This window comes from Canis lupus, chromosome 25 (assembly GCF_011100685.1).
Source record: "Canis lupus familiaris isolate Mischka breed German Shepherd chromosome 25, alternate assembly UU_Cfam_GSD_1.0, whole genome shotgun sequence".
NCBI classification, from domain to species: Eukaryota; Metazoa; Chordata; class Mammalia; order Carnivora; family Canidae; genus Canis; species Canis lupus.
Genome location: NC_049246.1, coordinates 43706672 through 43765208, shown reverse-complemented (window position 1 = coordinate 43765208; position 58537 = coordinate 43706672). Strand labels below are relative to the sequence as shown.

The following is a 58537-nucleotide window of genomic DNA, read 5'->3' as shown; positions in this document are numbered from 1 at the left end:
CCACAATTCCAGCAGGGAAGGCTCTCCAGGAACTGGACACCTCCCAACGGAGAAAGGCTGCCCCCAGCGCAGCCTTTCCACCGGCTTAGTGCCTCCTTTGCTGCCCTCCCCCACTCACTCACCCAACTACAACTGTCAGGGACACACTTCTTTGCCAGCTGGTCTGAGAAAAAAAAAATTATAGCCCAGTCATTCTTAGACACTTACCATCTCTTCAGGCAACAATGCATCTGCTCAGGCAGTGTTGATCATTTGGCTAAAGCTATGGTGGGAGGAGGAGGAGGGGAGAGGTACCAACTGGGGTGAACACAGCAAAAGGAGAGGACACAAGAACTGTGAGGACGAAGGCCCTTGTAGGGCAGCATCCTCTCTGGTAGAGTGGGTGCAGGTCTAAATGCCTGAAGAGCTGGGGGATTTGTAGCTACATCAAAGGCCACAGAATGTTCCAAAAGATAGGCAGACAGCCCAGGCCTGCCACGGTGTACAGCCACTGGTTCACAAACATTTACAGGTACCTGCCCCACCCCCAGAGATTCGGATTCAGTAGGTGGGGGGCCCAGAACTCTAGCAGGTGATCCTGACACAGGCATTCTGTGGACCATACTTTGAGAAATACTGATAGAGGCTGTAAGTAAATGTTAGAGACGTATACATGTACACAGGTGGCTGTGTGATAAACTGAAGTCGTCATGTACCAGTATTTTGGACTTTTTGATGGGTATGTGTTGAGCATTGAATCTGACCCTAGTTAGGCAGGAGGAGGTTGGGGGAAGACACGTCTGCCAAAGGGGATCAATCTATCTAGCCACATTCAGGCCACACTTAAACATTCTTCCTAGGGGACACCTGGGTGGCTCAGTGTTTGAACGTCTGCCTTTGGCTCAGGTCATGATCCCGGAGTCCTGGCATCGAGTCCCACATTGAGCTCCCCCCCGGGGAACCTGCTTCTCCCTCTGCCTATGTCCCTGCCTCTCTCTCTCTCTGTGTCTCTCATGAATAGATAAATGAAATCTTTAAAAAAAAAAATTCTTCTTATATGCATACGTGTGAAGAAACCGCCTGCCTGAGATTTGTCTCTAATAGAGGGAATTATAAATGCCCTGGCATAAGGGAAGCACACAGTGAATTTACAAGAAGGAAGAAATAAATGAAAATGGAAAAAAAAATTACACTTCAGAAAAACCAGGAAAGCCCTCTCTTCTCTGAATCCTTTGACTTTTAGCCTGCAAAACATGTTCAAGTTACTCTAAGAAATATATATATATTTTTAAGATTTTATTCATGAGAGACAGGCAGAGGGAGAAGCAGTCTCCATGCAGGGAGCCCAACACGGTACTCAATCCCGGGTCTCCAGGATCAGACCCTGGACCAAAGGCGGCGCTAAACTGGTGAGCCACCAGGGCTGCCCAAGAAATAAATTTTTAAATATAAGGTTTGTGGGGCACTTGGGTGACTCAGTTGGTTAAACATTGGACTTCAGCTCAGGTCATGATCTCAGGGCTGTCGAACTCCACACACAGGGAGTCTGCTGCTCTCCGTCCCTCTCCCTCCACCCCTTCCCTGGCTCACACTCTCAAATAAATAAATCTCTTAAGAAGTAAAAAAGAAAAAGGCTTTCCCTCAATCCTGCAGCATCTATGGCTCCTGTTCCATCCTCCTCTGCAGAACCAAACTCCTTAGGGGACACCTGGGTAGCTCAGTGTTTGATATCTGCCTTTGGCTCAGGTCCTGATTCCGGGATCGAGTCCCACATCGGGCTCCCTGAGGGGAGCCTGCTTCTCCCTCTGCCTGTGTCTCTCTGCCTCTCTCTTCTGTGTCTCTCATGAATAAGTAAAATGTTTGTTTTTTTTTAAATAACCAAACTAAAAAAAAATAAATAAATAAATAAATAAATAAATAAATAACCAAACTCCTGGGGATTTTCTCCACTCACTCTTTCCACTCCCTGCCTCTCATTTACTCCTCAACCACTGATGTCTGTCTGGCTCTGGCCAGTGGCCTTTTTTCCTCCAAAGCATCCATGAACACTGATCCACCGCCCCCTTCCTGGTCCTTTCTGCTTTGTTAGCTGCATTTGATCCTTCTGACTTCTGGAAATTCTGCACTTAGGGAGCCCCTTTCCTGATCCTGGGAGTTCTGCTCCTTGTAGGCTCTTCATTCGCTTCTAACCACCTTGTCCCTAAGTGTTTGTTAGCGGATTTTCTTTTTTTCTTTTCTTTTCTTTTCTTTTCTTTTTTTCTTTTCTTTCTTTTCTTTTTTTTTTTTTTTTTTTTAGCTATTGTATATTGAGAACATTCTATGTGCAAAATTTTTTTAAGATTTTATTTCTTTATTTTTTTTTAATTTTTATTTATTTATGATAGTCACATAGAGAGAGAGAGGCAGAGGGAGAAGCAGGCTCCATGCACCGGGAGCCCGACGTGGGACTCGATCCCGGGTCTCCAGGATCGTGCCCCGGGCCAAAGGCAGGCGCTAAACCTCTGCGCCACCCAGGGATCCCTTTTATTTCTTTATTCATGAGAGACACACACAGAGAGGCAGAGACACAGGCAGAGAGGAAAGCAGGCTCCTCCCAGGGAGCCCTGATGCAGGACTCAATCCCAGGACTCCGGGATCATGCCCTGAGCAGAAGGCAAACTCCCAACCACTGAGCCACCCCAGTGCCCCACAAACCTTATATTTAAAAATTTATTTCTTGGGTAACTTGTCCCTATGTGCAAATTCTTTAAGCTTTATGCACATCATGCATTCACTCCACGCATATTTATTGAGCAGTTTTTATGTACCAGACACTGTTTTAAATGCATTACTTGCTGGACAAGACCAAGGAAGTCCCTATCGTTATATTCTAATGAGAAGAGACAGGAAGCAAATAATTTCAGATGGCAATCAATGCTCTGAAGAAACAGGATTGTGCAATGGCAGCATCCGCCCAGTGCGAGAAGGAATGGAAGGAAGTCAGCATCCAGCTTTTGACCACCAAAACAGGATGGACGAGCCCCCAGCAAGCCAACACCCATGGAAAGCCAGGCTTGAAAAAAGTCCTCTGACCTATCAACAAACCAAGAACCAGGTGTGGCACACACGATGGTCTACTCACAACAAAGAACTCCTTGTGCCAGCAGTCAACCTGCCTTTTCAGCCTGGCGTAGGATGGAAGAGAAGAAATAAGAAGGAAGTAGACCACAGAGGTCAGATGCAGACGTCCCCACTTGCCTTCACCACACTTCCTCCCTGGGCCAGGGTGAGACGGGCAGGTACAGACACCAGGTTCAGGGGCAGGAAGAGAATGTCAAGGCTGACAACCACTTCCTGGAGGTTAGCGGGGAGAGTGGGCTGCCCTGCAATCCAGACCATGGCCCAGTGACGAGCTTTATAGGAACTCATGCTGCAGTTCCTATAACCACCTGGGGCCTGTTTGACCAACAGCATTGCCTTCCCTTCCGATGTATCCTTCGCATCTGGGCCAAAAAGAGCTCGGAAATGCAAAATGTACATCTGGTCGCCAATCCCTCTGTATCAAACAGTTCACTTTTAGAACTTGCTAGTGATTTGGTCATTGTTTTGCAGCTCTCAAAATACACTGTTAAAATAGTCCTCAAAGTGAAGACCTAACCTGGCTTAACAAGTTTTTTTGGTGCTTTTACTTGCTTTGAAACTAGCAGCTTTGACCATAGTTTTGAATAAACCGAGGGGTGAAGTGGAATGAGGTGAGAAACAGAGATTTGATGAAGACATTTGGTTCCCAAACTGTGTACCGAGGCACCCCCAGGCACTGCAGCAAATCCACAAGGGTGACAAAGGATATTTTAATTTTCAGGGGAAATGCAGCAATTCAGGAAGTCTTTTGTACACTGCTCACTATTAGCCAAGAAAGTTCAGTTTCAACATTACATTGTACTGCACTACATTCTTTTTTATGAGATATCTATGAGAAACTGAATTCTTGGATGTTTCGGTGATAAGTACCCCTGAAAAATTAACGTGAACGGGGGTGCCCAGATGATGCAGTCGGTTAACCATACGATGCTTGTTTTCAGCTCAGGTCGTGATCTCAGTCATGGGATCAAGTTCCGCATCTGGTTCCAACTGAGCATGGAGTCTGCTTGGGATTCTCTCCCTCTCCCTCTGCCTCTCCCAGCTGTACTTGCTCGCTCACACTCTCTCTAAAATAAGTAAATAAATCTTAAAAAAAAAAAAAAAGGTCATTGTGAACAAGAAATGAGGGTGGTTGTGTCCAACCTGATTCTAAGGTTTGAGAAGCTGTGCAGTGCTCAGCAGGCACACAATGACAGAAAGTCATTGTGATTATAAATAAAATGAAACTATTTTTCCTCTCAATTTATGTGGCTTTTCTTTTTCAAAAATAAGACAGCCACTAGGTAAGGATATAAATACTTAACGATTTGTTTGGACCTAACTACATAATTTTTTAATTGGTTTTTATTTTGGTTTAGTTGCACTGTGAAAAAATTACCGAGACCCCAAGTGTGCTGTGAACAGAGAACATTCAGGAACCTCTAGTAGGTAGGCACTTAGTTTTTTGGGCTTTTTTAAAATTTTATTTTTAAGGAATCTCTACCCCCAGCATGGGGCTCAAACTCACAACCCTGAGGCCCTGAAGTGCAATAGCCCTCAGTTTAAAACTATGCCTTTCAGGAGCACCTGGCTGGCTCAGTCAGTAGAATATGCAGCTCTCAATCTTGGGGTCATGAGTTTGAGCACCATGTTGGGCGTAGAGTTTCCTTAAAGTACACCTTTCAGAGGGTTAGAAACACATGCACATACTACCATCTCTACAGCAACAAGTGGGTATTGACTGCCCCCTCTCTGAGCCCTGAGACAGCTCTTGGTTCCATGGAATGCTTTTGAATTCTTGTATGTATTAAAGAAAATGTTTTCAAAGGCAAAGAAGGCATTTATTCAAATTTCTTAGAGTGGCTTTTTTAAATGACTTGATTTATTCAAATCACCCCCCAAATAGCTCTCAATTATAAGAAGATAAGCAAGATTATTATCACTTAAATATTTTATATATAATTATTAATTCATTTGGGGCTAAAGTATGTGCCTTAGATCCATACATTATGATATTTTAATGTGGTGCACAGGGCACCCCTGTGTAATTAAGGTGTGTACAAGCTATACTACCTCTTTATAGAACTCAAAATTTCACTTCACTTTTTTATATGATAATGGTCATTTCTTTCCTTTCCTGCTATGTTGTTGGACATACACACTGTTTACTCAGAGCCCAGCCCTTGGTCAGGATTGGAATCCAAATCCTGTCCTCTGGCAGATTGTCTAGTTGTTACTGTCTTTTAATTGGCTTGTATTCAGCAACAATCTGCAATACGTCTGGTACAATTAGGCTAAGGCTTTTCTTGGAGGGTTCACATTTACTTAAAAGAAGATATTTTTGATATTCAAGAGGTTTTACGATCTTAATAATCCTCAAACATTTCTGGCACAGAATTCTGAGACCTCAGGTGTGGATTTGATGGTGTTTTGAAGGAGGTACACAATCGTTTGCTGAAAAAAATCTTGCCTCTGCCCACAGGCCCCTCCTTAGCCTCAGTGGCAAGTGGCCTTAGTGGCAAATGGCCACTGCGAGTGCCACATCTAAAAAGTGTCATTGCATCTAAAAAATCCCAACAAGAGATTTTGTGATTTTGGCAGGCCCCTGAGCAGAGCAGGAAAATAATAGACATCCTGCCTACCTAATAATGGGACTCATTTGAGGCTAGGGTCTTTAAAATGGATTCAGACCACACTATCTCCAAGGAAAGAAATGAACATCTCCTGGTGAGGGGTGCTTACTGAGAGGTTGACTAATAGAATGATCACCTGGCCCTCAAAGCTGGCTAAGGACAGCGTTGACGAAAGGGTCAGAATTGTAGAATCCACTGTCACCTCCCCCCATGGGGCTGGAACCCATCCAGCCTCAGTATCTTCCCAAGACTCAATGTCTGCCCAGCATCATATCCAGCAGGTCACAACCTCAGGCTCTAGTGGAAACCACAGGAGTCACACTTGGGACATTGTGGGCAGATTGATGAGAAAGACCCAGAAAACACCTCTGGGAAGGGGTAGAAGTTTTCCTAGGATACAGCAGGAGTTTCAGATGAATTTCTAAGACAAAAGAACTTGACATATAGGGTCAAATGCTTTCCAGAAAGGTTTCTACCCATTTCTACCCTTTGCTACGCCCAAACCTCCTGACACGAACCACCTCTTAGGCTGTGTTGACAAGGGTCATAGGGCCCCACCTGAGGCTGAGGAAGCCTACATGAGGCCCATACAGGATTCTATGGGCCAGATTATGGAACTGGTTCCCAAGGGAATCCTTTCCTATCATCTATTGACTTCAGCAAACATTCCCTGAGCCCTGGGGGGCGGGGGGGGTGGTCCTTGTTGTACAGATCAGCTGTTTCTGAACTAATGTCCTTCAGTATGTTAATATGCTTTCTGTAAAGAAATAAATAAATTCAATGAAATATTACTCAGGCATCAAAAATTAAATCTTTCCATTTGCAATGATGTGGATGGAACTAGAGGGTATTATGCTAAGAGAAGTCAGAAAAAGACAATTATCATATGATTTAACTTATATGTGGAATTTAAGAAACAAAACAGGATCATAGGGGAAAGGAGGGAAAAACAAAATAAGATGAAACCAGAGAGGGAGACAAATCATAACTGACTCTTAACTATAAGAAACTATAAGGCTGGGCAGCCTGGGTGGCTCAGCGGTATAAGCTCCTGCCTTCGGCCCAGGGTGTGATCCTGGGTCCCGGGATTGAGCCCCATGTCAGGCTCCTGCATGGAGCCTGCTTCTCCCTCTGCCTGTGTCTCTGCTTCTCTCTCTCTCTCTCTCTCTCTCTCTCATGAATAAATAAATAAAATCTTTAAAAAAAAAAAAAGAAAGAAACTATAAGGCTGAGGGGTGCTGCGGGGGGGGGGGCAGGGGAATAACTATATGATAGTCCTTAAAGGAGGGGACATGATGTAATGAGCACTGGGTGTTATATAAGACTGATGAATCGCTAAACTCTATCTCTGAAACTGATAATACACTATAGGTTACTTAATCGAATTTAAATTTTAAAATTCCAGGTCAAATTTAGAATGAGCTGCACGCTAAACTTTCCTCTTAGAGATTCCTTCATATGTAAAGACCTAGGGAGGGCAGCCCGGGTGGCTCAGCGGTTTAGCGTCTGCCTTGAGCCCAGAGCGTGATCCTGGAGGCCCGGGATCGAGTCCCACGTCGGGCTCCCCGCATGGAGTCTGCTTCTCCCTCTGCCTGTGTCTCTGCCTCTCTCTGTGTGTGTCTGCCATGAATAAATAAATAAAATCTTAAAAAAAAAAAAAAAGACTCAGGGAGTCTGCTTTCCTTCTGTTCTGTTCTGCAGAAGGAAAGCCCTTCCCATTGCTTACCCCAGCACTTTGCCAAATGAGATGGATCTAACCTTTCAGGAATACCTTGGGAGGTGCCAGGCTGCGTGAAGATGGCGGTTCCCCCCGCCCCGAGTCCAATGAGACTGTGTTTGGTTATGAAGCATAGGTGGGAACACTGTAAGTTCAGTGAGTTCCTGGGAGGTCAGAGGACTAGAGAGCACTGCAGGCTGGAGAGAGGGAAAGGGGGACTCCAGGCAGTGGATACAAGGTGGGCAGTTCAGATGACTGGGCCACTCCACGCCCCACATACCTGACTGCAAATGAGTCCAGCAGTACTGTGCGATCCTATTGAGAAATGAACCATGAGCATCACAGCATCTGAGGCTGATTCACCTCCCTCTCTTCCCCCTCAACCTGGAAACTACACCAAAAATACAATGCCCACACCTCTGCACTCCTTCCTCCTCAAGCTATCTTTGTTGTTCATGGAGGTCTGGTTAGCTTTAGAGATTAGAGGCTGGAGCCCACTATTCTCTGGTCTACTAGTATGACTCAGTTACAGACAACAGAAAACCCAACTTGAACCAGCCTAAATCAGGAGAAAAGGCACGGACTTGCTAATAGAAAAGTCCAAAGATTGGAGCAGTGTTAGGCAAAACTCAACCCAGAGACTTAAGCAATGGCATAGAACTTAGGGTCCCTCTGCCTCTCAGCTCAGCTCTCCAATCTGTGTGAGCTGCAGTCTCCACCTTTTACATCACCCTAAGTTCAAGGTTCACTACCCAGGCCCAAACTTCTCCCCTTCCCAGCAACTCAATCAAAAAATGCTAGGAGGTTGCACCTGGCTGGTTCAGTGGTGGAGCCTGTGACTCTTGATCTCAGAGTCCTGAGTTGTAAAACCATGTTGGGCTAGATTTTACTCATTTATTCATGAGAGACAGAGACAGGCAGAGGGAGAAGCAGGCTCTATGCAGGGAACCCAATGTGGGACTTAATCCCAAGTCCTGGGGATCATGACCTGAGCAAAGGCAGAGGCTCAACCACTGAGTCACCCAGGTGCCCATAGAGCTTCCTTTAAAAAGGAAAAAAAAGAATCCCAGGACTCACTCTGATTGGATCAACTAGGGTCATGTGCCAATCCCAAGCCAATCAGTATAACCAGGGGTTCCTGGGACCTGACTGGTGGAGACCAAATGGCATATTCAGCCCCTTGGATTGGATTGAGAATAGGGGAGGGAATGTTCTTTAGGAGTCAAACTGGACACCATTTCAGGAGATTATTACCAAGAGAAGGGTGATGGGAACGGCTGCTGGTGACAAAACAGCAAATGTACCCTGGAACCTTATGGAAGCCTCACCTGCAGCTCCTTCCTGCGAGAGATCTGCTCCCTGCCAAGAGCCTCACAGCTGGCCCCAGCTCGGATGCATGTGAAATGAGGTTGTCTCAAGTGACCACCTGGCACCTCTTGTTGCTACGGGCAGCAGCACTGACGGAGAGCTCATGACGACAGACACCCTCCAAGCCGGGTCCCTTGGCTATGCCTAGGAGCTCACAGAATCCACGCCAGTCGCAGGCTGCTAGGCCTTCTCCGTAAATAATGTGTGTATCATTCCCCTAGTATATGCGGTCAGCGGCGCAGGCAGCCTTAGGACGTCTCAGCTGTGTTTCCTAATTTGAGCTTTCATCACCTCTCTGAACTCAGAGTGGACCCCGTGAGTGGAGTCTGAGGTCTCTAGAGAGCAAGGCCTGAGGAGAGCCCTGGCCCCTTCCCTGGCTGGCTTACCCTGCCTTCAAGGGCTTGGAGCTAGGGGTTGACAAGCAGCCCCCTACAAAATTGGGCCACCCCAAGTAAAGCTAGGACCAGGGTTTCTGTCCCCAGGAAGCAGGGACCAGGAAGTAGCCAGAGCCTGACGCAGGCAGGGTTGGCCTGTATCCAGGACAGAGGAGGCCACACAGGAGGCAGGGCTGAAGAAGGCTGGGCATTGGGGATCTAGGTCTTGGGACCCCTAGGCCAGCAAGAGCTGCCGGGGAGGGGTGGCACCAGACGCTGGCACTCGGGCCCAGGGTAGCCTGATGGGCAGCTCGGAGAGTGCCAGGAAGAGCAGCGGGGGGAGGGGGGGCCTCCGAACTCCTGCCCCCCCATTCCATGCCCCTGAGGCCCCTGGACCAGTGACTTGGGTCAGCAGTCACTGTGAGTAGCCCACAGAGAGGACCAAGAGCTGGGCCTGCCCTAGGAAGGTGCCGTGCACACCAAGCATTTGAATGGGTTAAGCAAGAGGGAGCCCAGGTGGCCAAACCCAAGATAGACCTGAGCCTCAGGAGGAACGACCCTGGCCTCAGCTCCCCGCTCTGGAGAGGACCCCAGGCCTTGAGGAAAAGAAGGACCAGATCAGCCGCCCAGAGGGAAGGCTTGGACGATGGCCCCTGACCCTCATGTCTGACTGGGGCTCCAGAAACAGTGGGCGGGGGAAGGACTTTTTGTCGGGGTAGGGGTGGCTGAGGCTGCGTCCCCTGGGGCTGGGCCCCCCGCGGGGCTCTTTCCTGGACTGACCAAGCCCCGCAGAGCCCCTGCAGTTCCTCTACGCCCACCAGGGGGAGCCCGTCCCCCGCAAATCTCCCAATGTGGGCCGTAGGGGCCGCCCTGCCCTTGCCCTTGCAGAGACTCAGGGCGGCCGAGGATGTGCCCCGGGCCGGGCCGGAGAACAGGTCCCAGGCCCCAGGCGGTGGTAAGCGGGTGCTGGGCTCGGGGCTAGAGGAAAGCGGGCTCTTCCGAAGGCAGCCTTTGGTGGGGCGAGGCTGAGCGGCGAGGCTAGGCGGCTGGGACGGAGGATGCAGGGAGCGGGGGGCAGACGGGGGCACTAAGGCAGCCCTGGGCCTAACTCATGACCCACATCCTTTTCTTTTCTTTTTTTAATATTTTATTTATTTATTTGACACAGAGAGCACAGGCAGGGGGAGCAGCAGAGGGAGAGGGAGAAGCAGGCTCTGCGCTGAGCAGGGAGCCCGATGCGGAACTCGACCCCAGGACCCTGGGGTCATGACCTGAGCTGAAGGCCGACTCTTGGCCGCCTCAGCCACCCAGGCGCCCCATGCCTCGCACTCTTGTTCCCATTGCGCACAGGAGGAGATTGAGGCCCAGCAAAGTTCAGTTACTTGCTCCCAAATGACATGGCTGTCATGTCTGTCTGGATGACACCTCCTTTCTAGAAGTTTAGAGGGTAGTAGTTCCTTCTGAGCAGGGCCGCAGCCTGAGGGAGCCTGGGAGCCTGATGCCAGCTCCGTGTGTTGCCTGCTGTGTGGTCTTCTTGCTCCCTGGGTTCGAGACCGCCTGCCCTGGGCTCCGGGCCTTGGGAGCGTGAGCAGTACTGAGCTGCCCTGGGACGCAGAGCAGCGAGCCGCTGGCCAGTCTTGTCTCAAGAGGCCAACAGCCCAGCCGCGCGAGTCACATGGGGTGGGCCCACAGGGCCCTAAGTTCGCTCCAGCCAAAGCCTTGATCTGACCCTGACCCTGGCACCAGTTTGGGTACAACTCAGTGGGTGACAGGCAGCCTGGCACTTGAGCGCCCAGTGAGGACCCTCCACACTTTCCTCACTCCACAGGCTCCCACTCCTGTGAAGGGCAAGCTCCCTCCCCGCCCAAAACAAATGCAGAACCCTGTGGAAACCACAAATGTGGGTGGGGGAGACAAGGGTGTGGAATGCCGTGCACCACCAAGAGGTATCCTGTGGTGTCCAGAGGAAGGAGCTTCTCTCTCGTGCTCCTTTCTGTATCTCTGGAGCCTAGAACGGAGTCTGGCACAGTGAAAGCATTCAGCACATATGCGGATGAATGAATGAATGAATGAATGAATGAACGAACGAATGAACAGAATGGATAGAATACTGTGAGCAGGGAAACGTGCTGAATAAGACGTGGGGGAGGGCAGCCGGGGTGGCTCAGCGGTTTAGCGCCGCCTTCAGCCCAGGGCGTGATCCTGGAGACCCGGATTGAGTCCCACATCGGGCTCCCTGCATGGGGCCTGCTTCTCCCTCTGCCTGTGTCTTCTCTGCCCCTCTCTGTGTGTGTCTCTCATGAATAACTAAGTAAAATCTTTAAAAAAAAAAAAAAAAAAAAAGACGTGGGGGACAGCCAAAAAGCACACAAACCAGTAAATGTCGAAGCTCACTTTGCGAGAACTGCTGTGTGGCTGAGGGGCAGTAGCGGGGAGGGCTGTCTTCAGGTTGGGGTCAGGGGGGGCCTCTCTGGGGAGATAATCCCTGGCGCTGAGATGGTGCTAAATGGATCAAGTTAGGAGAAGTCTGGGAATTAGATAATCCTGGGGCAGGAACAGCAAGTGCAAAGGCCCTGGGGGAGGACCGAGCTTGCTGTGGACACAAGGAGGCTAACGCGGCTGGGCACAGGATGAAGGGAGAGGTGGCCGTGGGCTCGGAGCCTCCACTCCCTGGTGTGACCTCAGCCTTGTCTCTTCTTGCTAAGCCCTTGTCCTGGCCTAGCTTGTTCATAGCTCAGCCTCCGTTTTTCTGGCCCAACCCAGGCTTCTCTCCTGCCTTCCGGACCTGCGCACCCACCAGCCTCCGACAGTCGCCCTCCACCACGGTAAGATCCCCACGCGCTTTAAGCCTTGTCTCCAGCCCCTTGCTGGTAAAGGGCTCCTCCCTGCGCCAGGCCTCAGGCCAGAGCCGGAGAGCCTGGCCTCCAACACCCCTTCTATCTCTGAGTCTTGACACTTTACCCCATGTGATGTCTTTTTTTTTTTTTTAACTTTATTTGGGAGAGAGTGAGCAGGGGGAGGAGAGAGGGAGAAGCAGGCTCCCTGCTGAGTGGGGCTCCATCCCAGGACCCTGAGACCATGACCCGAGCTGAAGGCAGACGCTTAACCGACTCAGCCCATGTGGTAGCTTCAGGGCACCTACTTCTCTTCCACCTGGCCCTTCTGCTTAATCCAGGTCCCCTGCCTCTGCAGATGTCCCTTCAATGCTTTCCCTGGGCGTGGGGCGGGGTGGGGGGGTGGTTCCTGCCTGAAAACCATTCCACAGCTTTCCCAAATCCTACCTCAGTACCTGGTCCACAGACTGCCTGCCCTCTTTGCCTGTGCACCCTTAGCACTCTCCTGCACCAGGGCCTGCCCATGCACGGTGCTCTGGCCCCCCAACCTGTCCCCCATCTCCTCTTTCATCCTCCTGGCCCTTCCAGTCTCAGCTTCCATGCCACCTCCCCAGGGAAGCCCTCCCTGCTATCAGGTCCCCCTGTCTTTTTTTTTTTTTTTTTAGGTCCCCCTGTCTTTGTGCTCAGGATCCCCTTATCCATAGATCGTCCTTAAGGAGTTGTGGATGGTACCTCAGCAGCAGCATCCTCCCACTCCCTGCTGCCCGTAGGTGTCTTGAAGGCTCCCTAATGAAGAAAGTGGAGGCCTGGGAGGGGGGGAGGGTAGAGGAAGACAGGAGGGCAATGTCAGCAGGTCCTGGGGTCCCAGGGTTCTTCTATTGTATAAAACAGTGAGTCAGCTCAAATGTGAGGCAAGAAGTGCCACATGGCCAGAGTGCTGGGGGGCAGGAGGGCATAGGGAGGGTGCCTGGCTTCTGTGCCCACCTGGTCCTCTGCCCACAGCCACTCCTGCCTTGGGCACTCCAGCCTGAGAGGTGTCCTTCCTGAGGAGGGTTCTGTGCCCCCCAGTTCAGACCAACCCCCCTTTCCCTTGCAGCCCTGAGTGTCTCACTTGGACTCTTAAAAGAAAGGTATCTTTTTTTTTTTTTTTTTAAGATTTTATTTTATTTATTCATGAGAGACACAGAGAGAGAGAGGCAGAGACATAGGCAGAGGGAGAAGCAGGCTCCATGAAGGGAGCCAGATGTGGGACTCAATCCCAGGACTCCAGGATCACGACCTGAGCCAAAGCCGGATGCTTAACCACTGAGCCACCCAGGCGTCCCAAGAAAGGTATCTTTAAGACTGCACTCAGGGGGCACCCGGATGGCTCAGTCGGTTCAGCGTCTGACTCTTGGTCATCATCTCAGGGACACAGGATGGACTGAGTCCCCTGCACAGCAGGGAGTCTGCTGGAGATTCTCTCTCCCTCTTCCCAAAACAAACAGGGGGGCCTGGGTGGCTCAGTCGGTGAAGCATCTGCCTTCGGCTCAGGTAATGGTCTCAGGGTCCTGGGACCGAGCCCCCCAGTGGGGTCCCTGTTCAGCCAGGAGCCTGCTTCTCCCTCTCCCTGCTGCTCCCCCCACTTGTGCTCTCAAGTAAGTCTTTTAAAAAAAAATCTTTTTTTTTAAAGACTGCAATCAGGGGCACCTGAGTAGCTCAGTTGGTTGAGCATCTGCCTTTGGCTCAGGTCATGATCCAGGGGCCCTGGGATCGAGCCCCATGTCTGGCTCCCTGCTCAGCAGTCTGCTTCTCCCTCTTCCTCCACTTCTCCCCATGCTTGTGCTCTCTCTCAATAAATAAATATTAAAAAAAAAAAAAAAAAAAGACTGCAATCAGGAGGGACAAAGGCAGCCTAGGATCGCCCAGCTGGTGGCAGAGGTGGGAGCAGGACCCACCTGTTCTGTGCTCAGTGAACAGATTGCCCCTGGAAGTGGGCCCTGCAGCCTGTTAGCCAGGGCCCCTCCCCAGCACCAACAGCTAGGTCATCCCTCGCTGACCTCCTAGAGAATGGGTACCACCTGACTCGGGGGCACACTGGACACTTGCAGGGGGCTTCTGCTTGTGAAGTGCATCTGCAGGCCCCAGGCCAGCTGACAAAACACAGGCTTAGTGGGCTGACAGCTTGCTTTCCCGAGGGCTTGAACTTCTGCTCACCCTCACTTGTGAAGTTTTTGACTCGCTGCTCACTGCTCCCAACTCTATGTCTGAAAATCCGAAGAGCCCACCCACCATCTCCAACTGTGCTCAAGCGGAAGGCTGGCCACGTGCCTAACCAAGGTCCTACCTTTCTCCAGGGCAGAGCTTGGAGGATTAGGGTAAAGCTGCAGTTAGTGCCACTAGAAGTCCAAAGGGACAAGGTGGCACCTGCCACCACCAGGGGGAGCCACAGTCACCAAGCTAACTGGGTGAGGCCTCAATGGAGAAGGCCAAGTTACTTGTTGTCCCACTGTGGGGTGCTTGTCTGAGGTCTTGGCCCATGCTACCCCAACCCCAGGGCCTCCAAGACTGCAGTGCCACATGTAGCCTGTCCATCTGGAGGGCCCGAGGACACGGACTTTGCCTTCCAGGGCACCCTGGCCCACATGGTATCCATTGGTGTGGTCCTGGGTAAAGGCTCTTGGTACATTCAGTAGACCAACCCAGACAAGCAGCATCCCCTTCACAAGCGCTAAGGCCAGCGCCCTCCCGCCAGGTCTTGGTGACCGGCTGCAGCTCAGCCCTTGACCACCATGGCCACCCACCTAGCTGCCCAAGCGGCATAACCCATCCTCCTTGCCAACTTGGGTCTTCAGCCCACTATCCCCAGGAAATACAGCTGTGTTCCAGCTCAAGATCCTCCCAATCCTCCCCCTCCCATCCTTGCCTCTCTCCCCAGAAAAGTCCAAACTGAAACACCGAAAAACCAGGCTTGAGACAGCTTTGTTAGAACAACTCAGCAAAATAAAATTCCGGTTTATTGTTGGACAACATTGTTTCACACATACATCAAACAGGCCAAAAAAAATAAACAGCAACTTCATAGACAAAAAAGGAAAAAAAGAAACCTTTTATCTTTGGCCTTTTTAACCATCTCATACAAACCAACTACTTATAGTACAGCTAAGTACATACACAAAAAAGTTACTGGAATGCTCGGAATAAGATTGTTTTTTTGTTGTTGTTTTTGCTTTTTTTACAAGGTTTTTTTTCTCCTTTGAGATTATAATGAACATGGTCACACCACAAGTAAAGTCAGAAGTAGGACAGAGAACGCTCCGAAGGCTGGTTTGGTCATCCGAGATCATTAAAAATGGCTGACCCCTAACAATATGTACAAAAATATAAAATGTAAATAAAAAATACAAACAAATTTTCCTTTTTAAAGTACTTTTAAGAAAAAAAGCAGGGCCTTGGAAGTTTTGGTTCTTTTTTCCTCCCCTGTTGCAAATTCACGTTGTGGTTTTGGTTGGGTGGCGGAGAGCGTGTGTCATCTGCGGGTGGCGCTGCCCGCGTTGGGCAGGCGGGCGGGACTCTCTACTCGAAGGTGACCACGTTTAGATTCTGAGACGGGAAGTGGAGGGTGAATAGGTCACGGTGGCCTTTTTTTTGTTAAGTTTAACTTTTCCTTTTTTTTTTGCTGTCTAGTCATCCTCATCAGTCTTCTGCTTCTTGGTGTCGACGTCGTCATCCTGCACAGAGAAAGGAGGTCAAGGCCCCTGCAGCCCATTGGACCCACCCCAACTCCTATGGGGAGAGACCAGGACCAAGCACTTGCCACTCCAGAAGCTTCCAGAGCTCTGGAAAAGCCAGGCCTAGAGTTCTTTCCTGTTCCTGCTCAAGATAAGGGAGCCTTTTGGGACCACACCACCCAAGTCCGAATCAGCCCCTCTGGCTATATATAGTGCCTCAGATCCTGACCCCACCCAAGCCAGAACCCACCTCATCGTCTTCAGCTGCCCGTTTGCCCGTAGCTGCCTCGGCCTCCTCATCTTCATCTCCATCCTCTTCCTCTCCTGTAGAACCAAACCCCAGAGTAAACCACACTTCCTTTCTCAACCAACCAGAAGAATCCTGGTACTCTACCCGCCCAGTGACAGCCCAAACTTGGGTGGGGTGGGGACATGACAACACTGCAGCTCCTCAGAAGACCTCCCAGTAACAGATTCGCCAAGGAAGAGGAGTATTCCTTATCTCTGCTGCCTGACAAACCAGGCATTCAGGGTACCGCGTCACCCATGTAGGCACTGGTCTTTAGGGGGAAAGAGGACCCAAGCAGCTGCCCCCAAACAGGACAGAATAACAAATCAGCACGTGGGTCACCTGGTGGGAGTGTGGGTATGTGGGCACAGCTTCACTAGCCTAAAACCATAGTCCAACTGCACTGTACAAACCCAGCTGCAGGTGGTCCAACCCGTCTGCACCCCAGGAATTCTCAATTCCTGCCCCTTTGCTCGACAAGTCCAGGGAAAAGCACCCCCTAAAAAGGGAGACAAACAAGGCTACTCACCATCACCTTCCTCCTCCTCCTCTTCTTCCTCCCCGCCTTCCTCCTCTTCTTCATCTACCTCATTGTCAGCCTCCTGCTCCCCATTTTCCTCATTCTCCTCGACAGAAAAACATACCAGGTTGTTAATAACAGATCACCACCCCTTCCCCCAGGCCCCACCCAATGCACCCGGGGCCCCAGACCAGGCACAAGACCTTAACTCCTCTTCCTAACGTTCCAGCAGAAGACCGCGATACAGGAACTACCCAAGGACAACCTCCTTGCTCGCCCCAGACTAAGCCCAAGCTGGAGAGCACTTCCAGCCAGGAGCAGCTAGGGCAGCACGGGCAAGACAGACACTCACAGCGTTCCCATTAGCAGGCGCGTCTCTTCCATTCTCTGCCTCCTCCACAACTTCCTTCTTCTCCTTTAAGTCCTTCAAAAAGTAAGAGGGAACCAGTAAGTCTTTGGAGAACCCCTGACCTGGTAAAGAGGCCCAGGACTCAAAAGGGCATCAATGTCGCACTGATCTGATGTCCTAACAGCCCCGTGTTACGCTTGGAAATACAGGAAGGGGGAGCCACAGGATACCCAGTTTGTGGTCAGAGTTTCCAATTTCTCAACTCTGAAGAAACACCAAAAAACAACAACAAAAAAAAGAACCCTCTGCAGTTGCTCCCACTGCCCCTACTCCTGCATCTGCAGACAGGGAAGAGCCATGTGGCACCGCAGCCATAAACCCGTCTGGCCGGGCAGACGAGCCCGGGAACACTCCACTCGCACTCCCTTCGCAGACTGGTTTCCAACCAGAGAGCTCCGCCTCACACATCCTCCTTGGAAGACAGCAGGTATGTGCCATAAATAAATAAGCTAATGGAGGGAGGGCCGGGGCGCTGCGGGAGAAGCCCGTGGGCGGCCGGCCCGGGAAGGGGCGGGGGAGTCCTCACAGGCGGGCCGGCAGCTCCCCGGCAGCTCCCCGGCAGGCCTTGGGCGCAGGTCTCTGGAAGCCCCGAGCGCACCAACGTCCTGGCTGCACAGCGGCCCCCGGAGCTCTTGGTCGCCGCCGGCCGCCCGCTCGTCACGGCGCACCTCGAGGGGCGGACGCCGCCGGCTTCCCAGAGGCCGCTGGCGCCCGAAGCCCAGTAACTTTTTCCACCTGGCCCTGCCGATCCAGCCGCCAACACAAACAGGCGCCGGGCCGGGCGCAGCTCGGCCTCCGTCCAGCGAGCGGCCCCGGGGCACCTGTCGACCCCATTACCACCGGCCGGCGGGCCGCGAACCCCGGCGCCGCCCGCTCCCGCCCCCTGGCGGCCGAAGCCCCGGGGAGCGGGTGGGGGCGGGGAGAACGCGGCGCGCAGGCGCGCAGCCCCCGCCCGGCGGGCTTTGCGCGCGGGCCTCGGCACGCACCGCGCGCGCGGAGCACGTGGCCCGGGGCCGCGAGTGCGCCCCTGACCCTGGAGACCCGGAGCCTGCGGGCTGCGCGGGCCCGGCCGCCGCGCGACCTGCGCGCCAGCCTTTCCGGGCCTCTCGACGCTTCCACCGCAGGCCTCCACGCGCGGGCCCCTCTCTCTGCATTTGGCGGGCAAAGTCCCGCGGGAGGCCGCCCCGAAGTCCGCGGGGCTTTTGCAGTCCCGCAGCCCGAGGCCGTCGGGGACGCGCGGTCCACGGGGCTATTTATTGCTCCCGGCGGGAAAGCACCTTGCAGGGAATCGAACGTCCGCGCCGGCGAGGGCCGACCCTCCCCCCACCCAACTAGTTCTCGGGCTGCGCCCGGAGGCGGCCGGCTGGAGCCCTTGCGGAGATCCCGGGCGCAAGCTCCGCTCCGCCGGGGGAGTCACCCCTGGGAGAAAGCCAGAGGTGACGCCACGGGCATAGAGGTTAAGGAGACGCCAAGGTGACTCCCGCCCGGACCCACAGGGGCACGGACCAGAACCTTAGGTGAAAAAAACCGATCCGCCTCAGGGTGCCGCGCTCCCGCCGAGGGCGGAGACGGAGACGCTCCCCGCGCGGGCCGCCGGAACGACCCGGCGCGCAGACCCGGAGCTGCGCCAAACGCGCAGGACCTCAAGACCGAGGGCAGGGAGCTCGGAAGCGTCAGGCCCCGACAAGCCCCGGCGCCCGGCGCGACCCCGCCGCCGGCCAGCCCCGGCCACAGCTTTTGTTCGTCCGCGTCGGCTCCGGGGCGGCCGCGCACACGGTGCTCCCGGGCAGCCGCGGGGGGCGCCCATCGTCGCCCCGGCGCGCCGTTCCTTCACTTTCCGTTTCCTCCCCAAAGGCGCGTGGGCTCGCCTCCTCCACAGCCAAGCCCGGCACCGCTGGTGAATTATTGGAGCTGGGCGGCTGCTCCCGGGCGCACTCCTCCCGGAGGACGCCTATCCCCGCCCTCCCTGCGGGCACCCAGGGCGGAGGAGACCTTCACACCTCCGCGCAGACAATCGACGTCGCGGTCGGCCGACCCGCTGCCCCACGCCGCCTTGGCGGACCGCGGGCCACATAAACCACCTCGGACCGACCGCAAGGCGCGAAACGAGGCGGCCGGGCTCCGAACAAAGAGCAGCGCCGCCGGCGGGCGCTCGTTGCGGAGCCGCCACTTCCCGCAGCCGGCCCGCGCCCGCACGCGCCCCCCCCCCCGCCACCGGCACTTCCGATTCCAAACGCGCTCGAGTTTCAAAGTTATTTCCGTGCGCCCTGCGGGCTGACGACCCCCCTGCCCGGCCCCTCGTCTCCCGCCACCTTCCAGACGAGTCACAAACAAGTTTCAGGAACCGTGGAGCACCCGCCACCCGAGTCGCTGAACCCCCGCGCCCGCCTCCCGGAGCCCCGAGGGCGCCCGGCCCACTCCCCGACGGGCATCGCGTCTGCCGCGGTGCTTCCCGCCCCCCCCCCGCACACAAAAGAGTGGGCTGCCCGGGGGCCTAGGCCGGGGGCGAGAGGTCCCTCCGCCGGAGAAAGCGAAACCGGGTTCGGGGCAGCCCGGCGGCCGCGCGCGCCAAACACCGCTCCGGCGGCAGCAGCGCGCGGAGCCCGAAGGGGCGGGCGGCGTCCAGCCTCACCTTGGTGGTGATCTCGGAGCTGGTGTCCACGGCCGCGTCTGACATGATGGGGCACGCCGGTGATCCGATGCAGCGGATTAAAAAGAGAGCAAGAGTTCGAGGACTCTGGCGAGGGAGCTGCCGGAGTCCGCGGAGGCGGAGGAGGCGCGCGGCGGAGGTGGTTGCGGCGAACGGGGAGCCGGACACAGGAACAATGCAAAGATGGCTTTTCAGAGCAGCCAGTGGGGAACTCACGCGGCGCCAGAACCTTTAATATAGATTAGTGGGCGGCCCTCGGCCTCCTCTGCCCGGATGCTATTGGCTGAGCGCAGGGAGCGGGCGCTCTCTCATTGGCTCGATTCCGAACAATGGGCAAGCGTGCTTAAAGCGGCAGTGCCTTGGTGCGTCCCGCGCTGCGCAGTCGCCGGCCGCACTGTCATTCAGGGCCTTAGTTTGCCGGGTCTCGGCGGCGCCGGCGCCGCGGGGGGAGGGCGCACGAGCGCGCTCGGGGCGCGCGCTCCCGCCGCTGTTTTGCTGGGGCTGCTGACGCAGAAAGCCAAAGCGCGGCAAAGCCGCCCGCCCAGCCCCCCCTCCTCCCCTCCCCACGGCTGCTCGGAAGGAGGGGGAGGGAAGAGGAGGCGGCGGACCGGCGCGCACGACGGCTGCCAGCGAGGGGGAGGGGAAGGCCGGGTGCTGGGCCGCGCTCGCCCGGGGCGGCGCCCTGTGCGGTGCCCGGGGAGGTGCCCGCCCCCCGCGCCGGGGCACCTTCGACCGAGAATCACCCCAGGGCGAGGGGGTAGGAGCCCTGCGTCGAGCCGCGAGGGCTCGTGGCCGAGAGCCGCGCTCCTGGGCCGCCCCGTCTCTACCTCCTCCACGCCCTCTGCCCGGCCCCAGGCGCCCCGGGTCTTCGAAGAGGTGGCCCCGCTGCCCGCCCCCCGCATTGGCCGCCTGAGCCAGCCGCCGAGTGGGCTCCGTGCCAGGCACACGCACACACACGCCCTGGGTGGAATTCATGCTTCGAGGGGACTCGCGGGCCGGGGCGGGCTCCTGCCTTCGAGCAGGGCAGCCCACGGGCGTCGCACCACACAGCCGGCCCCGCACTCCAGCGCCCTGGACTGCGCCTGCCCCGAGCGGTCACTGCCGTCGCGCCAGCCTCGGGGAGCCTCCTAACGGGCCCGGCCATCGAGCCGGCCCGCTCTCCGCACTTCAGGCGCTGCGAGGGGCGTATGAACTTACACCCTGAGAGTTTGCCGGGGCAAACAATCGCCCCTTAGACCGGTTGCTCTAGTCCTTGGGGACTCCTTGAAGTTTGGGGCGCCATTTAGGGAACCACGCGGAGCCCTGAGAAGGGAACCATCAAGGCGCCACACTCAAGATGGCGCTGGGCTCGGCAAGCGTGGCGTGACGTGGCGCCCCGATCACGCAAACGAGCCGGAAACCGCAGATCACACGCTCCTCACCGCCACCGCAACTGACTGTCGGGCTGCGAAACCAGTTGTGTGGGAAGAAAGACTAGAACAGGTGGGAAAGTGTTCCAGAAAAAAAATAACTGCCGCACTCAACATGGCGACAGATAAGGTTCATCCGTGTGTTGCCAGAAGGGGGCGCCCGACACGGAAGGCGGGACTCCGGAGAAACGGGCGCACACTGGCGGAGAGTGGCGGGCGAACACAAAGTTGACGCTTTGCGCCCCGCCATTGGCGGGTTCCGCTGTCTGTCTCTTGGGGCCGCGGATCTGGGAATGGAGAAAACCCGGAGTCTGAAGTCGCGGAGGAGGGACGGATGCCAAGTCCCGTAGAGCTTCAAGCGAGGAACGGCCGGAGAGCCTGAGGCGCCCCTCTCGGTTCTCCTAGGCCAGGGGCTCGCTGACCCCGTTCCACCGCGAGACCCCTGCGCTGAGCTGCCCACGCAGCCGCCCGGCCGCCGCCTCGGGCCCGGCTCCGCTGCCCGGCCTGCAGGAGGCGCGGCGCGCCTGGGGCGCCACCCGGGGCTGGGCCCCCCGCCCCACGTCCCCGGTGCCGCACGCGTCAGGCCCGCATCCTGGTTCACACCTGGCGGCCTGTGCGCGGGGCAGAGAGAAGCCCGGGCTCCCTGTCCTTTGGCCGGGAGGAACGCAGGACAGGTGTTGGACAGGGCGGGACAGCCGCGCCGCCTCCTGTTGCTTGGCGGTCGCCATCCCGTCCCGGGTGCGCGGCAGCGGAGGGGGCGCCCGCGGGCCTCAGTCCTGCCCCCCACCTCCCACCCCCGGCACCCCAATGGCTGGAAGGGGGATTTTCCCCGCAGGTGGGCGCGCTCCAACCCAAGGGGCTCACGATGGTGTCCCCGAGGACCACGCGTCCCAACTCTTTGTTCGCCCCCCCCCCCCGCCCCCGGGCCAGTTGCGTTTACTGCGCTCAGACCTGGGGCCGCCCTTCGCCCCAGAGGAGGAAAGGGCTCTTTGGCCGCTGTCGCTGCGACCCCCTCCTTTGTGCCACAGCCTCGGAGAAGAGGAGGGCTTGTGCGGCGACGCCACGGAGATGAGGCGGGACAGCGCCTTCTACCTGCGGTGCATCCATTAAGCTCTGGTTACCCTAGAAGGGACTGTTCGGTCCACAAAAGCCGGATGCTTGGAGAACTAACTTAGTCTATGCCACATCTAAGCGATTGAGGCTTCTTCCCTCCTTGGATGGTGGCTTTGGGCAGTTGTCTCTGTGTCCAAGCTGAAAACTGGACATGACTTCTGGATTCTGGGCGGGCGGGCGGGCGGGCGGGGGGGGGGGGAGGGAATGGAATGCACTGGCGCAAACATCCGGAAAGAGCCGAATGTGTGTGAATTTCCCTCGAAGAACTGCTTTGCCTGACCCTGTCCCCAGGCAGTTGGCTTTGCTAGAAGCGGTAAGGAGGGTTCATGCCCACCTGGTTCTGGAACCGGTATTTACATCCACCAAGCACTCACAGGGTGCCTGCTGTGTACATAGCAGTGAATCTTCGGCTCATGCTTCAAACATTTTCATTTATCCTCTGCACCTTGCAAGGTAGACAGGACAATTATAGGGTTGAATCCTATGAAACTGATGTTTTTGTAGGTCAAAACCAATTGAAAATCAGCAAATTTGTACCTTCAACCTCTAATATGCTATCACTTTACTTGTAACAAATCAAAAAAGCAGACCAAGGGGTTATAGCAAGTGACCAAATGAATCAGTGACCAGACCGGGGTGAAAATCCTTTTTTTTTTTTTTTTTTTAAGAGTTTTTATTTATTCATGAGAAACAGAGAGAGGCAGAGACACAGGCAGAGGGAGAAGCAGGTTCCCTGCAGGGAGCCTGACATGGAACTCGATCCCGGGTCTCCAGGATCACACCCTGGGCCAAAGGTGATGCCAAACCGCTGAGCCACCTTGGCTACCCTCGGGTAAAAATCCTAAAATGGAGGAGTCTGTCTTGTTAGATGAGTCCTGGAGCAGAAGTGGCTTCCTTGGATCTCCCTGGACTCATAAGTGATAGAGTTCTTTGGGCGATCAAGGGCTTCCTTCCTCCAGGGACAGGTAACTCACATCTTTGCTGTTCTTCCTGCCCTCTGTCACTTCCACTCACTGAAGTATCTCTGTCCTTTCCTCCTTCTGTGTCCTTTCAAACTCCCCCAGACAAGCTAGCATGCCCTGTTAGGTCACATTTCCTGGTGCCTGTCCGAGGCAGTAGGCTTATGTTAGGAGGCAGTAGGCTTATGTCAGAGCTGCTCTAAGCCATGGGGTGGGGTGGGAGGAGTGGGGGTGGGGGAGTGGGAAATGGCTTCCAGGCAAGTTTTGTTCTAAGGAATTTGTATAAGGACTTCTCTAGGTTGCCTACACATTCTCCAGTTGGGACCACAGGCCTCTCCCCGCCAGGTGTGAGTCACACATTTATATATTTCACCTGCCTGGCCCTCTAGGCACTTAGATTTGCAACCCTTGCTCCTAAGCCATTTCCAGCATATTCCTAATTAGTTGTCTCACAATTCTGCTTGATTCCCCAAAGGCCAAAAAGGCTATAAATGGTGGTAAAGCTGCTTGGGTGCATATATGGTTATGACCGTGTGGTCATAACCAGCTGTGGCAACCCGGGCAAGTTACTCCCCACCTCTAAAGAATGGAGATGACAATGACAGGGCCCACCTTCTGGGGTTATGGTGAGAATTGAACCGGTTAATATTCAGAAAGTGCTTGAAATCACGTCTGGCACATCCAGGTACACCATCAGTGTTCTCAGGACCTCATTTTCCAGCGGCTCTCTGTACCCAAGGGGATTGGTTTCACTGTTTGCAGGTCTCTGTGCAAAGGAAGACTGTCTTTAACAAATTCTTCCCATATTCAGTGGGAAATGAGGGCACCAGTCTAGCTGAGTTTCTGGAAGCCTCTGATTCGGTGCCCGACATGCTTGGCAGCCCCTCTGGCCTCAGAGGAATGACAGAGTCTGGGAGGAAGCCTGAGTGGAGCAGGCCTCAAAAAAATCCCGCCTTCCCGCCCTTCAGAAAGCCAGGCATTTCAGGCTGTGGTTTCCTTGCCTGGGCATAAGGGCCTGGGGAGCTGCCAGCGGCCTTTCAACTCTCCCGCCTTGCGGAGCCCGGATGGGATTGTGTAAGAGCCACCCCCCACACGCCTGCTCCCTTGTGCAGCACGTCCGGGCCTGCCCGTTCTCCCAGGGAGCTATGCCAGAGGGCCCTGGTACCTACACAGGTCTGGCAGCCCCAAGAGGCTCCTGCCTGGCAGGAAGAGAGTGGGGGACATCTCTTGGCATTCAGGGCCTGCCCCAAAAATGATGCCAAACTGGAGCTCTGGTTGGAGACTAGCTAAGGAGGCTGGGGGAGGGGTGTGTGCTGTGTCCAAAGCCACCGCCACCTCCTGAGCACGCTCGTGCCCTGATGGCAGTTCTGGACTCCCGGGCACATGCCCCCTGTGGCGTCTCTCGGAATCCTCTGCCTGTCCCTGCCCTTCCCTGCGCTGCTCTCCTGCATCCCCACATCCATCTGTGTGTGTGCTCCCCTCTCTGCACAACTCAGGCTCCGTGGGTGTTTTGCTTAAGCTCTGGTTACCGTTTGTGAGTGCGTGGGCCCAGCATCAGGCTGGCAGGTGAAGGTGCTGGCTGGGGGAGCATGTGTGCCAGAGGCACACATCAGTGGCCCTGCCCGTCAGTGCCTGTGAGGGTGCAGCAGCCAAGGAAAGGTCAGACGCCTCTATGTGACAGGAGGAGACATTGAACTGGGCATCTCCGCACCTGTCCCTTCTTGCCACCTGGCCCCACGTGGGAACCTAGTGAGACTGGAACCTAGTAAGACAGGAGGAGGGTCTGTGTGCCCCCTGCCAGGCAGAAGTCCCAGTCCAGGTAAGCCTGAAGTTGGGGAGAGGCAGGCTTTTCGACATCTTGAAGTGTCTGCTTTCCTCTCCTGTTAATCTCCAATAGGTCTTCCTTCACCCAGACAGAGAAGCCACCTCCAGGCTTAATTAGGGGGTGTAAGAGATGGAGGACTCACCACCAGCTGGAATTTGCTCACTCTCTCACACCAAAGGGGAGCACGGACAGGGTGACCAACTGTCCCCATTGCTCCAGGACATGGAACTCTCAGTGCTTCAACCAGGAAACTCCCAGGCACACCGGGACACGTGTGTCACACTGGTGCAGTCCTTCTTCACAACCTGGTAAGAATGGCATTTCTGAAGAAATCTCTAACCACCGCTGAGAAGGGTCCTGAAAAACAGCCTCCCACTTGGATTCTGCTCGTCTTTGCCATGGAGAACCCAGGGTGACGCTGGGAGCATTTGGTTTGCACATGGCAGAGCAGAAGGATTGAGGGGCTTAGCAGAGATCACAGAGCAAGCTGGCGGCACTGGGATCAGGACCTCCCGCACCTCCGGGGAGGGCTCTCGACTGCCACGTGCAGTGAAGGCTGCCATGCGCAGTGACAGTCGTGAGCGTGGGAATCTGTTTCTAGATCCAGGTGGGAGCTGGGGTCTCTAGAACCCTGGGGAGATTTCTCAGGCTCCTTTCAAAAATACTCTCTCCCCCAAGAGGTTTTCTGAGACTCTCCCGGGAGAAAATCAAGGAACTCACTTGGACAATTCTGTAGGAAAATCTCAAACCAGGATGAAGCATTATTACCTTAAAACCCAAACCTTCCCAGAGAAGGGAAAGCGGCGACTCCTTTTCCAGAGAAATGTGAGCTCCTCATGCATTTAAAGCCTGAGAGGAGGGGCGCCTGGGTGGCTCAGCCAGTTAAGCAACTGGCTCTTGATTTGTCTTGATTTCAGCTGGAGTCATGATCTCAGGGTCCTGAGATCAAGCCCTGTGTTAGGCTCCATGCCAAGCATGGAGCCTGCTTAAGATTCTTTCCCTCTGGCTCTGCCCCACCCCCACTCTCACACACTCTCGAATGAATGAATGAATGAATGCCTAAGAGGAAAGCGTTCACACACGTGAACCAAGAGCCACTCCAGCCAGAACTTTCCCCAGCTGCAGCATGTTCTCAATTGCTGTGTTGGGGCCAGGCCTTGCACTGCGACTGTTCACTGGCTCTCAGCGGCTTTCGCCAGGTCGTGCCATCTCTTGCCACTGAAGCACTTTAAGAGTGTTACCTCAAAAGCATCAGCCAGATACCTACCAGTCCACTTGGCTCCTGGCAAGATCTCAGTCTTCCCACTTGCTAGAGAGAAGATGGCCTAGCTCCCAGGGTGAAAACAGCATGGCTGCTTGTCCCTGCTCCTCGGCTGTTCACAGGGCCACAGCCCTCTGAGTTGCAAAGTCCTTGGCCAGGATGTGGTTTTGAGAGCCCCCAAAGTATTTCTCACCTTGGTAGTAATCAGTCTTGGGCCATATGTGATCTGTTGGAGATTCACCTCAATTGAGATTTTTCAGGATGATAAAATGTATTCCAGAATGTTTTTCAGAAGTCACCACTACTATAAAGGCTGAATTTGGATTCAAGGACATTCCTGATAGAAAGTAAAATGTGTTCTGAATACCTGCAGAAACATAAAAAGGGAAATTAGAAATTAACGATTTATGTTTAAAAGTGAGCCTACATGAAATGAAGCAGCCCTCAAAGCAGGGAGGGCCAAACATCCTGACGGAGAATCCCAGCTTCTGGTTACTCAGAGCTCTCAGCTTCATGGAAGGCTGTGGCCTAGCAGCAGTGGGGGTTCTCCATGCTTGCTTTCTGCAGCCCCAGCCTCTCTTCTTCTCAGGGCCTCCAGGAGGAGTCAGGCGCACGAGGATCCACTCCTAGGCGTGCCTGACACTGGTTCTAAGCAAGTCCTTTTACTGTTCCCACCTTGTTCCCATTATCTGGGCTAAAATGAGAGGGGAATCACTGGACCTGGACAATCACATAAGCACCCACCTCCCTGTGTGTGCTGTGAGCTGCTGGTGGCAGGGCAGTCTGGTCATGCCCCCACTCGGTGTGGCCCTCTGCCTTTTCTATCTGGCTATACTTCATCAAGAAATGACCGTTCAATTGCTCTGAATCAAATGGAATCGGGCCCAACATTCCACTGAGCCCCCATCCCAGGATGCTGACACCTGCTCTGTGCCAGAGGAGAAGAGAAAAATTGAACACACTTCAAGCAGTTATGGCAGGCACCCCCTGCAGATGGAGAGGATGGAAAAGAGCCTCATTCTACAGATGGAGGCACTGGGACCCAGAATGGGAGGCTGATTTGCCAACACAGTGGCCCCTGGCCAGGAATAGAGCCCCCTTGGCCCTGGCTCCTAGGGCTCCATGCCACCCACCCTCCCTCTCACTGAATGCCTGGGGCCCTAGCTGTACCCGACTCCAAATCTCAAGAGACCAGGGCAGACCAGAGTGGTCAGGGGGTACATTCTGGAGCAAGCAGGGCTCGGCAAGAGCCTGAAGTCAGGGTAAGATGTGAGGGCGAGAGCAGGAGTGAGAGTCTTGGCAGCTCCAGTGTGAAACCAAGCCAGGCTGAGTGCATGAAGGAGAAAATGCGGCAGGAGGGTCACTGGGAAGGGGGGCTCTTCTGAAACCTGGCTTGCCCCAGCTGAACAGAGACATTCCAAGTGTGCCCTTCCACTCTGTTGCACGGCTGAAACCCCACAGACCTGTCCCATCATGAGCACAGCAAGTGACCATAGTCACAACCCCAGCATATTGTAGGTGCAAGAGTAGAGCGGCCACAGGAAACCAGTGGCAGCTCCTGCTTTCCTGGACAAACTCTAGGCCAGACATGGTGCTGAGTTCTAGGCATATTAACTTGTTCAATCCCGTGAGGCTTGTTGCCATCCCCACCTCCTGAAAGGGGAAACTGAGGCACAGAGCAGGCAGGTGTGTGGCCCAAAGTGTCAGAGCTGGAATTTGGAACTGGGTACCCAGCTCCAGAGCTCCACTTGCAGGAACAAGTCACTGGTCCTAAGTGACCCCACTGCCATCAGCCTCTGCCCACCCCACCTCCTTAAACATTAGGGACAGGATCTTGGGGTCCCTTCTGTCGATCCGTAAGTTTATTTTCACTGACTGAGGCCCTTGTCCCCCCAGCCGGCACCTCTCAGACTCTAGGAATTGCAGAGAAGTCTTCCCCAGATTGGTGATGTCTGGTCGTGGGGCAAGACTTTTTCCAGAGCAACCTGGAGACCTGAGGGGAAGGACGTTTTGCAACTGTTTGCCACCAGGAGCCCACCAGAAAATCAGCCTACCAGAAACTAAGTGTTCCTAGGATGTTCCACTGAGCTTTTTCATGGCATCAGTAGACAACTGGTAACATCTGTCTTGAACATTTCTCCAGGCTGCTGTTCACCATGGCCTGACTGAGCCCTGGAGGTACAATACTGCACAATGTTCCCTTTATAGCGATGCACAGGACAAATTTCTCTCTGGCCTCTAGCACCAGCAAGACAGTGTGGCCTGATGGATAGGACTGTAAACTCCAGGTATCCCCTTCCTGTCCCCCTGGGGGTGGATAAGATCCCATTGGATCAGGGCTCCCCCCCACCTCTGCCGTTTAGTGCAGGTCAGCAATTCTCGGTTTTTTCACCTGTAAAATGGGAACCAGTAACAACCTCCTAAGATTTCTCTTGAATAGTGTGCTTCATTTTGTCATTATTTTATTTTGTTTTATTTATTTGACATACAGAGACAGCACAAGCAGGGGGAGCAGGCCTCTCGCTGAGCAGGGAGCGGGACAACAGGCTCGATCCCAGGATCCTGGGATCATGACCTGAGCTGAAGGCAGATGCTTAAGTGACTGAGCCACCCAGGCGCCCCTCATTTTGTTGTTGGGGACTCTCCTTGTCTTGTACCGAATCACATTTTCCTCTCTGGGCTGCAGGAAGCTCAGCACCCACCTTGAGGTCACTTCGGAGTTCCAGGACATCCCGCGAGGTTGATGGACATAACCCCAGCCCTGGCTTCCTCATATTTTCCCTTAGCCGTACTTCTTCAGCGATTCTATTTCTGTTGGCCTTTAGGTACGTCAATAAACTTTAGAACTGAGGCTGAAAATAATTAATTAAAGTGATAATTTATTAAACAGCTGGAGCCCTTTGATACCTAAAGCACTTCCTCACAGGTTGTGCCATGTGGGCCTCACCCCCATCCAGGTAGGTGCCCCATTTTACAGAAGAAGAAATGGAGGCCGCCAAAGGGCGCTGATGGGGTAGAGACGGGCTGTCAGGCTCTGGCCCAGCGGCCCAGCCCGCCTCCCTTCACCAGCCCTGGCTCCTTCCCAGCACTTCCCAGCATCCCTGCCCCAACGTGGCTGGTGGTTCTGCGCCTCCCTGACACTTCACTTCCACCCCACCTTCCGTTTCCTGTCTCCATCTCTTGTCTTTTGGGGGACTTTCCATGAGACGGTAAAGTTCAGCAAATTATTTAAGGATGAATGAAATCCAGCCCCTCCACGACCCCCTTTATGGCATTTACACCAAGTCATTGAGATTGGGCTCTCTCCTCAAGTGACGGGAATGTGTCCCCCAAGGGCTGCTCTGCTTCTCAGCCTTAAGGAAGTGTGGCCCAATACGCCCAGAAACGAGCTGCAGGAGCTCAGAACGCAGCCTCCCTGCCCGTCTCCTGGGACCGTCAACCTGGACGTTCCACGGTTGGGCCTGGGCCGGTCCTTCAGAGAACCCAAAGGCAGGCAGGGAAGAGCCACTACCCAGCCCAGCACCCCCTCGCTCCCTGAACGGGCTCCCTGGGGAAAGCCCGAGACCCCGAGGGGCTGACAAATCCCCTATAAAATGTGAGAGGACCCTCTTACTACCCCAGCTGCCCTCTGGGGCTTAGAGTCTCTCTGAGTCCAGCGAAGGACCTGAAGCTCCCGATGTGCCAGCAGGGGTGGGAGCTGAGTTGGGGTCAAGGTGGAGAGAGCTGACTCACTCTGCAGAGTGTGGGGGCATGGGAGCTCTTCCAGGACACTGGGCCGCAGTCATTCTGCTCACATCTCAATGACAGAGCAACCCTCGACTTAGAACATATTGATAACTTGTATTGTTCTTACTTGATGGTGATTCCCCTTCCCAGTGCACAAAGCTCACGATTGTCGCCTTTCCAGAAACTGTGGCAGTGTGGGTAGTGGTATTAGTCTCAGGTGTCCCAGCTGTGCCCTGAAGGTACTGATCCCTGCTCCCTTGTCCCCACCTGGGGGCGGGGGCGGCCACCCCGTGTGTAAGCCATCCAGGAGACAGGACTGCCTGCTGCGTCCTCGCCGCTGGAGGTCAGGGGCCGGGCCTGGCAGAGGGCTCAGCAGGAAAGGCTGGCAAACAGCCAAGCGTTGCAGCCTGAAACCCCGGAAACAGGGTCAGGAAGCCCCAGCCCTGCTGGCTCACGTGTGGGCTCTGGGGAGCTGAGGGAGCTGTGTTCAGTCAGAAGCACAGAGGGAGCGGCAGCTGGCCTGGGGACCTCGGCGCCGGGCACCTGCGGGCACATGGCGGGCACGCAGCGGCCACGCCCGGCCTTGGGCCCGCTTCGCTCTTCGCTGGAACAGGCCCCTTTCCAGACTCTGGGTGTGCACGTGTGCTGTAAATACGACCGTGACCACATACCCGCATCCACGTCGGGCGACGTGTCTCATGAATGCGGGCCACGCGTGTGTGTTCATGAGTGTGCAGACACCGGCGTGCGCCTGGGATGACAGCGGTCACCGAAGCCTCCTTCCCACCGAGGGGCCGAGGCACCAGGCCACCCAGCCAGTCCCTGCAGGTGCATGGGCGCTTGCTTTATTCTCATTTGTATTTTTCTTTGTTTAAAAAAAGATTTTATTTATTTATTCATGAGAGACAGAGAGAGAGAGAGAGAGAGAAGCAGAGACATAGGCAGAGGGAGAAGCAGGCTCCATGCAGGGAGCCCGATATGGGACTGGATCCCAGATCCGGGGATCACACCCTGAGCCACTCAGGCGTCCCTTTCTTTTTCTTTTTCTTTCTTTTTTTTTTTTTTTTGAGATTTTATTTGTTTATTCACAAGAGAGACAGAGAGGCAGCGACACAGGCAGAAGGAGAAGCAGGCGCCCTGCAGGGAGCCCGATGCAGGACTCGATCCCGAGACCCCAGGATCACACCCTGAGCCGAAGGTAGGCGCTCAACCACTGAGCCACCCAGGCATCCCTCATTTGTATTTTTCTGTATGTTTCTAACCTTCCCAAGTGGAAGCAGCCACACGCACGAACCTACACACACAAAGAGGCTCCCTGCCCTGCTCACCACCCAGCAGGGGAGCCAGGCATAGTCAGAAAGGCCCGAGGGCCAGAGCCGAAGGACTCGGAGGAAAGAGCCGATGAGCTCTGCCTAAGCAGTTATGGAGGGCTTCCCGGAGGAAGCGTCCTCGGAGCTGGGACTTCAAAGATGATGAGCAGTGCTGCTCCAGATGGATCCGGACTTCCCGGGCTGAAGGCTCCCCTGGCCCCATCTATTTCGTGGGGCAGAGCCGCAGAGCCCACCCTCTGTGGCTCCTTGCTGCGCTGTCCCCATCGCCCATCCTCACCTCCCTGCACCTTTGAGACAGCATATGTCCTCCCCCATGTCTCCGTGTTCTGACCAAACCAAATAAGCAAATCAAACAAACAGCTAATAATGCAGCTTATCTGTGGGATAACGGAACTTTAGTTCCAATGGAGGCGTTTCATTTGGACTAGCCTTTTTCTGGAAGCTTCTGAGTCACCTAAGCCTAAACACAGAAGGGGAGGGGCACCAGCCTGGCCCAGTAGAGTATGCTTCTCTTAATCTTGGGGTCGTGAGTTCAAGCCCCCCGTTGGGCATGGAGCCTACTTATAAATTAGTAAATAAAATAAATAAATTGGGACGCCTGTGTGGCTCAGCGGTTGAACATCTGCCTTTGGCTCAGGGAGCAATCCCGGAGTCTTCATCGGGCTCCCTGCATGGAGCCTGCTTCTCCCTCTCCCTATGTCTCTTTCTCTCTCTCACGAATAATAAAATAAAACAAAAATAAAATAAAATAAAACCAGAAAGCGATTATGGAAATAACCCAGGCCCACATCCCACCCTGGGAGCCAGGATCCCTCCCAAGTCCCCTTTGGGGATCACCTTGTGTCAGCCTGAACACCTGCGTGCACAGATGAGCACACAATCCTGCACGGACACCCATGCACCCAGCCTGACTTAGAAGTGCCCACGCCCCCAGGTAACCTCCCTACCTCCTGCCAAGCTCCTACCCTATGCCTCCCTCCCCTGCCTGGAACTAGGGACACAGTGGGCTAGGGACCACCCGGCTCCATAGGCTGGGGAGAGGTGAGCTCTGCTTCCTTCTTCCTGTGTGGTCTTAGAGAGATCAACTGACGTCTCTGAGCCTCTAAGCTTCTTTTTGTAAAGGTAGGGACGGGATGAGGAAAAAGATACAGTTTGTAAACTGTGAACTGCTCTGCAGATGCTGTTTATTATGATGAAGCCATGTGAGAGTAATTACAGAGCAACCATCAAGGATTATAGAACAATAAGGGGCAAATGGCACACATATGTGCCAGGGAGGCCCCCCAGGAAGAGCACTTTGAGCGGAGTCCTCTCGTGGCTGCCATTTGGGTGGTATCTCTATGCCCTGTTTTCCTTGCACAAGATAAAACGCCTCTAATGCTCAAAGCCAGCCTGGGGAGGGGGGTCAGCCCAACGTGAGACCATGAATGAGGACCTGTTGGTTCAGAGACTTGATCACACAGCTCAGAGACAATAGGCCGGGACTGGAATTAGTGTCTTCTGGCCATGAAATGTAGGTGCTTTCCATTCTGTAAGGACAATAGGACAGTTTTCACGCCAGAGATCTGAGAAGATGTGAGTCGCATGAGTTGATGAAGAGAAGTCACTATTTGCTATGGGGAAGGGCATTCATTCATTCATTCATTCATCAACACCTGTTTCTGAACACCCATCACCTGTTGAGTAAATGAAGATAAGGGGTGGAGTGGCATTGAAGGGATGTATGTGGGCTCCTGAGGGCGTTTGTGGCGGAGATCAAGGTGGTGCCTTCCTCATCCAAGTTAGTCCTAAAGCCAAGACCCAGCCGGAGGCTGGCAGGGCTCAGCCCCAGGCAGTTACTGGGAACTTCTTATGCATGGACAGAGCCTGTTTTTCATCAAGACCGGTTAAGTGAATCCCAGGGCTTCAGTTGAGGGGGGCAGGAAGGCAAAGGGAGAGAGGGAAGGAGGATGAGGGGGGCCTCCCCTGGGTCACTCAAGGGGCCCAGGGGATGAAGGGAACGGGAGACAGAGCCTGGCAGGGCAGCCAGGTTGGCGGAAGCAGGGCTGGGCCCAGGTCCAGGGCCACCAGCCCTGCATGAGGGAGGGGTGGGCGGATGCAGGCAAGCTGGACCCGAGGGAGCAGGGAACAGCCTGATTAATAGGATGATAGGGGCAGATGGACGGGCAGCCAGGGCTGCTCTGGACACCAGCCTCCCGCTCCCCGGCCGCCAGCCAGGCCAGTGGTCTGGGGGCAGGGCCTCTGGTGGGGGTGAGGCTGTGGTGAATGAATCACTGGCCAGTGCCAGGAGCCTGCAGGCCTCAGCACTCGCTCCCGGAGGACTAGCTAATTCACTTGGAGGGAGGCCGGGCCGCTAATGACAAGAGCAGCCTGCCTGGGCCCTGCTCAGCCCCATGCACACTGACCACTAAATGAGGAGCTGGGCCACAGGGGACAGGAGGACCCACCCCTGGCACAGGCTTGGCCGGGGCTCCCCACCTGCCTTCAGGAGAGGCACCAATGCCCCTAAGGATGGGGAGCCCCCCTACCCTGGACCAGATGAAGAGGAGGCACAGACTCCCCCTCCTGAGCTCCAAAGAACCTGATTACGGTGGGACAAGTAAGAATCAGGTTGGAGGGGAGTGGACAGGGCGGGCCAGCCTAGCCCTCCTGTCCTGGGAGAAGGCGGAAGAGGAACCTCGTTCAGCCAAGGCACAAAGCCAGGTTGTGAGCTAGGCCCCACCAGGAATAGACATTCAAGTCCCCGAGAAACAAACCACTTGGAAAACAAGGCCTGGCACCCTGCCAGGCCGTCCCTGACGCATGCTGTTTGCTGATGGCGTAGGTGTGGCATTCCCAGGCTGACCCCTATGGTGTTCATGCCCCAGGGTTTAGTGAGCACATACTGCAGGGCTCTCTGCTGGAGTCCAGATGCTGTCTCAAAGGCTCAGCCAGGAAAGGGCTCAGCACACAGGAATCGAGACAGGGATAACACCCAACTTCCACGCACCGGGTGCCCAGCCCCACACCGGGACTCTGCATGTGCTACCTTGCTGTCCTTGCATATACCTGTAAGGCAGTGACCGTTAACCATGCCCATTTTATGGAGGATGCCCATTTTATGGATGAGAAAACTGAGGCTCAGAAGACTGGCTTGATGGCCCAAGGCCTTTAACCTGTAGGCAGCAGAGGCAGGTCTTCAATGACTCCCAGGTGTAACCTCTGCCTTGTAGCTCCAGGACGCTGGGTTCCAGGGTTGGGGGATGGGAAGACTTCAGGCTTCTGTCCTTACAGAATCAGAGGCCTCACCAGTGGCCCAATGGGGCCAGAAGAGCTGGGCACTGGTGAAAGGAAGGATTAAAGGGCTTGCCCTTGGGGTCCTAGCATCCATTTCAGTATTCTGAGTCCCCCTCCCAGGAGACAACATGTCAACAGACTCTTGGACAGACAGTGGGGAGAAAGGAAGGGATGCAGGCCTGTGAGGTCCCTGGGGGCTGTATGGTCCCGCCGGCCTGGCCCTGAACACGCCCTGAACACCGGGCTGGCTCTCCCCTCCTTGTGGTGGCTGCCATCCCTGCGCTGTGCCCCAAGGCCCCCCAGCTCATCTCTAGGGCCGAGAGGAGCGAGACCAAGCAGGGCCTCAAGGACTCTGTGTCCAAGTGGTCGCCAGGCTCAGTGGCCTCCTCCAGCGCTGGGGAACAAAGGTGACCCGGCTTGGGAGGGAGGGTGGTGACCACATGCTCCCCCTCCCGCAGCAGCTGGGCCAGGAGGGAAGGGGCCTCGGGCGCCCTCTGCTGGCCTGGTAGCTCCAGGAGGAAGGGGGTGGCAGTTGCCACGGGGCTGGCTGCTCCTCCGCCTGAGCCTGAGGCCTGGCTGAGTGTGCTACCTGCGTGTGCGAGAGTGTCCGTGCCGGCCTCTGAGTGTGTCTCTGGGTGCCTGTGTGCAGCATGCCTGCGTGTGAGCGTGTGGCTGCGCGTGCATATCTGTGTCTGTGGGAGCACCTATTGAGGTGTGTGTTGGTGTGTGTGCACATCTGTGTTGTGTGTGTGTGTGAGTCTGTGCCTGTCTGAATGTGCACTTGTCTGTGTGCGTTTGAGTGTGTGTGTAAATGCACATTCCACCTGTGCCCCGGGTGTGTGGAGTGTGAATGGATCTGGGCTTTGGCCTGCAATAGTTGCAAGGCCTGCGGCTGTTCAGCTGAAAACACCCTGGTCAGGTGGTCCCCGGAGTGGACAGCTCACGTGGGCACCGGCGGGAGGCTGCGAGGGGCAGAGCTGGCCACTGGCCACTCTAATGTTCACTCTGTGCCTATGAGGAGAGAGAGAGGAGGAGGAGGAGCCCCTTCCATCCCTAAGGAACTCTGCATGTGAGCAGTTAGAAATGAGATGAGAAATAAGATGACAACAACACTCATAGGTTTAGGCCTATGAGGGTCTAACTCGGCCTGGAGCAATCCCAGAATGCTCCATAGAGGGGGCAAGCCCGAGCAGAGGCTTCAGGGCACAGAGAGGGAAGTGAGGGCACACCAGACAAGCAAAAGGTTCACTGGGAGCCCAGTGGTGAAAAGCTGGGCCAGAGAGGGCACCAGGCACAGGTGCCCCGATTATGCCTGGTGTGGGGGTGTCACTGGAGCAGTCTGGCCAGGGCAGAGATACTGCGGGGCCAGAGGGTGGATGGGGAGCCTTCTGCCTCCTGCCAACAGTCGGGAAGGAAGGTCCATGGTTTTTCCTTTTGGGGGGTGTGCAGGCACTGAGTCGGTTCTGCTTGCCGCAAGGAACTACCTCAGGACGAGGATGCCCAGGGCACCCACACTGACCACAGATGCTCAGATGCTGGGCCCTGGAGCCCTGTGGAGGCCTGGGTGCTGCAGAGATCATCCCACTCCCCCTCCAAGGCCCAGTGAGGTCCATGCTGCGCCAGCTGCAGTGGCCTCGGGGCGCCTCTTTTGCCATCAATGCCTCCTCTGTGGCCTGGGCCTGAGAGGGTAGGCTGGGTAAGGCCTTGGGCCCCAGCCAGCCTGGTCCCCTCTCAGGGTGGCACCAGGCCGGCCTCCTCGGCACTGGCCTCAGGGTCTTCAGTGGACATTCTCCATCCTTAGGGCCTGGTGTTCCTGAAGCCCCTGGCCGAGGCTGGTCCTACCCTGGTGAAATCAAGCCGAGGGAAAAGTTCCCGGGATACATACTCCTTTGGGCTCAACAAAATGGGCACATGGAGGGCACCTGGGTGGCTCAGTGGTTGGTCTGCCTTCAGCTCGGGGTTATGATCCGGGGTCCTGGGACGGAGTCCCACATTGGGCTCTCCCTCTGCCTGTGTCTCTGCCTCTCTCTTTGTCTCTCATGAATAAATGAATGAAATTAAAAAAAAAAAAAAGGCACATGGGCACAGACGCCTGCCTATGGGAGAAGTGCAGCTTTACTGTTCTGAACTCTCGTGGCCTTTTTAAGTCAAGCCCCATTTACCAGCTACAACCCTGCGGGTGCTGGCCTCTTAGTTCCACGCTGCCTTTTCCTACGGGGTACCCAAGGCCTTGTATGGGAGCCGTGGTTGGTCTCTGCAAGCCACTGCTGCAACAGCCCTGGTTCCTGCCTACCCACACACCCGCTCCGGCTGAGCTTGGGCTCGGGGACACGTCCTGTGCTCCTGGTCTGCAGCTACGCAGCCATTGCCATGCGGGAAGGGGCGGGGGGGGGGTTCTCCAGAGCCGCCAACCTTCTCACTGTATACACCACCGCTCCCCCTACACTCACCAAGAAGGGAGGTGAGCAACCATGCACCCCTCTGACCACGTGGAGGCCACGCTGTGACTCAGGAGCCTGGGCCCCCTTTCAAACCACTCTTTCCCTACTAGTGACAAGAGTACACTTTCAGGAGAGTTCTGCATGCATCGCATCACCTAGCCCTCCCAACAGACCCACAGGGAGGTCTCGTGTTGCTTCCAAATTACAGCTGGGGAAGCTGAGGCCCAGAGAGGCCCAAGGTTCAGACTGGAACCCAGACCTGTCTGACCCCAGGCCCACACCTACAGCAGGCCACTGCCGCCCTGCATCCAAACACACCTCGCCACCTCTCACTGGTTTGTTGCCATGGGCTCTCCGCCGCCCTGTCCGTCTTGTTCCTTGCTCTTCATCTTCTGTGGCTCCTACAGATTCCAGATAAAGCTCCTGTCACGTTGGCATTCAAGGCACCTCTGTCACCCGGCCCCACGGCTCCTCCTCCTTGTGAACCTGTGCTCCCGTGTCTATCATTCTAGTCTCCAAGCCGTTGCCCAGCTCTCCGGCCTCCGTGGCCTGCCCTCTCTTCCTGCCCATTCCGGCCTGAGAGAGGGAGAGGTGAGCCACTGAGAAGGAAAGTGAAGGGACAGTCCTCCCCACCACCATGCTCTGGCCAGGTCTCCTCCCTGCCGCTCCCTGCAAAGCTCAGCCCCAGGCTCCCGAGGCACGGGCCCACAGAAGCCCCAGGCCCAAGACGTGCAGCTTGCCACGGTCCCGCCTCTGTCTTTGGAGCCTGGTGGAAGGCTGACCCTCTTCTGGAGCAGGTGTTGGCAGGGAGCTGGCGCATCGAGGGAAAAGAGGCAGCAGGCGGAGGGGAGCGCACGAGAGCTGCATCCCCTCCTGGCACTGCCTCTCCCTGCCCCTGGGAGCGGGTGCTAGGCTGGCACGCAGCAGCAGCAGGAGCACACACTCCTGTGCGGGCACAGCCTGTCAGCTGCACCCACAGCCCACAGGCAGGAGTAGCCGCGGGCACGGGTGACACTGCGCAGGGAAGATGCCGAAGGGCCAGCCAGACCCTGGGCGGCACGGGGGAGTGGGCCTAGACAGAACAGGGCCCTGGGGCCACAGCGGAGGAAACTTCCACAGCTGTCCAGGTGGGGGTGACCAAATGGTGGTGGGGGTTCCCACACCCGACACCCAGGGTCCTGGCTGCTCGTCCTTGTTTATCTGCATCTGCCACCTTCCTGGCATTACGGGAGGCCAAGGGGCTGATGGGCCCATCCGCAGCCCGGGTCTGCTGCTCTGTCCCTGTAGGCGTAGGCCCCAGGGCCAGAAGACTCTTCCAGGCCTCAGGTCTGGGAGCCTCCTCTCTTCTCCAGAGTTCCAGGTACTCAGAGCTTCTCCGCGGGCCTTCATTTCAACCAGGCATTCAAGAGGCTGGGAGTCTGGGTCCGCTCCAAATCCTAGGACGCCCTTGGGCTCCATTAGGCTCTGGCCTTTCCTGTAGGCTTCCCTGAGGCTGCTCTCAGGATGTGTGTGGCCTGAGGGGGGAGGATTTGAGCCTTGGGCTGAAGGGGCCAGATCACCAAGCCTGGGTCCCTCCTGCCCTCCCCTCTGCAGTCCTAGGAGCAGATGTACAGCTGGGTGTGAGTGGTGAAGGCCCAGAGTGGGGGGTGTGGAGGGAGGGGCTCAGTGATTCTGGGCAGACTCTTCAGCTGGCAGAGGCTCCTGCCAAGACATTTCCCCGCCCCGCCCCCCTCCCCTCCACTCATTATCAACTTGGGGTTTGTGTGCAAACAGCAGCTGGTCTCTTTTGTCGGCCTCCCCTCCCCCCTGCCCCTTCCCTCCTCCCCAATGCCTCCCAAATGGCTTTTCCATCTCAGGCCCTGCTTTTCCTTCCAGGTAATTTAGATGCTGAGGCTCTGGGGAGCACCTGAGAGGGGAGGCAGCCCCTGGCCAGCCTTGGCTCTGGGTCCTAAGTTCTCCTCTAGCCCTTCAAAGACACAATATTAAACTCATCTGGGACATGACATGAGAGCCAGAGAGGATGAGTAACAGAGCAAAGTCAGACTGGGCAAGTGCAGAGCCAAGCCCCAGACTCAGGTATGCCTGTTTGCAGAGCCTGTTTGTAGAGTCTGTTTGCAGAGCCTGTTTGCTGATCCAGTTCACACACACATACCCAAGCCTTAGCTATTCTTCTGATCATCCTACGGCCTGGCACTGCTTCTATTAGGGTCCCTGGGAATATGGTTCCACTCCCAACGTTCTAAGCTGTGTCAAGGACTCCAGCTGAAGTAATTCTGTGTGCCTGGGGCTAAGGTGGCAGGGCCCTGTCAGTTAGAATCAGGAGTTGGGATTAGATGCTGAGGACAATGGGAAAAGGAACTTTGCAAACAGCAAACCCTGTAGACTGTGGAGACAGAGAGCAAGGAGGCTGATCAAGACAGGAAAAAGTAGAAGAGCATGGGCCAAGGCGCTGGTCCTAGGGCAGCGGGGCAGCCAATCTGGAAGCACAGACTTGGTGACAGTCTGTGGGTAAGAGGGTTGAGGATGACACCCAAGTCTCTGGCCTGGGCAGTACAGAGGAGTAGGTGCAGCAGGATTAGAATCTTGTGTTTGAGACAAATTGGCTTTGAGATGCTTGAGGGATATCCAGGTGGAGGTTTCTGGAAAGATCCAGGAGACTGGTTATAGCAGGGCAGGTGGAGGTCTGGGGGTGGATGAGCTCGCCAAGATATGGAATAAGGGGAGAAGGGAATTGAGGATGGAGTCCTGAACAGAAGGCTCAGAGGTCAGGTCAAGGGAGGGCATTGTGGCAGGCACGGGGTGGGGGGGTGAAGGGGTGGGGAGGTGGTAGGTAACTACTGGATTTGTGAACTTGAAAGCAGCAAGGGCTCCCACAGGGCAAGTCCATGGTATGGCAGGGGCCGTGGCCTGCTGAGTGGGTGTGGTGGCTCCTTACCAGGCGGTCACTCTGTTCTTCAAAGATTTTAGCTATTTTAATCCTTGTAACAGGCCTAAAAGGACAAGCCTCAATCTCAAATGGAACCAAGATTAGGCCTGAAGGTGGCGGAGAGTGACTCTGGTCGTATTTGGGATGATGGCTTGCTGCTGTCCCTTGAGTGCGCACGCAGGGAGCACCACACTCTGCCAGGCGGTCGGGTTACTGAGTCTGGGTCCCTGGGATCCTGCCTGCTGCACTGGCCACACACCCAGACCGGACGGGCCCGCGCTGGGTGAGTGGGCGACACCAGAGGCACCTGCGCCTCCCAAGAGCAGCACAGAGAACGCAACCCCCAAGAGGAGTCTGGAAAGAAGCCGCGCGGCTCATCAGAGGGAAGCAGCCTGCGCAAAAGCGGGGAAGCGCAGGGGGAGGGAGGCTCTGGCCCAGTGAGAGGGGTGCAGCCCGGGCGCCGGTGCTCCCACCCGGGGCTCCCCCGTGGCCCCTGCCCGTGGCCAAAGGTCGGCCTCTCGCCGGAGCTTCCCCGGGGCGGCTGCCCGCAGGCCTGCGCCGGTGCCCCGGGGCCGGGCCTGCACACGCGCGCGCACACCGGGCACACGGCGCGGGCACACGGGCCGGAAGTCGCGGGCTGCAGCCCGGCGCGGGGCGGCGGGGCCGGGCGGGGGCCGGGCGGGGGCCGGGCGGGGGCCGGGAGCGGGAACAAAGGACGCGGCGGGGCGGGGGCGGCGGGGCCGGGCCGGGATTGGCGGCCGGGGGCGCGGGGAGAGGCCCGCCGCGCGGGGATTGGCCGCGGCCTCCGCGGGGCCCCCGGCGCCCGCCCCGCCCCTCGCGGCAGAAACCGGAGCCCGGCCCGCCGCCCCGGAGCCGCCCGCGCCCCGCCACCTGCGGGTTCCCGCCCGGCCCCCGCCGAGCCGGCTGCGCACCTAGCGGCCCCCCCGCCCCGCCCCGCCCCGCCCGGCTGCGCGCGGGTCCCCAGGGCCCGGGGCGGGCGGGCAGCCTCCCTGCGCCCCGCGGGGCGGGGATCCGGGCACGGGAGGGCCGGGTCGCCCGCGCGGAAGTGGGGTCGGCAGGACCGGCTGGACCGGGAGGGGGTCCGAGAACAGGAGGCGCCCCGAGGGGACCGCCCGGGGGGGCTGGGGGGCCCGAGGCCCGCTCCTGGGGGGTCGCTGGGGCTGAGGGCGGCGCCGACCTGCCAGACAGGGCCCCGGCTGGGCTTGGGGTAGGGGAGGTGGCGCCCGGAGTGCCCCGGCAGCCGCCGCTCCGTGCTGGGGGAGTCCCTGCCGAGGGGCCTGCCGACCCCGTCCCGCTTTCTCAACTGCCTGGGAGGTGAGGGAGAAGGGGAGGGGCGGGGGACGCGGGCCACCAATCACAGCCTCAGCCCCACTTTGAATCTGGGCTGGCGGCTCACCTGGCTGCCTCTTTGTCCCCACTTGCCTGCCTAGACACGTCCCACTCCACCCCCACCCTTTGGGAAGCTCTCCCCCACCTACCTAGTTCTTCTCTCCTGGTTTTCCTGGCTGGGACTGACGCTGGACCTTGGTCTTCCCCGGGAGCTCTGGTGACTCCAAAACATGGCTCGCTCTCTCTCTGCCCCATCCTGGGCCCTGCATTGAGACCTAAACTGCGGGGTGTGGGGCCCCCCATCTCCCCATGATAGCCACCAAGAGCCAGTGGTGCTGGGAGCCGAGCGGGCAGGAGCCGAAAATATGCAGCGAAGGTCCTGGCAGAGGGCTGGTCCAGGCACCAGCTCTGTGACCCAGGGCAAGCCCCTTACCTCCGAGGTGGCTCCTGCAGTTGTGAAGCTAAGGTAATAAGGATCTACTCCCAGGTTGTTGTGAGGATTAGATGAGATCCTGTAGGAGACTGAAGCCTCGAAGTGTGTGTGGGAGAGCAAGGGATGTTTCCCGCCTGTCCCATGCTGGGCGACAGGCAGCCAGAGAGGGTGAGTGAGACTCCCCGGTCCTGCCCTGCGGGCAAGGGTCAGGGTGTCAAGTTGGATGACAGAGAACGGCACAGTGCCATCCCTGTGGAGCCCAGAGCCCCCAGACCCTGAACGGAAGGGAGCTAGAGTTTAGGGTTCCTGGCCTCACACATCCCCCAGGCTCTCCAGGGAAGGTGGGGCAGGGGAATCTGGGGGTGGCTCTTTTATATGTTCTGGTTTGAGGATATGGAGCCAGGGGCCTACAGGTTTCTCCCTTCGGATGCCCCACAAACTCCTACCCTCTCCCAAATCTGCTTCTCCATTCACTGCTTTCTGCCCTGCCCCCGCCCCACCCCCCAGCTCTAGCATGAAACTTGTCCCTCCAGGCTGCTTCCTTAATGTTTCTCAAATCTGTCTTACCTGTCTTCTCTCTATTCCTCCACTGCCATCTTAGTCACAGCTGGGACCATGATGATGACCTCTACCTGACCAGTGTCACCCTGCCACCAGGCTGCCCTGCCCACCACCCCCACCAGCACCCCGCAGCCTCCCCTACAGCCAGCATGAAAAACTAACTGTTGTTCCTTTCCTACTAAAATTCTCTAGTGGCTCCCCGCTGCCCCTGGGGCTCCCTGACTGGGCCTACCAGCGGGCCTAATAACTGGGTAAGCCCACACTCTCCTGCCGATGATTGAATCCTGAGGCCATTCCTTGTGTTGTTTTGTTCTGAATTAAGTAGGCTCCACACTGGGACTTGAACTCACAACTCTGAGATCAAGACCTGAGCTGAGATCAAGAGTCGATGCTCAACTGACAGTTACCCAGCTGCCCCTGAGGCCATTCCTTGTTAACTGTGTCTTGGTTTCCCCATCTGTAAAATGGGGATGTGTTCCCACAACTGGCGGTAACAAGTGGGCAGGGTTCCTAGTGCTTGGCACATAATCATACTGACCCATCTAATCCTTACAGCAGCTCTGTGTATAAAGTGAGCATCATACCTGCCATACTGCACCCACAATACCCCCAATGAAAGTAGAATAATGGGATAACCGAGTTCATACAGTTATGGATTAGAGGAGCTAATGCATATCAAAATCCAGAAGAGCTTGGAGCCCAGTACATTCTAGCTCTTATTTTTTGACTCTGCCTCTCCTGCCAAACTTTCGCCCTCTAACCTCCAGTCCCACTGAAGCAAAGGTAAGTGCCTCTTCCTTTGCGCTAACCACCTTTCCCCTCCCCTGCCCCCTCTCTGGGTCCTCTCACCTGGCAGAGAACCGGAGCTTATCACATAGTTAGGAATCCGTGGAGGAGGGTTGGGGAGGAGCCTGGGCTGAAGGGATTAGCCAGTGCTCATGCGCCCCCTTGTGGCTATCCTGGGCCTTCCAGGCCTTGACCCAACCTTTAACATGGGAGGGCGGAAGACCATCTCAAGGCCTGGGAAGGTAGGCGAGGCAGCCTGAGGCCGGAGTCTCACCCACGTTACTCCCAGGGTTTAGGCCCTGGGGGCGGCAGGGATCTGCAGCCCCCTGGCCAGCTCGACCTTTCTTCCTCTTCTCTCCGAGAGTTCTGTTTGTGTGTATTCGTCAGTGTGAGCTGGACTGTGCGCCCCAGAGGCCAAGAGTTCAACTGTGTCTCCACATGGCAGCAACAGTTTCTGTTTTTCAGGACATGCCTGGCGGATGGGGCGGGGTGGGGGGGGTAATAGTCAAGCTCACCTTCAGGTCCCTTGCTTGTGTGTGGCTACCACCCGACCCCATCTGGGCTGAGAACACTGAGCCTCTCAGCCTGCCAGTGAGCCAACGGTGAGCTGCAGCCTGTCACTGGAACTTTCTGGATCTTAGTGAACTCCATGGTGTCCAGGTCTCTGTGTTCTGGAAAGACAAATCCCCTAAACTCTGTGTCTTCTTGCACACATCGACAGCTATTGGGCTGCTCTGGGCCTGTGTGTGCACCTCGAAGGGGAGCTGGTTTGCTTCTCCCCGTGCTTCTGTGGTCCCACTTGCTTCTGCGTGGTCCTGAGTCGTAGGCCCGCATTCACGAGCGTCTCGGGGGTAGGATACCTGTGTCTCCCCTAGTTATTTTGCCAGATTATCTCCCTGTGCACAGGCAGGCTTGCATAAGAGCGAGGAATTGGAGTCAGACACGGCTGAGTTCAGATTCAGCTGTGACCTAGCTGTGTAATTGTAGACAAGGGATTTAACTTCACTGGGCCCCAGATTCCTCCTCTGCTCAGCGGTGATAATAATGCCTATTTCCTAGGTTGTCGTGAGAAGTAAATGAAATGAATAGAAAGCCGGGGTGTGGTGGTGACGGGCACACAGGAGGCAGGTGATAAATGGTGGTGATTACTGGTGCTGGAATGTTTTTGGCTTCCAGCAGGGCCTCTGTGCTCTGCTTCTGTCCCCATGTCTCTCCGTCCTGTGAGCCACGCCACAAGGCAGATACCCCTCTACCAGTGTTCAGAACGGCTGCAAGCAATTGCCACAGGCTGGCCAAGAAGCCCTTACGGCACCCAGACCGCACGCACCGCTTGTTTCATACACACAGGAACACGCATGCAGGTGACCTCGTTTTCCTGCCCTCGAATTGGAACGCCTGGGCTGACCAGGCAGATGTGTTTATGGGGCTAAAGGGGCAAAATGTCTGAAGCCAGTCCTTGCAGACTCCCCGGCCTTGGCACATGTGGCCACCTGGGGGAGCCCTCTGTCACTCTGGGAAAAGAGGAGTGGAGGGGGATGTGTGGAAAGGGGAGGGGTGCCGGCCGCTTTGGGGACCAGGGGAAGGCTGGGACGGTGGAGGGGGGCGTCCCAGGCCCTGCGAAGCATCTCTTCCAGGAGCCAGGCCAGGAGTTAATCCATCTGCTGCCCCCCTCCACCCCTTATGCCCCAGGGGGGTTCTGAGCAGAGATGTCCAGGGCTGGGGGCGCAGGGAGCAGTGGCAGCAGCAGTGAGAACCTGGAATTCTGGGCCCTCAAATGACTGAGCCCCTCCAAACGTTCCCACCCCGCCCTCAGGAAGAGTAATGCCCGGGCGTGTGTGCATTTGGCTTCTCAAAATCGCCAGGATTCCCAAATCGGCCAAACTGCCTGAAGCCCTGAGAAGCAGGACAGGAAGGGCCGGAGAGGTAAACACTGATGAGAGCAGAGACTGGAGGACAGTGACCCCGACATGGCACAGCAGAGACCAGCCTGAGCCTCAGGATGGCTGTGGGCTAGGGAATGAGGGAAGGAGGAGGAAGTGGGGCCGGGCGTGGGCCTCTCTCTCAAGAGGCTGGCTGTGGGCGCTGGGGGGCTCAGTGGTTGAGCGTTGCCTTCCGCTCAGGGCGGGATCCCGGGATCCCGGGGTCCTGGGATCCGTCCCGTCGGGCTCCCTGCAGGCAGCCCGCTTCTCCCTCTGCCTGTGTCCTGCCTCTCCCTGCCTGTCTCTCATGAATAAATAAATAAAATCTTAAAAAAAAAAAAAAAGAGGGTGGCTGTGAGGAAAGGGAGCCCAGAGGGCAGTGGGCTCAGGGCACTCCAGCTAACATGTAGGGACTTGGTAGCTTCAGGGTTGACGGGAAGGATCCAACACTGCGAATACATGGAGTCCGGTGCCCAGAACCACGGGGGGGGGGGGGGGGGGGGCCGCCTCTGCTTCCTCTTTGGGGACCAGAATGTGAGCTCTTAGCAGGTGACAGAGGCAGGAAGTAGGATGCCCTGCTGGAGGGGCTCTCTCTTCTTTGGGACTTGGATGGTGGGGAGAGGGAGCCAAGAGGAGGGAGGGGGAGCGGGAAGGGAGTGGGGCTTTCCAGCTGGCTCAGGGCTGGGGTGGCGGGATCCTACAATGTGAGAGCCCTGGGGGACAGTGCCCAGAGACCTGGTCTCCCAGGTCTGAAGCCCCTCTCCGATGCCTCTTTCCTGAGGATCCCATCCAGCTCTTCAGGGGGACTCCAAGGACCCTCAAGAACTGAGACTCATTGATTTTGGTGAAAAACAAGAGTTTCAGTAAAATGGGGACCCTCTGTCCTTGTCCAGGGCTGGAAGGGGGTTTGAAATTGCCTGGTTGGTGGTCTAGGTGTGAGGTCTTTTTGGTGCCCCCTAGCAGGCAGGCAGGCAGAGAGCGGGACCTGGGGGATGGACCCTCCCATCTTCCCTTGGGGACTGACCCTCTTTTCCGGGGGCCTCGTGTCCTCCTCCCCACCATAATCCCACCTCTTCCTCTATCTACTCAGGATCCCTGGATCCTGAAGCCGGCTTCTGGAGGAGTGAGCCTGGAGGGTGGCCCTGGAGGCCCATGCTGGGAAGCCCCTCCCAGTGGCCCATTTTGCTCCCTGAAGCCTGCAACCAGGGGAACAGATGGCCCCCCTTCCCTGACTGCTCCTTAGTAAACCCTGGGGGCCCCCTCAGCTCCTCCTTGTGGCCTCCCCAGTGTCCCCCTCCTACTTTGGGAAGCAGTGAGCTGAAAAGACAACATCTGGGTCTCCCTAGGGTCCCAGTGGCCCAGCTGCCTGCCTGGCCAGCAGCCTCAAGAAACAGCCACCCCTCCCCCCAGTGCTGGTGTCACCCTGATAAGCATCATTTGAGTACCTGCCACCCTTTGCTGCAGGATCCCAAGCTCAACACCCCAAGCTTGACATCCTAAGGTGCTTCCTACAAGAAAGAGCCTCAGGGGCCTGACCCGCAGAGACCCCTGCCTGGCCAAAGCCACAACTGTCCCTATTATAATGGGTGCCAGTCAGCTTCTCAGTCATATCAGCCACCAGACCCACTGGGCCAACTTAGCCCTGGACTGAAAGACATTTCCCCCCTGAGCCTGGGTAGGTGCCACCAATAGTCTATGGGACAAGTGATGGCAGAGGGGCAGAGTGCTGTGCCTTTGTCAGGGGACCAGGGCCCAGGGCTCAGGCAGAGGAAGGCTGGCTTCCAGCCAGGGCCCTGTCCCCATCACGTGAATGTCACTGTGCCCCCCAGGTGCCCGGCCTGCTCCTCTCTGTGGAGACACCCAGGGGCCAGGCCACAGGCACTCTTGGGAGCATCTGGGTCTCACTGGGCCTTGTCTGAAGAGAAGGAACAAACACTGACTGATTTACATATTGAGTTCTCCTTTGCATTTCCCGCCCAAGCTCTGGCCTTGACCTCCTCCCCGCTGTTCCTTCCCACCTAGGAAAGGCTCCTGTGGTCTACTCTCTGAGAATCAGAACAATTACCTGTGGGCCCCCAAAGCTGGGATCTGAGGACCGAGGGCCAATGGGCACAGTGAGCTGCCTGAGGTCATCCAGCCAGCTAGGTTCAGAGCGGGACCTCACCCCTGCCCCCTGGGAACCCGGGCTCTTTCCCTACACATGCAGCCTGCCTCAGACCCGTAGACAGACCACAAGGGGGTTCAGGAGGCTGTCTCAGGCTCTCCAAGGCTTGGGGCAGGACCCGAGACTCTGAGCATGAGCATGTGGGTGGGGATAGAGTGAAGGTGTGTACCACAGCTGGGTGGAGGGCAGGGAATGTGAGGGTGAGGGTGGGGTCTGGGTGTGGGTCCTGCTCTCCTTGGCACAGCTGGGCCACCCCGGTGAGCTCTCGGGTATGGGGGCCAAGCTGGTATCCCCCTGGAGCAAGACAGAGCCAATGCCCCGAAGCCCTCGGCCAGGACAGCTGAGAGCCTGCAGCACTCTGTGACCAGGAAAGTCACCATCACACGGGGCTTTCCTGCACTTTCCTTCTCAGACTTGGGGGAATTATCCTTTCTATGGTCTTGCACTGATCCTGTTGATTTCTGGGGTTTCCTCTCTGTCACAATGATCCTGCGGTGGTGGGGTACAGCAGGATCCCCCATGGCCTGCCCCTCCTCCACTGGCCTGGCCCTGCCTGAGCTCCCACCACTGCACCACTGGCTCTGACCATCTGGAATGAGGCCTGCAGGTCATCTTGGAGGGTGGGCACTCCGTGTAGCACAAAGTCCCTCCAGGGGAGGAAAACGTCTCTGGGCAGCAGCCCTTGGTCCTTCCCCAGGGGGAACTTGGTGGACTTCACCTCCTACCTGCATTTGGTCTGGAAGTTGAGGCCAGGCCTGATTCCAGCTAGATTCATGGCACACCCGAGTCAGCTCAGGGCCCCAGCCTCCTCTCACCACCCGTCATCAGATCCATGAACTGATGGCAAGAGGTGTGAATTTGCCCTGGCCCCAAACTGCAGAGGGGAAGTAGGGGGTGACAGGTGTCCAAAGTGTGTCCAAGGTGTCCAAAGTGACACTGCCTGGGATGGCTCCCTGCCTCCCAAGCCATCCAGGAGTCAGCCAACCAACACACGGTAACCCACACTATTCACAGCTACTCACTCTGCACCCATGCAGCTTTGTGGGAGGGCAAAGCTGACCCGCAGAATCCAGGAGCCGTAGGGCCTTATGGGGCTCTAACAACCATGGTCAGGGACCTGCCAATTACTAGTCTTAGCTTGGGGACTTGGTGAGAGCCCCAAAGCCAGGTTTTGCTTGCTGAGCAAAGGGCGTATTCCAGCATCTTCTTTGCCCACGATCGGGGTCTCGACCCCATAAGCAGGTATAGCCCAGGAGGACTCAGGCTACCCGTTGCCCAGCCCAGCCTCCTAAGATGCCAGCAGGCACCAAAGGTCCATCCCAGGGCAGGACATTATTGTCTTATGTAGCAAAGAGTCCTCCCCTTTGCTAAAATTGTGAAAGTTAAAGTTCCAGCTGTGGGGGCACCTGGGTGGTGCAGTAGGTTAAGTGCCAGACTCTTGGTTTCAGCACAGGTCGTGATCTCAGAGTCCTGGGATCGAGCCCTGTGTCGGGCTCCATGCTCAGCGTGGAGTCAGCTTGAGATTCTTTCCCTCTCCCTCTGCCCCTCCTGCCCATCCTCACACACACTCTCTCTATTTTTTTTTAATTTTTATTTATTTATGATAGTCACAGAGAGAGAAAGAGAGAGAGAGGCAGAGACATAGGCAGAGGGAGAAGCAGGCTCCATGCACCGGAAGCCCGATGTGGGATTCGATCCCGGGTCTCCAGGATCGCGCCCTGGGCCAAAGGCAGGCGCCAAACCGCTGCGCCACCCAGGGATCCCCACTCTCTCTATTAAAATAAATTAAACTGGGGATCCCAAAAAATAAAAAAATAAAAAAAATAAACTGGGGATCCCTAGGTGGCTCAGCGGTTTGGCGCCTGCCTTTGGCCCAGGGCGCGATCCTGGAGTCCAGGGATCCAGTCCCACATCGGGCTTCCAGCATGGAGCCTGCTTCTCCCTCCTCCTGTGTCTCTGCCTCTCTCTCTGTCTCTCTGTTTATCATAAATAAATAAATAAATCTTTAAAAAATAAAATAAATTAATCTTTAAAAAAAAGTGCCTGTTGTGCTACACAAAGAACCAACTTCTGAGAGAGATGCAGCCCCAGGGTCAGTCCACACAGGGTAGTTGCACAGACACACTATTGCTTAGAAGAAACATGGTGACTACAGAGCCAGGTGGGAAGGATGAAGACTGTTCTGGAAACAGTGTCATATATGGAATGGTGGGAGAAGTTGGTGTGGCTTAGCCCAGAATGGATGATACTCTGGCAAACCTTCAGTGTTATTTCACCATTCATTCCGACAACATAGTCACTGAACACCACTGCGCTCCTGGGAGCCTGGGACCCTGCCTTCACAGAACACGTGAACAGACGAGGACCATGAGATGGACATGAAAGAAGACAGATTTCAAGGGTGCCTGGGTGGCTCGTGGGTTAAGCATCTGCCTTCAGTTCAGGTCATGATCTCAGGGTCCTGGGATCGAGCTCCGCATCCAGCTCCCTGCTCAGCGGGAAGTGTGCTTCTCCCTCTCCCTCTGCCCTCCCCTCAGCCTACTTGTGCTCTCTCTCAGTGTCAAATAAATAAATAAAATCTTAAAGAAGAATTTCAAATCTATGTAAGACAGAACACATTGAAGAAGTGCCTTCCCTGTCCCTGGAAGTAATCCAGAAATGCAGTCGGGGAGATGTCTGCTTTAGGTAGTTGAGGTGACAGAGACGACCACCAAGAGCCCTTCATACTCAAAGATTTGGCCATTTTACCAGCATATGGGTTACAGTGTCTCCTGCTTTTCCCCATCTCCCTTCTCCAGATTCCTTGAGGTCTCTCCACCTGGCAAGGATGGCCATTGTCCTCTTACTCACAGGATTCTTTTTTTAATATTTTATTTTATTTTTAAAAGATTTTATTTATTTATTCATGAGAGACACAGAGACAGAGAGTGAGGCAGAGACACAGGCAGAGGGAGGAGCAGGCTCCTTGTGGGCAGCCTGATGCAGAACTTGATCCCAGGACTCTGGGATCACACCCTGAGCGGAAGGCAGATGCTCAACTGCTGAGCCACCCAGGTGTCCCTTAAGATTTTATTTTTAAGTAATCTCTACACCCAATGTGGGACTCAAACTCATAACCCTGAGATCAAGAGTTGCATGCTCCACTGACCAAGCCAGCCAGGTGTCCCTCCCTGACAGGATTCTTTACTTCAGGTTCTGGAACCTTATATCCTATAGAAGAGTGGTTCTCTAACTGGGGAACTGTCCCACTGAACAAGGATGGGTGAGTGGGCTGGGGCTGAGGGGGACTCTGAGGCTGGAAATTATTTTTTTAAAGATTTTATTTATGAGAATGAGTGAGATAGCCCGAGCGGGGGGGGGGCGGGGAGGAGCAGACTCCCTTCCACTCCCCCCAGGAAACCCAGTGAAGGTGGGCTTGATCTCAGGACCCTGAGATCATGACCTGAGCCAAAGGCAGACAACTGACTGAGCCACCCAGGCACCCCTAGAAATGATTTTCTGGTGTTGGGTAGAAAGGGCAGGGAGAGCCAGGGAAGGCAGCTTGGGCATGAGTACCCCGTGACTCAGGGACAGACCCCAGGGAGCCAAGAATCTTGGGGCTGCAGGAGGAGGGATGGGAGTCACGGGGAAGCCGGCAGGGAGGGCCGAGAGCCAAGCAGTTTCTTCTCCTTCAGCCCGGTAAGGGGGGTGGGGTGGGGTGCTGCATGCAAAGGCCTCCCAGACCAGGATTATCTCTCAGATGCAGCCTGGAATTATACTCTCTGAAATTAGACCAATTAGAGATTCACTAGGGTGGCAAACTTCTTGCTAAAAGCCCCACTTAATAAATATCCCATAGGGAACCTGCCCTATCAGCTATGAAAGTTGGCTCAAAGGCTGTAATTGGCGAGGAGGCCGGCCTGAGGCCCCAGGACAGTTTGGGGGGTCGGAGCAGACACCTGCGAAGCTCGGGTGGGGGTGGGGGTGGGGGTGTCGGAGCCGGGTCGCACTCCTCAGGCTCGGGACGCCCTGGCCGCAGGAAGGCAGCCGCGGGCTCCAGGTTTTGAGGCCGAGCTCTCTCGGGAGGGCTGCAGCCTGGAGCCTGGAGCCTGGAGCCTGGAGCCCGCCGAGAGCCGCGACATTTCCAGTGAGGCACTCGCCGCTCCGGCCCTGGGCCATCCCCCCGCCGTCGCCCCGCTATCCCTCCACCCCCAAATACAGCTCCCAATGGCCAAGGAGGCTGCGGCGCTGGGCGGCTGCGCCGGGGAGGGGCAGGGAGGTGGCGGGCCGGGGGACCCCGCGCCCCCTCTTCGTCCGGACCCGGGAGCCCCCACAAGCGCGGGCCAAGTCGGGGCGCCACAGGGTCTGCTCCTCCTTCAGGGGAACGAGGGACGCGCTGCGGGGGACACGCGGGGCGGGGGCCTCCCCTCTTGGTCTCGTCCAGCAGGCGCGGCGCGGCGGCCCAGCCGAGGGCCAGGGTGGCCGCGAGGCCCCGGGCGTGGCCGCCGTCCCCGCAGCCCCCGGCGCCGCCCCGGCCCCGCGGAGCCACCACATAAGGAAATGTTTGCGCCGGGGCGGCGCGGCCTCCGGGCAGCGGCCCGCTCGCTCCCGCCTCCCCGCTGCCTCTCGCCCGCCTCCCCCCTGCTCCCCCCCGCCCGCCCCTCCCCTCTGTCTCCCCCCTGCCTCCCGCCCGCCTGCCCCCTGCTCCCTCCCCGCCCGCCCGCCTCCCCCTGCCTCCAGCCCGCCTCCCCCCTGCTCCCTCCCCGCCCGCCCGCCTCCCCCCTGCCTCCAGCCCGCCTCCCCCCGCTCCCCCCCCGCCCCTCCCCTCTGCCTCCCCCCTGCCTCTCGCCCGCCTCCGGACCCGGGACCAGGCTGGGCTGGGGAGGCCGGCGGGGGGGGGGGGGGCCGGGAAGGTTGGGGGGGGTTGGGGGGTCCCCGCCCCGGCCAGTCGGCTGGGTGGGACCTGGGTGGGACCGGCCGGAAACCTGCCGCCCCCGCGCCCCGGCCCACGTTGGGGACCCGGGCTGCCCTGCGGGGGAGGGGGCGGACCGGACCCCCGCCTTGGCCATTTCAGACCCTGGGGGCCGCCTGGACGCCTTGGCCATTTCAGACCCTGGGGCCCGCCTGGACGGATGGTCTCCCTGATGAAGTCCCTCCCGCCCTTTGGAAGCTGGCACACCCAGGCCAGCTGTCCCTCTCCGGGCTTCCAGAGCGAAGTGTTCCTTCTCTGCATTGTGACCCCGAGGCATCCCAACTCCCAGTCACCCCGGAGGGAAGACACAGTGTATAACCTGCCTGCTGGGCGGGCAAGGTCAGGCTCGGGCGGACTGCCTCCCTTCCGGACTTTTCCATTAATTTATTTACACAGGCCCAGAACAAGCCCACAGACCTCTGCAGAAGTTGGCAGGCACAAGGTGGCATTTATTCTTCTGCAAACGGTCTCATTTCTCCAGGGACCCCTCCTCTTTTAAATGTGACCCTAGGGAGGTAAGAAGCCGCCCAAGGGTGGTGCCTTCTAGGTCTCTGTGGTTTACTCTTGGGAGCTAGAGAAATTCCCCACCAGGTGTTTCCTGGGCAAGGACTCGTGCCTTCGGAGGCGGCAGTTCTGGACCTCAGCTCAGGGGCTGGGGTCCGGGGAGCTGGACTCTGAAGCATACTCCAAGAAAGGGCCGTGGAGGGAGAATAGTATCACCCAGATCCTTGGCCTGTGGGAAAAGTGTGAAATGCAAAGCAGTGATCCAGTACAACCTGCTCAGAGCAGGAAAGGGGGTGGGAGCACCTCACCTACTTTCAGGTTACAGATTTGATTGAGATCAGATCTCAGGCTTGGTTTCCTAGGACGAAAGTGCCAGCCTGTGGCCCTGCTAGTGGATTAAAGTGGTGGTGTCACCCCTGCCTGAGTGACACTGGTACAACAGCCATTTATCCCCAAGACCCCACCTCCTAGGCAGGCAGAGCTGCCTAGAAGTTGGCTGCCAGGAGGGCTCAGCAGGATCACCCCCACCCCTAAAGGCAACCCAGAGCATCCTCCATTCCCATAGTCCCCTTCAGAGGAACTGCATGAAGTGCCTCCTGCTCCAAATCATGTGCTCAGTTCTCCCCACCCCCAGTAGCAAGGACTATGGACCATGCCCAGGACTGGGACAACTGTGTATCTATCGCAGGTAACAGAGGGAGGCTGGGTTTGACAAGGTCACTCCTCTCTGTTTGGGGGTGGGTGGTTGTGCACCCATCCAGTCCACACCTCCCCAGAGTTTTTTTCCCCAAAGATTTTATTTTTAAGTAATCTTTACACCCAACATGGGGCTCGAGCCTACAGCCACAGATCAAGAGTCTCTGGCTGTACGGACTGAGCCAGCCAGGCGCCCCCTCCCTAGAGGTTTAATTCAGGATGCACAGGGACAGCCCAGGGGGCTGTAATCTACACTGCGTAGACTTTCAGCATCATATCAAGTGTGAAGAAGCTATTTGCTCTTTCGACCTGGCATCCTGTGATTTGGATCGATAAGGTCCTAGAGGCAGAAAATTTGGCTGCTGCAGGGGTGGTAAAGTTTTCCCTTCTTCCCTTCTAGATTCTTTGGCTGGCCTAATAATTAAATTGATATAAGACAGAATAACAAGAGAAAAAAAATGAACAAAAGTATACATGAATGGGCAGCTCAGCGGTTTAGCGCTGCCTTCAGCCCAGGGCGTGATCCTGGAGACTCAGGATCGAGTCCCGAGTCCCCTGTCGGGTTCCCTGCATGGAGCCTGCTCCTCCCTCTGCCTCTCTCTTTCTGTGTCTCTCATGAATAAATATTTTTTTAAAAAGTCCTTTTTTTGGGGTGGGGGGAGTATACATGAGTAACTAAGTCCCCCCAAATGGCCAAAGCCGTCGCCTATCACTTTCAGTTAAAGACAAAAGATGCTGGGGTAGGGAGCCAGTAACAGTAAACAAGTGTTAAGGTTGTTGTACAGATTTAAATTGTTGTCCTCTCCTTTGATAAGAGTTTCCACAGATTTAGAGTCATCCTCCTCTTCCTGGTACAGTGAGGGAGATACCCTTACAAATGGAGATTTCCTTTATAAATGTAAATGTTTCTTACAAAAGGGTAACTTCTACTCGGTTTAGCTTCACCTGTGTCTGCTGTTTCCGAAAAATAACCAGCCTAAAATAATCAGTATGCTAAAGAGGCATAAATTGGGGTAGTATATTTTGCTCCCCTTCACTGTTGTAAGCCTAGCTTTAACACAGGCCTAACACGGCATGTGCACAGAAAGTATCTTTTGGGTGGCCTAATAAAAAGCCTTCATTTCAGGTCACAAATATCTGGGCCTCATAAAGGTAAATTTTACATGCTTCACCGAAAAGTCCGTCCTCTGATGTGGCCCATTCTCCATCATGAGACGCATTCAGATGGGGGTACAATGATCACATATTGGGAGTTGTAGAGGGATTCTCAACCGGAATGCGGAGGTATGTTAGAGGTGATGTATTTTCTTTTCTTTTTTTTTCTTTATTTATTCATTAGAGACACACAGAGAGAAGCAGAGACATAGGCAGAGGGAGAAGCAGGCTCCATGCAGGGAGCTCAATGTGGGACTCATCCAGGATCACATCCTTAGCTGAAAGCACCCAAGGCGTCCAGAGGTGATGTATTTTCATGCCCTTAAGGTGTACCTAGGAATAGTGAGCGGAACAAGAAAACATTCATAACCATATGAAAGGTCCACCAAGAGATGGTACTTTATCTGTACAAGGACGGCAGACTAGGGAACTTTAAAAGTCACTCCAGCATAAATGCTCACATCCATGTTTAAGAACTACTTCCCCTGTGCCTGCAGTATTCTGCAAGCAGTATCTCCCTCCATCTCTGCTGACTTAGGTGCCTGCCAGGCACCCAGCCAGTAAAGGTCAGTGCTGAAGCCTTGAGTGTTTGTCTCTCCGAGGAGTGTGCTCAACACAGAAGAGCTGGAAACAGCAGGAAGTGTACATAGGAGGGGAGACCATAGTCCCCCATCCTGCTTTTCTACCCCATTCCCAACCTGGGGAGGCCACTTCTCTGCTGAGCCTGTCCCTGCTCTATTACCCCCTAGACCCCACAAACAGGCCTCTTCTGCTTCAACCCCATCCTCATACACGAATTTGGTGTCATCTCCTGTTTGAATGTCCCGTCGAACAAAGTTCTCAGGCCTGAGCAGAAACTGGGGCTTGACCCCCGATTCCATCTGTAGCCAGGCCCTGGCCATGGCGCTTGGCTTCCTCCAGGAGGCTTCTCTTACTGTAGCGGGCCAGGGGCCTCCTTCCCAGCTTCCCTGTGTTGCCCTTTACTGCTCGTTTCTTTGTTTCTCTCATCGCCTGCCCCTCACTGTCATTGCGTGACCCCATTGCAAAGTGGGGGCCTCAGCAGGAATCCAATGAGCTGGGAGAAAAGAATAGAGAGGTTAAGAATAGCATAGAGTAGCAGGCAGGTGGTTATGCTTTGCATGTAAACTCAGCAAAGGCAAAACTCCAAAACAGGCCAGAAACGTGGTAAGTTTTCGCGGGTGCTCCAGGCTGCGGGAGGCTGAGCTTGCACTCGTGGGTCTGCAACACTGGTGGGTGTGCACACGCCCAAGGGCAAACACAGGTTGGTGCATTCGCCAGGTTCATGAATCCACGCTCCTCTGCACATTTAGGGTTCGTGCGAACACGTGTCCGTACACACGGGCCCGTGTAGACGGCCAGGCGGCGCCAACACAGCTGTGCGCACACTCGGGTGGAAGCATACTCGGGATCAGGCGCACTGGACGTGGAAACCCGCCGGTTCGTGCGGCTGGATGGTGCACACACAAGTCTGGGGATACCGGGGCGTGTGCAGTACCCCGAGGCTGTGCACACACGGTGAGGTGAACACCCAGCGCTGTGCGCACACGAGGCCGTGCGTGCCCCTCCCCGCCCCAGGACGGCGGCCGGGCCCGCTCGCAGGTAGACGCGCCCAAGTCTCCCCACACTCGGGCACAGCTTCCGCGCCTGGGCGCCATCTTCGCCCTGCGAGCAGCGTAAAGATCCGCAGGCCGCGCGGCCCTAGCGCGCGGGCCTTTGTTGTCCCGGCTTCCGGGCGTCCATCATGCGGAGGCCCCGCGCGCCGGAGCACGAAATGGCGGTTGGGGGCGGGGCGGGACGGGTCGGCGCGGAGCAGCGCCCACTCCCGGCTCCCGGCGGGGCGCGCCGTCCCGCCCCCTCGCGCAGGCGCACAGCACGGCGCGCGTTCCCGCGTTCCCCCCGACGCGCGCCGGGACACAAAGGGCTGGAGGGAAAGCACGGAGCGCGGCCGGCGCCTCCGGAGCGGGTAGTGGTCCGGAGCGGCCTGGAGCGGACTCCCGGGGCTGGAGCCGGGCTCGCCGGAACAGCGCGCTCGGGCCGGGTGGGGCGCTGTGCGGCGCTCCTTCCCCTGCCCGCCCTCCCCTCCCCTCCCCGCTCTCCCCTCCCCTCCCTCAACGGTCGTAACGGCCTCGCCGGCCGCGGTGGGGCGGAGCGGGCGCGCAGCGCGCAGGCGCGAGCTGGTGGCCGCCGCGGTGGGGGGGGGGCCGGGCCGGGCCGGGCGCCCCCTCTTCCCCTCGCGCGCCCTAATGGCGGAGCCAGGAGCTGCTTCTCTGCCCGTCCGCGGCGGGCGGCTCGCAGCCCGGACTCCCGGGGCCGCGCGCTCCGGGACGGGAGCTGGCCGGGGCGGCCCTTACTGGTTGTAGAAGGCGATGGGGAGAGACCCGTCCCCAAGCCGGTGCAACAGTTTGCAACTTGCTGTTCAGATCGGGAATGTGGGTTTGGGAACGGGGGGGAGAACGCGGATGCAGGAAAGGTGGTTTTGTTTCTTTGTTTGTTTTCCTGTTCAGGGATGTTTGTTAAACACGGTAATCAATACAGCCTTAGAAAAGTATTTCTCCAGCAGCCCGCGTGGCTCAGTGGCTGAGCGCCGCCTTCGGCCCAGGGCGCTATCCTGGGGCCCCGGGATCGAGTCCCGCGTCGGGCTTCCTGCAAGGAGCCTGCTCCTCCCTCTGCCTGTGTCTCTGCCCTTCTCTCTGTGTGTGTGTCTCTCTCTCGTGAATAAAATAAAAAATCTTTAAAGAGAATATTTCTCATAACACAAAGGATACACATTCTTGGTAGAAATTTTCAGGAGAGGTCACGATGGCTGGCATTCACTAAAGACGGTGCCAGACCTGGTTTTAAGTGCTCTAATTATCCTAACCAGGTACAGATGGAGAAATGAATACGGAGAGGTTAAGTACACAAAAGGACTTAAAGGAAAGTAGGAAAAGCAGTAAACCCACTTTCCAACATTACCGCTATGTAATAAACTGGCCTGGTCGCTGCCAGCTTTTTTCTTTTTTAAGATTTTATTTTTTTATTCGAGAGAGAGAGAGAGAGAGGCAGAGACACAGGCGGAGGCAGAAGCAGGCCCCATGCAGGGAGCCTGATATGGGACTCGATCCCGGGACTCCAGGATCACACCCGGGGCTGAAGGCAGAAGCTCAAGCGCTGAGCCACCCGGGGCGTCCCTCGCCACCAGCTTTTTTCTATGCGTTAAGAAGTTTGGCTCAGGGGTGGGTGCTGTGTGGCTCCGTGGGTTAAGCATCTGCATTCCCTTTAGGTCATAATCCTGGTGTCCTGGGATCCAGCCCCAGGGGGGCTCCCTGCTCAGCAGGGAGTCTGCTCCCTTTGCCCCTCTCCCTTACCACCCCATTCTACCAACAGACTCCCCTCCCCTCGTGCTCTCCCCCTCTCTAATAAAATCTTAAAGTTTGGTTCAAGTTACACACAGCCTATGGCATCTTGATTAACGAGAGTTAGTTGTGGTTTGGCAAACAGAAAAGGCTCAGAGGGGCCCGGAAGTGCCAGTTCCTGTCTGTCCTTGGGGCAGCTTGGTCCTGCGAGGGCCACGAGACTACTAGGTGATGCCTGAGGAGCACCCCAATTCTACAATATTGGCCTCTAGGGATCCTGGAGGATTCACATGACTCATGATCCTTTCTCAGAGTCAGGAGGAAAAGCCTGCTTATTCTTCCTCTCTTTTTTCCTGCTGTAGCAATTTCTCCGGTCCTAATTGCCTTAACTTTAATTTCCCAAGCCTATTTAAACCTATGAGGAAGGTGATTTTTTGCTGATGAGAGTAGGCTCAGTTTAAGAGAGGGCAGGCCAGCATAACTCTTGAGTTACAGATGAAGCAGCTGTGATTTAGGACTTGAAGTCTGGGCCAAGTTTATCAATTAATAGCAAAGCAGCGATGGTTCATCCAAGTTGAAGCGTCAGCCTTACAACCTCAGTCTCCAAATCCTCAGCTTCCATGGGATTTGTTATGTCTCTGTTTGTCTTTTTATGTCTAAAAACTTTAATAATATAGAGATCCCAACACCCAGCTGATGAACGGTAGGTGCTTCTCTTGCTTGGTGAAAGATTGTCTATTCTGAACAGGTGAGGGCTATGCAGCCAGCTCATCTCTCGTTGCCACTAATCCTTTAAGGATCACCTGTTTATCA

General features: G+C 56.3%; 1 protein-coding gene and 2 long non-coding RNA genes across 3 annotated transcripts; all 3 read right to left on the bottom strand.

The window, feature by feature from the left end:
• Positions 1 to 14968: 14968 nt before the first annotated feature.
• PTMA (prothymosin alpha) lies at positions 14969 to 19805 on the bottom strand. The gene is given in 5 exon segments (NM_001252198.1): positions 14969 to 15714; positions 15965 to 16038; positions 16533 to 16626; positions 16876 to 16947; positions 19565 to 19805. Coding segments are annotated over 5 exon segments (333 nt in total). The 5' UTR covers positions 19610 to 19805; the 3' UTR covers positions 14969 to 15666.
• A 12535-nt stretch (positions 19806 to 32340) lies between these two features.
• LOC119865964 lies at positions 32341 to 43463 on the bottom strand. Its single transcript, XR_005378819.1, has 3 exons — positions 43043 to 43463; positions 41349 to 41825; positions 32341 to 32735 (listed from the first exon to the last, which is right to left on the bottom strand). It is a non-coding gene; the product is annotated as an uncharacterized LOC119865964 (long non-coding RNA).
• Positions 43464 to 54385: 10922 nt separating this feature from the next.
• Positions 54386 to 56193, bottom strand: LOC119877523. Its single transcript, XR_005378282.1, has 2 exons — positions 55161 to 56193; positions 54386 to 54701 (listed from the first exon to the last, which is right to left on the bottom strand). It is a non-coding gene; the product is annotated as an uncharacterized LOC119877523 (long non-coding RNA).
• Positions 56194 to 58537: the final 2344 nt, after the last annotated feature.